The 56,999-nt window shown below is 43.1% G+C and overlaps 1 protein-coding gene across 6 annotated transcripts; it reads left to right on the forward strand.

Annotated features, from left to right (window-relative positions):
* The first annotated feature begins 13,162 nt into the window (after positions 1 to 13,162).
* Positions 13,163 to 44,989, forward strand: ADNP2 (ADNP homeobox 2). Of its 6 annotated transcripts, none has more exons than XM_053902884.1 (4): positions 13,414 to 13,520; positions 21,286 to 21,406; positions 35,507 to 35,596; positions 40,227 to 44,989. In XM_053902884.1, the coding sequence occupies exons 2-4, from the start codon at positions 21,299 to 21,301 to the stop codon at positions 43,500 to 43,502; spliced, it is 3,474 nt and encodes a 1,157-aa protein (XP_053758859.1). In that variant the 5' UTR covers positions 13,414 to 13,520; positions 21,286 to 21,298; the 3' UTR covers positions 43,503 to 44,989. The 6 variants fall into 6 exon arrangements, with proteins under 6 accessions (XP_053758857.1, XP_053758859.1, XP_053758860.1 ...); XM_053902885.1 differs by having other exon boundaries at positions 13,507 to 13,524; XM_019423575.2 differs by lacking the exon at positions 13,414 to 13,520 and adding an exon at positions 14,116 to 14,448.
* Positions 44,990 to 56,999: the final 12,010 nt, after the last annotated feature.

A 56,999-nucleotide genomic window follows, 5' to 3' on the forward strand; every position in this document is an offset into this window, starting at 1 on the left:
GTGGAATTTAATCCTTGGACCCAAGGCAAATTAAGAACTATAATTAAGGATTTCTCCGAAACCAGATAAGGCCAACAACTATTCATTGGATTTGGAATTCTTTTGGATCCATGTGACCCAGGGTTATCTGACCTATATCAACAGAATTTCATATTCCAAATCCTGGATGGCAAAAGCCAATTGGGCTGACCTGGAAAGGGACGTACAGGATCCATCTTTCCATGATAAACCTGAGGGTCCAAAGAAAGCCAGAAAAGTAGATTGACATCTCCAAAGTCATACTTGAAACATTTCCTGTAAAAATTGACTAGACCATAAATGCACACCACAAGGACAATTCCTTGAATCCCAGACAACTCATGTCTTCATAATCAAGTTGAGTCTGCCTTCTCCATGATATTTGATGCAGACCCTAGATATAAAGATCTTGATCCTATACCTGACAAGTGTAAAAACTCCATGGACATGGGACATTTATACTGTAAAAGTTCAGCTAGATCCTACTAAAACATCTGAACTTCCCCCATATTCCTTGAAGCCAGAAGCAAAGGAAGAGATCAAGCCTCTAGCTGAAGGCCTCTAGCTGATGGCCTTCTTGTGCCCCATACTTGCCCACATACATTCCTGTTCTTTCAGTAAAGGAACAAAATGGGTGAGGATATCAACTTGTTCAAGACCTTAGGCATCAACAAATTTGTCATTTTCCCTTCCCACTAACCCAAATACCATTTTGCCATCAATTCCTCCTGAAGCCACTTACTCAGTATGGTGGATCTTTGCCCTTTTCGGTGGGCCCCTTGATAAAGACACGTGGTGCCTTTTGCCTTTACCTGGGAAGCACAAAAGTACACCTGGATGGTTATGCCCTGGGGGCTCACTGACCCTTCCTCTTATTTTGCTCAGGTCCTCAATCAAGACTGAAAGGATCTAAATTGCTCTCATGATTCAATTCTGACACTCTGTGTAGATGATTTTCTACTTTGCTCAAACAACAAATCCTGTGAAAAGGACTCCATTAACTTTCAGCCTTGGCAGAAAAGGGACATAAAGTTTCAAAAGATAAATTACAATTTTGCAAAAGCATGGCCCATTATTTAGGGCATAACCTAGCTCAGGAGGAAAAAAAACCCCACTCTTCCAGTAGACTAAAGACCAGCCTAACTTATCCCAGGTCTCTTACAAAATGGCATTTGGGAGGATTTACAGGTTTAACTGGATATTACCGATAATGGAGGCCATTTTCTTCTGAGATTTTGACACCTCTTTATGAATTAACTAAGTTTTCAGGGAGGGACTGAGGAATCTCTTGTCCTGGAGCTGAAGCATGATCAGGCATTCTGGAACCTGAAGAAAGCTCTTCACCAGCCTCCTTCCCTGGCATCCCTAACTATAAAACTCCCCATCATCTGTTTGTGGAGGGACAATCCAGATAAGCCACTGGAGTTTTAACTCAACTTCCAGCAAAGCCCATCATTTACTATAGCTGTGGGTGGAAGAGCTCCACTCTGTGAGGCCATCAGCTTGCTCTGCAGGTGTCAGGTCCACTGCCTGCTTCTGAAGATGGGCTGAAGTCTGAGGTCCCTTATGGAAATAGTCTTCCAACTTGGTGTAATTGTGGATTGCTTCTTTAGTTGTAACTCGTGAATCACGTTGTGAAATCTGACTCTCTTGAGTTTTACTGCTGGATATGATGTTAGTGATACATCTGTCCCTGGGTTGGAAGGTGAGGGGTCTTCCAATGAAGTTCAAGAGCAGTTTTCTCAGATGTCTCTTCCAATAGACAAAAGCTCCGAGTAGAAGGTCATGAAGAGGCTATTTGGAATGATGTGGCAAGGCCTCCTTCACCTGCTGGTGATGGAGGGGCTAGTACGTGAGTCCTTTGCAACATTTTCTCATGTCTGTGTGCAGCAGGGCAGGGTTTAGTCTCAGAGGAAAGTCCCTTAATGCACAGGCCTTCCCCATTACCAGATCATAGGGTAACTGATGTGCACTTGAGGGTGTAAACCATGTGGCTGTAAGGGCTAGTGGGGTACTTTTGGCCAAAGGAGCCCAGACTTTCTGAAAATTTTGCTAATTTAAGGATGCCTTTGGCTCTTTCAGCATTTCCAGAATGTTGCAGATGACAGAGGCAGGATAGTTTTTGAGCAAGTAGGGACACTTCATTGAATTCTTTCATAATGGTTCCAATAGTGTGTGCCTTGATCACTTGATATAAAAGTTGGCATGCCCCTGGTTGGAAACACAAAATCAAACAGTTTTTAGCAACTATAAAGGGCTACAGCTTTTTGGCAAGGAAATACTTCAACTGATCCTGAAAATATGCATATAATAACTGAAACATATTCAAATCCCATGGAGAGTAGCAGCCAGATAAAATTCATTGAAGATATTTAAAAGACCCTTGAGGCTTTGGTTCCTGGCCATGTCCCGTTGTGATGGTTAATTTTAGTATGAAGATTATGGGGTCCCCAGACCAAGCATTATTTCTGTGTATGTCTGTGAGTGTATTTCCAGATAAGATTAGCATCTGAATTGGTGTGCTCTGTAAAGTAGACTGCTCTCCCCGAAGTGTGTGGGCATCATTCAAGCCACCAAGCCACTGAGGGGTTGAATAGAACAAAAGGAAGGAGGAATTACTTCACTTTTCTTCCTGCCCGGCTGCATGAGCTGGAAGGAGTTTTCTCCTGTCCTAGACCAGGATTCATACCAACAGGATGCGGATTGGCATTGCACCACTGGCTTTCTGGGTTTTCAGCTCGCACAACAGAATGTGGGACTTCTCAGCCTCTTTAATTGTGTGAGCCAATTCCTCATCATAAATCTTCCTAACCCGTGACTTTGCTCATGTCCCTCTCTCCCAGATAAAGGATAAATTAATAAAATCTATTGATCAAACTCTAGATAATTCTAAATTTTGATTTGATAACTCATAGAACAATGAGCAAGATACCTGCCACCTGAAAGAGACAAATAGAGACCCAAATACACAACCAGCTAAAGTAGGGCCTTCGTCTCCACCTGTGTCACAGGTAAGTCCTTTGTTCCTGGATCTCCATGTGCCCCTGCTGGATACTACTTTGGGGGCCAGGACAGTTGGTGCTGCTTGCCTCTGTGTAGCAGGATTCTCACACAGAGAGACGGGACAGCGAGGCTTTTCTGTCCAGGAAGCAACTTTGTCTTGTTGGCCCGGGCTCAGTGGATTCGCACCCAAAAAACTGAGACCCCAGCTCAGTGGGATGTAGACTTTTGTACAATTTTTGCTCCTTTGTCTCCCATATATGGTAACATACAGTCTGAATGGGCGGTCTGTGTTACAGAATTGTGAGGAGTGTAGCGCATGCACGCATAGCCAGGTTGCCTTCCCTTGTCTTGAGGTTTTCACCACATTCCTTAAGGAGGAGTTCTACACATTAGACTAACACCTGATTCACTTTAGGAACAGTACTCTGAGGCGTGTCTGTCCACAGAGGCCCTAATTCTAGAGACCTCTACACTAGAAACCATAACTCAGACATGAGCTCCAACATGAGGCTACCTTGATTATTCAGGCACTTTTTCTGGATGGATTTCTGACTCACTATAATGCCAGCAACCAGAGCAATGTTCCTAAAGGTGGGAACGCTACAAAGAGAAGGAGAGTTGCTGTTTACCCTAGAGAAGCTGTGTCCCCGCTGCCCTGGGGAGCTACAGATCCGTGTAAATGCTGATGGGTGACGGGGCTTGCTCTAGAGTTCCTGCTGGCCTGTCAGGCCCATTCTACGTCACTGCTGACGCTTCTTGCTGTACTTGGATCAATGAAACAGGCAAAGGAGAACAGACCATACTTTGCTTCAAGGAAAAGTCATTTGTCTCTTTAAGGTTAATCATCATGGCCTATGGGATATTTTTTCTTGCCTGGGTTGGGCAAATGGGGTTCCTAGTTCCAAAGCACCCTACAAGACTATGAATTGTTAGTGGTCATGATGCTGATCTGTCACATCCTGTCTGATCTTGAATGCTTCTGGGCAGCTGCTGCTCTCAGATCAGATGATGCAGCAACAGAAAGACCACCTATCATCATGTGAGTGATTGTGGACGCACCAAACAGTCCCCAAGCTGTGAAGATCTGGATCCCCAGCCTCCCATGAACTGGTCAGCCTCTCACAAGTGACAGAATATCTGAAAGGGAGAAGAACCAGGAGACTAACTATACAAATGGACATTTACAACCTTCTCTGTAGCCATCAGCCCAGAATGATCTGGGCTTGGTCAGTGACTGCCAGCTTCCCTATTTGTTTTCTCCTCTTCCAAATTAGGACCAGCAAGAGAAAGCCAAACATGTTCCCTGAACCTGTATGCCCCCAGACACACACTGTGACAAATCTAGTTAGCCCCCCTCCAACTTTCCTGTGCCAACAGCCTCCAATCGGAGCACCCTCTTCTGCCCCCTCTGAGACTCTACCAAACACATGTGTTGGTGGCTGACTCACTTGTTAGAGCAAGGTCTGAAAAAATAACTGCTGTGTGTTCTCACTTGGGTGATCTTCATTTATTTCCACATGACAAACTGGATTAATGTAGATTATGAAACTGCCTGAAACAAACAGGTACTAAAAGTTGAAATTGGAGTGACCTTCCCAAAGCACACACTTGTTTAGGTCACCCTCTTGCTTTAAGTCTTTTCATGGCTCCCCATTGCCCTTGGAATAAATTCACCCTCTGTATCTCTGGTTTTCCAGTCCTCTCTCTTGAGCTGATAACAAAATTGACCTTTTATTCTCTGTAATGTGTCTTGCTTTCTTTTCCTTTCTGGCTTTGGGAAAGGCTATTTATTCTACCTGGAATACTCCTTCTATTTCTCTCTTCACCTGGGTTCATCTTCAGTATAGACATCACTTCCCCTGGTCAGCTCTCCCCAGTGCCTGCCTGGGTAAGTTGCCCCTCCTATCGGCACCAGACTACACCATTATTCCACTGGTCATTGTCCCATTGATTACTTGGCTGTGTTTACCCACCATCGTAAGCTGAATTACACTGGTTATACACCTCACCAAGCTTGACCCTGTCAAACTTTCCCAAAGTGTTACAATAGTTCATGTAGATAATCGAAATGAACATATCTGAAAATTTTCTTCTGAAGAAATTACTTCTAGAATTATTATGATAGAATTCTTTTCTATCAGTATGGGATCTAATACTTTGCCAATTACATAATAACACCAACACCAACTATACAATTTACAAGTTTCCATTATCTTGTTGTCATACTAAACCTAGGAAAGTGGTTGTCTACAAAGTGATTTGTACTTTAACTTTATTATTGTATTAAAATATAGAATCACGGGGTAGAAGTGACTCCAAGAAATAACCTCCATCTAGTACATTTTTTATACTAGAACCTTTGTGTTCCATTCTTTCCTCTCTCTCATCCATGTTCAGGGCTTAATTATCATCTATATTATGGTAACTTCAAATGTATATTTCTATGCCAGGCTCTCTTCTTAGATTCAGATCTTGTTTCCAACTATCTGTTTGATATTAACACCTAGAGGTCTCAACAGCCATGCTCAATGTGGTCAAGACCAAATCTGTGATCCCTCATTCTTTTTCTAGTGTTGCCACTATCCATCCTCAACACAATCATTTTCTTTTTCCCTCTTTCTTGAGGTTTTGCATTTTAAAAAATTATTCATTTATTTATTCTATTTGAATATAGGTGGCACCCAGTGTTACATTAGTTTCGGGTATACAACAGGGATTCAACGTCTCTATATGTTATGCTATGCTCTCCACAAGTATAGCTACCACCTGTCACCACACTGTGCTACTACACTACCACTGACTACATTCCCTATGCTGTACCTTTTCTTACTGTGATTTATTCATTTCATAACTGAAATCCTGTGCCTCCAATCCCCTTCATCCATTTTCCTCATTTCCCTATACCCCTCCCCTCTGGCAACCATTAGTTTGCTCTCTGTATTTAAGGGTCTGTTTGTTCATTTGTTTTGTTTTATAGATTGGATGTAGAAGTGAAATCATATAGTATATGTATTTCTTTCTGACTTATTTCCCTTTGCATCCCCTCTAGGTCCACTTGTGTTGTTATAGAGGGCAAGATCTCCTTCTTTTTTATGGTTGAATAATATTATATATATATATATATATATATATGCCACATATATATATACACTATATATATATATATATATATATATATATATATGCGCCACATTTTCTTTATCTATTCATGTATCTATGGACACTTGGACTGCTTCCATATGTTGGCTATTGTAAATAAACATAGAGGTGCATATACCTTTTTCAATTCATGATTTTCTTTGGGTAAATATCCGGTAGTGGAATTACTGGATCATATGGCATCTTTATTTTTTATTTTTTGAAGAACTTTCATACTGGTTTCCACAGTGGCTGCACTAGTTTGCATTTCCCCCAATAGAAAAAGGGTTCCTTTTTCTCCACATCCTCACCAACATTTATTATTTCTTGTCTTTTCGAGTCTAGCCATTCCGACGGGTGTGAGGTGATATCTCATTGTGGTTTGTTTGTTTGTTTGTTTGTTTGTTTGTTTGTTTGTTTAATTTAAATTCAGGTTAGTTAAGGGGGGGCCTGGGTGGCTCAGTTGGTTGAGTGTCCAACTTTGGCTCAGGTCATGATCTTGCAGTTCATGAGTTCGAGCCCCACGTCGGTCTCTGTGCTGACGGCTCAGAACCTGGAGCCTGCTTCGGATTCTGTGTCTTCCTCTCTCTCTGCCCCTCCTCCACTCATGATCTCTCTCTCTCTCTCTCTCTCTCTCTCTCTCTCTCTCTCTCTCTCCCCCAAAAATAAATAAACTTGAGAATATTCAAATTCAAGTTAGTTAACATACAGGGTTGTCTTGGCTTCAGGAGTAAAACAGTGGTATCAATTTGCATTTCCCTGATGATGAGTCATGTTGAGCATCTTTTCATGTGTCTGTTGGCCATTTAGATGTCTTCTTTGGAGAAATGTCTATCCAAATCCTCTCCTCATTTTTTAATTGAATTACTTTGGGGGCTTTGGTGTTGAGTTGCTCAATGCCATCCTTCCTGATATTCACTCACAGCAGTGTCCAAACTATCATCAAGCCTTGTTCACTTGGCCTCCCAAATATCTCTTACAGCGGTCTGCTTCTCTTCATCTTCAGAGCTACTGCCGTAATCTCAACTCCACACTACCACCATCTTCCTTCTGGGCCACTCCAACAAGCTCCTAACTCTTGTTGCTACGGCCACCCTTCCTCCATCACCACTCGTGCCTTTCTGCTATAGCTAGCTATACTTTTCAAATGCAAATCTAATTCTATCAACCCACCTACTGAAAACACTGACTTGGCTTCTTCTTAAGAAGACCAAAATGACATCATGACTTGGTCTCTAGCCTCTGTTCATGGTATTTTTCTTCCTGTGATCTGCACTTCCATCATTCTGGTCTCTTTGATCAATCTGACTACCCCATGCTCCCTCCAGTCCCAGGGCCTTTTCAGGGGTGCTCCTGCTGCCTGGAGTCACCTCCTCTTACCTCTTCTCACTGCTTTGAGCCACTAATGTTTACTTGTACTTCTGACTTCAGGTTGTTGCTTCTTTAAGACTTCTACCCATGGGGCACCTGGGTGGCTCAGTCAGCTGAGCATCCAACTTTGGTTCAAATTTGTGAGTTCAAGCCCCGCGTCAGGCTCTATGCTGACAGATCAGAGCCTGGAGCCTGCTTCAGATTCTGTGTCTTCCTCTCTCTTTGTTCCTCCCCCAGCTCGTGCTCTGTCTCTTTCTTTCAAAAAATAAATAAACATTAAAAAAAAACAACTTCTGGGGTGCCTGGGTGGCTCAGTCGGTTAAGCATCCGACTTCGGCTCAGGTCCTGATCTCGCGGTTTATGAGTTTGAGCCCCGCATCGGGCTCTGTGCTGACAGCTTGGAGCCTGGAGCCTGCTTCAGATTCTGTGTCTCCCTCTTTCTCTGCCCCTCCCCCACTTGTGCTCTGTCTCTCTCTACCAAAAATAAATAAAATGTAAAAAAAATTATAAAAAAAATAAAAAGTAAAAACTTCTACCTTATGACTCAGTAATTGCATTACTGGGTATTTATCCAAAGGTACAAAAATGCTGATTCGAAGGGGCACATGCATCCCAATGTTTATAGCAGTGCTATCAACAATAGCCAAATTATGGAAAGAGCCCAAATGTCCATCAACTGATGAATGGATAAAGAAGATGTGCCATATATATATATATATATATATATATATATATATATATATACACATATACGTATACACATACACATACACACAGTGGAATACTACTCGGTGATGAAAAATGAAATCTTGCCATTTGCAGCACTGTGGATGGAACTAGAGGGTATTATGCTAAGTGAAGGAAGTCAGAGAAATATAGCATACGATTTCAGTCTTATGTGGAATTTAAGAAACACAACAGATGAACATAGGGGAAGGGAAGGAAAAATAAGATAAAAACAGAGGGAGAGGCAAACCATAAGAGACTCTTAAATACAGAGAACAAACTAAGGGTTGCTGGAGGGGGAGGTCTGTGGGGGATGGGCTAGATGGGTGATGGGCATTGAGGAGGGCTCTTGTTGGGATGAGCACTGGGTGTTATATGTAAGTGATGAATCACTGGGTTCTATCTGCTCCTGAAACCATTATTACACTGTACATTAACTAATTTGAATTAAGAAAAAGACTTCTACTCTAGATCAGGTTTCTGCATCACAGAAGTGTGGAGAGCCTACCTTCTTCAGGAGTGTTTACTTCTGTTTATAATTAAACTCTCATTGTGTAGCTAGTTCACTAGTGATCTTATCCACTGGATTCTAAGCTGTTGTTTCTTGCTCATCACTGTCTCTTTAGCACCCAATAGACACACAAAATGTGTATGTAGAACAAAGGCAAGAAAGGCATGATTACGGGGTGCCTGGGTGCCTCAGCTGGTTAAGTGTCCAACTTTGGCTCAGGTCATGATCTTGGGGTCTGTGAATTCCAGTCCTGCATCAGGCTCTGTGCTGAGGCTGGAGCCTGCTTCAGATTCTGTCTCTCTCTCTCTCTCTCTCTCTCTCTGCCCCTCCCCCGCCCATACTCTGTCTCCCTCTCTCAAAAATAAACAGTTTTTTAAAAAAGGCATGATTACACGTAAGTTGTTCACAAAGAATAACTTCCTCTTTCCTATAGGAATTTCAGTGGTTTTAGGTTAACCTTAGCAATTTATTTTATTGTACATGAGCACGTGTATAGTTTGTCTCTTTGTGCATAGATCAGTCACGGCTGCCAGATGTAGCTGCAGAGTGTGCATAAGCCCTGCATGGGGACAAGCTGGGGTGGGCGGGTGGGAGCTGAAATCAAGCCCGCTCTGTTCACCCATCTGTGTCTTGATGTGGGTTGGGGTCTGCCCAGAGGATAGGGTGCTCCCCCCCCTTCTTTACATATAAAGGCACTTATAATAGCACTTCTCTCTCTAAGCTAGGGCCCTCGGGGCAGCAAGAAGCCCAAAGGGCTTCCCACCCTTTAAATTTGTACAAAAGTACCTGTGGGCTGTCGTGTCAGACTAGTTTAAGATTTTTCTCTGTTCTGTGGTCACCCAGATTGCTCTCTTTATGCTGGACTCACAAATGCTAATGCTGATTATGGGGTGAACTAGAGGTGAGAGTAGGAAAGATTCAGCACAGCACCTTCACTTTTAAAAACCCAACTGAACAACTAAAATCAAATCACCTGTATTTGTTCTGACACCAAGTTGGTTAAGAAAAAGCAGAACAAACTCGTGTGTGCCGTGACATGCCTCGCAGATAATTCCTCAGGTATAGCTTCTGATTTTGAATGATTGGCTGACATCTCCGCAGTGAATTTTCCTGAGTCTTTGAAAATGATCTTGATGAGTCACGCTGGGTCAGACTGCTCATTTCTTCTGTGCAGGAGAGAGAGGGACAGTCTTTCAACATCACAGCTCTTGATTGTCGTTTTAAACATCATTCCTTATATATCCATGCTTAAGTATGTAGGGATGTAGTGACCTGGACTGATGTCAGCAACTTTCTTTGAATGCATAAAAAAAAAAAAGGATGGATCAAGAGGTAAATATCTGGATGGCTGGGTGATAAAACAAATAGAGCAAAATGTTAATTGTAAGATCTCAGTGACAGTATTCACTGTAAAATTATTTCAACTTTTCAATATGTTCAAAATCTTTCATAATAAGTAGGGGAGGGGCGCCTGGGTGTCTCAGTCGGTTGGGTGTCCAACTTCAGCTCAGGTCACGATCTCACTGTCTGTGAGTTCGAGCCCTGCGTCAGGCTCTGTGCCGACAGCTCAGAGCCTGGAGCCTGCTTCGGATTCTGTGTCTCCCTCTCTCTCTGCCCCTCCCATGCTCACACTCTGCTCTCTCTCTCAAAAATAAATAAACATTAAAAAAATAAAAAAGAATAAGTGGGGGAAAGCTTTTATTCAACATTTATTGAAGTTTTATATTTATTATAATATGTATTTACATTATATTTACTAAAGTAGCCTAGGCATCAGGGATACAGTGCTGAAGAAGGCATGGTCCCTGTTGGTCAGCACTCCTGGGGAGAGAGACACATTAGCAGATGCTGACAAAACCACACGGTGAGTGCAGTGACAGACACACACAGAATGTTCTGGAATACCAAGGAGAAGCGCCTCCCACATTCTGGGATGTTTCTGTGTCTAGTGGTTGTGGTTACGGAGATCTTCCTGGAAGAGAGGCCAGCAGAACTCAGCCTTGGATGGCAACGGAATGAAAATTAGCTCAGGCAGTGGGGAGTAAAGGAATTCTGTGAACAAACACTGTGTGGTGTTTTCGGGAGCAGATGGGCTGGGACTGGTCAAGCGTGGGGAGCTGTGTGCCCTGTTCCCCACTGGGCTTGATGCTGGGGGGGATGTGGAAGGATGAAGACAGGAAGAGGATGGCAGGGCCCAGCTTTCCTCAGCTAGGTTGGTAGAATGGCTGACTAGAGAATATACCTGAGGACCCAAAGCTGGAGATAAGGTAGGTGCTTGTGTTGGTGTTCGTCAGGAATGACCTGAGTTCCAAGGCTGCCAGTGAAAGAACCGGTTGGAGGAATGTTTAGGATGTAAAACGGGAGAACTGGAGATGGGAAAGTGAAGGACAGTTAAGCACACTGCTCACTGTCATTACGAGGAGGGCTGATGGGCTGTTTGGAACATTTTAAATCTGAGGTGCTTGTGGGAGACCCGAGTGGGGCTGCCAATTGGCAGCCAGAAAAATAAAAGTGAAGCTTAGGAAAGAGGTAGATATACTGATTGGGATTTGAAGTGGTGACATTTGAGTCTGCAGTGGAGATGAAGAAGGGAGAGTATGCAGAGAAATAAAATGAGAGGGGTGGGACTTCTGATACCTACTACAGTGCCTGGCACATAGGACCTGGGTAATGAACATGGGTTGAAAATGAATGAAAGTGGGCATGGTCCTGGAGAGCCACATTTAAGGATCAGCTGAGGAAGGGAAGCTGATGAAGACGTAAGAACAGCCCGTGAGCTTGGAGATGATAAAAGGGCACGTTTGGGAGTTGTCAGGGAGAGGAGAGCTTCAGGAAGGGAGAGTGATTACCAGTGAAAGGTGAGGACTCACATCTGTTCTTGGGTCTGACAATTGCGAGGTCACGGGTGACCCAGGCGTTTCTGCAGTGGTAAGGGTTGCAGCGGGAGAACACGAGGACGTAGAGTCAAGGGAGCCCAGGCAATGTTGGGAGAAATGTGACAAAATGCTCTCTTTAGAGCACCTTTATCTGGATCAAGGGGGACTGGAAAGCTTTAACTTTACTGTTCATTACACTCATGATTTCTCAATGGAATATATATAGGTATATCATACCCATTTACCACTGTGATTCACTATCATATTAAATCATAATTCATTAATACATGTAAGGAACAAACACTTCTTCAATTATGACTTGTATCCCTGCAGGGAATTCCTGCAAAGAAGCAAACTGTGGTTATGTAATATCAGCCCTGAATTTAACACAATTTTTAAATGAATTCAGACATTTATTTAGTGCCTGCTGTTTTGGGTCTCTGGGCTCTACTGAGCAGGAGGTACCGGTAAAGGGGAAAAAGCTGAAATTATGGGAGAGAATGGCCGAACATGAAGTGCTGGGCAGGGCAAACAAGGTCCCAGGAGTGACAGACTGGTTGTGAACAGGGGCAGACACATCCTGTGAAACTGACTCCCAGGTCGGGGTAGTTGTTGAGGAAATAGGTGTGCACGTAGCAGCTGGGAGATTGAGGCAGACAAAGTCTGATGGTCTTGGTGTTCTGGAAGGAGACGTGGTCTTCGGCTGAAAATGAAGTCGAGGAAGGGCAGGTGTTGCCCAGAGAGGGTCAATGAAATGGGAAAGGGGTGGAATGGTCATTAAGGAGCAGGAATAGGACAAGGACCGGATAAGTAAAAGGAGGTGTTTGCATACACACCTGGCCTCTCATTAAAGTGCAAGATCCCTGAAGGCGGTGTGGTCCTTCTCTTCCCCCATGCAAGTTTGACTCAACGGATGAATACCCAAAGCTATTTTGAAAGCTCCTACTTCACGTGTTACCTCGTTTTGAGAAATATAATAGTATTGCTTCACAATTAAAATCTGGGCAAAAGTGAACTTTTAGGGCAGTTAAGAGTTTTTACAAATGTATGCAATTAACCTCTTCTCTACACAACATATAGTGTGGCTCCAACTTAAAAATCAGAATTCTCAAGAAAAAGTGTGACAGTTTTCTCAGAAAAGAATGATGAGTTCAAGAGACCCCATCCAGCCAGTTCACCAAGATGTGTCAATTTCAAGGGCACACTTGTCGAAGTTCTGATAGCCCAAGTTCTGTTCTCCAATGGCAGGGCAAGATTGTCCTCACGCCCGGTTTCCTATTGGCTCTGAGATGTGGGCGGGGTCACCCATTCCTGCTACTGCCACTAGCTCCACCCCCATTCCATGCAAACGAAGTCAAAGCTCTGGTGAGCCCACGTGACCGGTCACGTGGTCGACGCCACCCTCGCTCCACCCCTCCTTCAATGACGTCATCACCTCCTCAAACTCTCTCGAGAGTTTGCAGAGATGCTAGTGAGAGGCTGGCAGGCCAGCCCACTGTGGCAGGAAGGGGGGGAGGGGCGGGGGCTCCAACTGGGGACCCCCACTCTCACTCCTGAGCCTCCAGTCCAGCTTTAGGCAGGGGCCCCAAGGGTCCTGTGGGGCAGTGTCCAGGGGTCCCATGCACACTCTCCTCCCATTGGCTGGCTGTATTGGCATGCAAATGAGGGCACGCGTCACTTCCGGAGGCAAATCGAGCGCCATTTTCTCTTTCTGGCCGTGCTGGGAGGAGGGGACGGGGTCGCGCGGGGGTGGGCGCGCGCCGAGGCGGGGGTCCCGCCGCTCGGGGCGGAGGCGGGCGCGGGCGCGGGGCCCCGGCGGGCCGCGGCGGCGCGGCGAGAGGCGGCGGGGGACGCGGCGGCGCTCCTGGCGCCCAGCGGTAGGTACGACCCCGGCCCAGCCCCGCGGCGACGCCCCCGGCCCTGCCCGGCCCAGGCCCGCGAAGTCCCGACGGCGGCCGAGACCGCGGCCCCGCCCCGCCCCGCCCACAGCCCGCGGCCCGCGGCCGCCTCACGAATCCCGCGACGTCCTCTGGGCGCGGGGTTCGCGGCCCGGACGGCGCCCGTCATCCCTCCGCGTCACGTGGGGGTCGGGGGTGGTCGGCGGGGGGCGGGCGCGGGCGGCGGGGGCGGGGGCGTGAGGGGCGGGCCGGGCGGAGCGGAGCCGAGGGACGCGCGGGCCGGGGCGAGGTGAGGGCGGTCTCCGCGGGGCGCGCCTCCCGCCGCGCCGAGCGCCCCGAGCTTCGCCCCGGAGCCTGTTCTCGGAGCAGCCGGGGGCGGCCGCTAACGTCGACCGGGCGGGCACGGCCGCCCCGAGGTTTGCCCGGGGGCGCTTGTCCTCCGGCGGAGAGGGACCGTTGGAGCAGCTCCGGACCGCGACGGCCACTCCGGAGCTGTTGACGTGAATGGCGACGATGGATATGCAGATGTTGACATTAAAATTGTAACTTTCCGTGTGCCTCCGCTGCCTGCGCCGGCAGAGATGGTGTTTGCGAGTTTCCTGCGAACATTGGGCTTTGGGACGTCAAAAATGCCACCTGCCAGTTCAAGTAGTGCGCAGTTGCCTGATGATAGTTAACTATTTGAAGTGTTTTCTCTGCGTTTGAGTGGAAGGCTTGCTAGAATGCGGTTAACGCTGGTTCTGATGGAATCGAACGAGCGGCCCCGGGCCCTGGCGCCGCGAGGCGCCCGCGGCGGGAGCTGGGCCGGTGGGCCACACAGGGCTGATGGGGGCTGCGCACGGCTGGGGGTGGGGGGGACCGCGAGTGAAAGTGGAGGTGACGAGAGCAGGCTCCGCTCTGGTCCGAGGTAAGTGGTGGAGGCGTGACTGGCGGTTTTGTGAACGAACTTTGATAATTCGGTTGGAGCTGGGACCGCTGAGCCGCTGGTCTTTACGCGTGGCACCAGGGATCTGTACGGGGAAGGGGAAGGGGTGCCGCTTGCGAGGCGGCCAGGAGTGGGGGACCCGTTGACTTGTGTGACCGAGGGGGGGTGGCTGGATGTTGATTGGTTACGGGGGACGGAGGCCGACTTGTGGCCAGGCTGTCACCTGGAGCGGCCCCGGGGCACCTGTGAGCTTTGTGCGCGTGTGCTCTCGATGCGCGTGTGCTCCTGGTGCGCGTGTGCTCTTGATGCGCGTGTGCGCGGCCGCATTTCTGCCCTGCCCTCCGCTGGCTGCCGCCCTGTGCCAGGCAGTGTGTCCCGGTGAGGAGGCGGCCGGGGGCCTTCGAATTGTGCTCTCACGTAGGGCACGGGCATTACGTGTTTCTTAAGTTGCTTGAAAAGCAAGTCCTGTATTATTCCAGTGGCCGGGACGTTTCATTAGGATTTTGAAGTTAGATGATAGCAAGCACAGGGCTTGTGCCTTTCTTGTGTTCACTCACTCATCCTCACCAACTGCTTCCGAGGTTGTGCGCTCCTGTTTTACGGTCACCTGAGGCCCTGGGATTAAGTAATTTGCCAGATTTTTACAGCTTATAAATTGTGGAGTTGATTTGAACCCAGGAAGTACGGTTAAAGAAGATACGTGTGTTTTTAAATGTTTGTTTGTTTATTTTGGGAGAACAAGTGAGCAGGGGAGGGGCAGAGGGAGGGAGAGCAAGCGAATCCCACGCGGTCTGTACACCGTCAGCGCAGAGCCCCAGCGGGGCTCAGACCCATGGACGGTGAGATCGTGACCTGAGCTGAAATCCAGCCGGAGGCTTCCCTGACTCAGCCACCAGGTGCCCCCCAGTTCCAGAGTCTTTGCCGGTGAGACTAGTGTGTAGTGTTGCCTCTCATGTGAAACCCTTTTGGAACTTCGATTTCACAAGCACAAGCGTTCTCTGGCTTGAAAAGTTTCGTCTGTTACCTGAACGGCTATTTTTTGAAGTGTTATTTTTTCCAGAATGGAATCTTCTTAAATGATCAAGATGCTAAAAAACAACAAAGGAAACCCTACAAATGCCCCTTTGGGAAATACTATTGTGCACATCAGTGGGATTTTTGGTAGGTCCCCGTGTACCACACACTGACATTAAAGGTAACTTACTGTGAACTGAGACTGATAGAGGAGTGCAGCTGCATTAGTCTCCTGTTTCGTGACGGAGAAGGATTTAATGTACTTGTTTTGGGGGGGGGGGGGGGACCGCCGTAGCAATGGTGTGGGAATGGGGGCACCTCTGTCTGAAAATAAAAAGTGCCTATTCTCCAGATTCAAGGAACAAGACTGACAGTTCCTGGCCCTACTCCCAAGCCTTGAACAAGTAGCTGTAGGGCCAGCTAGCAGTCCGCAGCAGCCTCCAGGAAGCAGCCTGTGACAGTAGTCCAGCCCCTAAGCTAGTGCTGCTGAAAGGCCACCAATACCTGTACGCGGTGCTTCTGAAAACCCTGTAAGACCAGTGCTTACTATGTAAAGCCATACTTCTTTGCAAGTGACAAAGTTAGCTTCCTTCTTTCAGGTACATGTGGGTGGTGGCTTTAATCTTGGACACTTCTAACCAGCAGCTGGCTCTGGGCAAGAAGAGCCCCAAAGGCAGAGAGGGTGATGGAACTCTAGGGGGGAAACGAAAGCAAGTCTGGTGGAGTTGAGTGGAAAGCATCTAATGACTGTTGTTGAGCCTTGCTCTGGCCATAGGAGCCAGTGTGGGCTTGACAGTGACCTTGGGTTTAGTTTTTAGGGACACCATCACGAGGCTCCTGACAGCCCCTCTGTGAGGTGAGGCTTCTAAAAGCTAAACCCAATTCAGTACATTTCATTTCCAATAATTTTAGTATTTTACTTTATTTCCTGTGACTTAATATCCTTCAGTTATAAAGTACTGCGTGATCCTTCAGTCTCTCCTTTGGAGCCTGAGATACACTTCTGACCTAGATAATGGGGTTTGGAAAACTCATTTCAGGATAGCTTCTGAGGAACTTTGTGTTTCCTTTGTACCCACCCTGAGCCTCTCCCTCTTACATGTTAACCCCTCTTCCCCCCAGACCCGCTCATTTGATTCTAGGCTGCCTTTTTGGTTTTACTTACCTTTTGCCAAATACATTGACTTTTCCTTTACCTCAATCGGTTTTTGATGCTGGTCTGTTCACTTAGACTGTCTTGGGCTCCAGCTCTAACCCTCCATAACCTTTTGAACCTTTGTCTGCATGTCTTGCGATTCTTAGCCTGTTTTATTTAATTTCTTGTTCATTTACTGTGAACACTTGCTGTATATTACACTCGGTGATAGGCCCCAGACATGCAAATAAAACATGATTCCTACTCTGAAGAAGTTCAGTCTAGTAGGAGAAATGGATATATAAATAGATAATTGCACCCTGGTGCGTGCAAGAAGTGTGAACTTGGAGGGGCACCAGGTTTATGCTGGGGGAGGAGGGGTTACAAGAGGGGTGTGAAAGTGGAATTGCTGACTCATAGAAATTGTCATTTAAAGTCTTTGGCTATATGGGCGCCTGGGTGGCTCAGTTGGTTGAGCGTCTGACTCCAGCTTAGGTCCCCGTCGGTGGGTTCGAGCCCCGCATCCGGCTCTGTGCTGACACCTCAGAGCCTGGAACCTGCTTTGGATTCTGTGTCTCCCTCTCTGCCCCTCCCCTGCTTGCGTGCGCGCGCTCGCTCTCTCTCTCTCTCTCTCTCTCTCTCTCAAATAAATCAATATAATAGCTGAATAAAACGTTAAAAAAATTTTTTTAAGTCTTGAGATATGGCCAAATTACCCTCTGAACATGTAGAAATTATGATTTGTGTACTTCACTATCAATAGATATTATCAATCTTTAAAAGTTATTTTGATAATAAAAAATTGGCATTCATTATTTTACCTGGTGTTCTTTAACTTGAATTTGACTTTTTTAGCTTTGATAGCTTATACATTTAAAAAACAACAACCTTTTTTTTAATTATTTTTTTTTTAGGTTTGTTTATTTATTTTTGAGCGACAGAGAGAGAGAGAGAATCCCAAGCAGGCTCTGTACTGTGAGTGCAGAGCTGGACGCAGGGCTTGATCTATAAACTGTGTGAGATCATGACCTGAACCAAAATCAAGAGTCTGATGCTTGACTGACTGAGCTACCCAGGCGCCACCAAAAAGCTTTTTGAAATAGTTGCAGATTTATACAAAGTTGCAAGTATAACACAAAGAACTTTTCCCCCTGAAATATTTGAAAGTAAGTTGCCAAACAAGATGCCACGTTTCCCCCAATGCCCTTTAGCACAAGAGAAGCATCCTGCATATCCAGAGTACAGCCATCAGAGTCAGGAAATAAATACATGATTACCACGGAACCCTCAGATCCCACGGAAGTCTTGCCAGCTCCAATAACATTTCTAGTAAAAGAATCCAGTTAGACTGGCCCATTGTATTTACTTATTTTTAGTATCTTTCAGTGGGAACTGTTTCAGTGGGAAATGGTCTTTAGTTTTTCTTCATGATTTTTTTAATTTTTATTTTTTATATAATTTATTGTCAAGTTGGTTTCTATACAACACCCAGTGCTCATCCCAACGGGTGCCCTCCTCGATGCCCATCACCCACCCCTCCCCCCCATCCTCTCAGTTCTCAGTATTTGAGAGTCTCTTACATTTGCCTCCTTCCCTCTCTGTAACTTTTTTTTTCTTCATGATCTTTTTTTATAAGTGCATAATTCATATAGAGTTGTATGACTATCACCACAGTCTAATGATACAACATTTCTGGCACACTCCAATAACCTGTTCCCACTCCCAGCCAACAGCTACCTACCTTCTGTCTCTAGAGTCGTCTTGTAAATATTTCACGTAAATGGAGTCAGACAGTGAGGACTTTTGCGTCTGCCTTCTTTCATTTAGCGTGTTTTTGAGATTCATTCCTGTCGTGACATGCATCAGTGCCTAGTTTTTAGTGCCAAGTAGCATTGTGTTGTATGGGTGTACCACGTTTTGTTTATCCATTTACCATTCTGTGGACACTTAAATTGTTTCCATCTTTTGGCTGTTATGAGTAGTGCTACCTTGTATGGTCTGGGCACTTGATAAATATAGGCTATTTTGTACAGGGTCTCTTAATTTGGGCTAAGAAGTCCACCAGACTTCTGTGAATTACTCTTGCTTATTATTAAGTAATGTTTAGGGAGCCGCTTGGAAATCATGTACATATCCCATTCCTGATCAGAGTTTCAGTGTATTTGTTTAAATCACCATGGACTTAAATTTATGTTCTGGTGGATTATATTTTAGTCACTGTTGCTATATACCAAAGCACCTCAAAACTTCATAGAATAAAACATTTTCTGAAACTCTAATTCTTTGAATCCAGAGTTCAGGCAGGAGCAGGGGAGATGACTTGTTTGATTCCTCATCTGGGAAGACTCTAAGGCCGAGGTGACATGATAGGCAGGTGTCTAAAGTGTCTTCGTTCACGTGTCTGGTGGTTGATGTCGGAGCATTTCCATGTAGTCTCTCCACGTGGGCCAGTTAGGTTTCCTCGCGATGTGGTGTCTGGATTTCAAGAGTGAAGAAGGTTCCTAGACAGGCAGAAGTGTGTGGCATTTTGGTGCTCCAGTCTGGTAAGTCACGTGGCATTACTTCTGCCATACTTCGTTGGTTGAGGCAGCCACAGAAGTTCTGCCCAGGTCCAAGGGCATCTGTGCCCCACCTTTGAGGAGGCCTGTCGAGATCATGTTTCAAAATGGCACGTGGGATGGGAGATATTGTCGCGTTGTCTTTGGAAAATGCGTCGGCACAGGTTGTAATCTATTGGATGCCCAAATTGTCCCATAATTGGGTTGTGGGAACTTCTTTAACCTGGCTTCTTTTGAGTCCTTTTGACAAGTCTCTTCATTCTTTGAGCAACTTCATTATTTTCTGGTACAGGACAATGTCAGCTCATCTTGTCTTTTCCATGATCCAGCCCTAGAATCAGCCATTTCTCTAAGGAGTCCTCGTTCTTTTTTTAAGGGAAAGTTCTATTTAGAAAGTAAGATTTGGGCCTTAGGAGTGCTCACTGCTACTGGAGTGTGCAGCTGCTTCTAGGCCATCTTAGTGACAAAGCTATGGAATATATACACACACATTTACGGTTGTACTTAGTTTTTATTTAAGTATATATTAAAAACAATAAGGTCACGCCTGTACCTCCTATTCTGGTCAAGTACCACAGGGTTTAGTTTAATTTTATGCCTTTTCAGATATTTTAAAAATAGCTTTATGGAGGGGCGCCTGGGTGGCTCAGTTGGTTAAGCGTCAACTTGTGAGTTCAAGCCCCGTGTTTTGGTCTCTGCTGTTAGCACAGAGCCTGCTTCAGATCCTCTTGTTCTCCCCCCCACCCCGCCCCTCTCATTCTCTCTCTCAAAAATAAAAAAATAAACATGAAAAAAACAGCTTTGTGGAAATGTAATTTACATACCGTACAATTCACCTGTTTAAAGTGAATAATTCACCGTCCTCCAGTATATTCACAGAGTTGTGCATACATCGTCACATTTGATTTTTAGAACATTGGTGTTGCTCCTTAGCCATCACCGTAGAGTTCCTCTTCAGCCCTAGACAACTAATATCCTACTTTCTGTCTCCATAAATTTGTTCTGGATGCTTGATAAGAATGGAATCTTAGAATATGTGGTCCTGCATGTCTGGCTTCTTTTACTTAGCACAGTGTTCCTCAGGGCTAATCCACATCATAGCACGTGTCAGTATTTTATTTCTTTTTATGGCCAAATATTTCATTGTATGGATATACCACATTTTATTGATCCATTCATCAGTTGATGGACATGTGGGTTGTTTCCACTTTTTGGCTATTATGAATAATGCTGCTGTGAACATTTGTGAACAGGTTTTTGTTTGGATGCATGTTTTTAATTTCTCTTGAGTGGAATCAATGGTTCATGTGATACTTACATATTTAATCTTTTGAGGAACTGCCAGACTATTTTCCAAACTGGTTGCACCATTTTACACGATTCCCTCCAGGTATGAGAGGTCCAGTAGCTCCACATCCTTTCCAGCGCTGTTGTCTTTGTTTTCTTTTTTCTTTTTTCTTTTTTTTTAAATTATAGCCATTTTAGTAGGTGTAAAGTTACATATTTCATTGTGGTTTTGAGTTTCATTTCCACAGCTGATGTTGTTTAGCGTCTTTTCATGTGCTTAATGGCTGTTTGCATATTATCTTTGGAGAAATATTCAGATCTTTTGTCCATTTTTAAGTTGGGTTCTTTGTCTTTTAGTTACTGAATTATGAGGTATTTTCTTAATATGTTCTGGATAGAAGTTCCTTCTCAGAAATACGATTTGCAAATGTTTCCTCCCATTTTTGTGGATTCTCTTTTTACTTTTTTGATGGTTTTCTTTGAGGTGTAAAAGTATTTTATTTTGATGAAGTCCAACTCTTTCTTTAGTTGTTAGTGGTTTTTGGTGTCATATCTAAGGATCCGATGCCAAATCCAAGGTCACGAAGATTTACGCCTGTTTTCTTTTGAGATTTAAGGTTTAAGCTCTTAACACAGAGGTGTATGATACATTTTTGAGTTGATTTTTGTGTATGGTGGTAAGAAAGAGTCGAACTTCATTTTTTGGCATATGGATATGTAGTTGTCCTAGCATAATTTGTTGAAAATTACTCTGTTCTTAGTGTTTTACGAACTCTGTTAAAGATATAGATACAGGTACTCAGTTTTGTTTTCTTTCTTTTTAAGGAAAGATTCAAAAATGTTTCAAATTCCTGTGGAAAATCTTGACAACATCAGGAAGGTACGAAGAAAGGTGAAAGGCATTCTTGTGGATATTGGGCTTGACAGCTGCAAGGAGTTGCTGAAGGTAAGAGTGCATGAGGCAGATGGAGAGAGGACAGTGATGCTAGAGGCACGAGGTTGGCTTATGGAGGCAAGATTTGAACGGGGAGTTTTTGAAGAATGGATAAGGTTCTTCAAGATGGAAATTGCTAATCAAATGACTGCGTGAGAGCATCATTAGTTCTTCTTTATGTCTTTCTGACTTAAAGTGAGCTACTTTAAGCTGTTCAAGTTTTTAAAGTTACTTTCAGGTGGGCCTTTTTATCATCATTAGTTATCAAATATATTGGTTTTTGATCCTTGAAGGGAGTGTATTGAATTATTTGTTATTTTAGCAAAAGAAGACCCTAACTTGATTTCCCGCTATTGTTGGAGTAATCACCAGATGGGAATTTGTACATGATGCGATAGGGGTTTTCTGATTTGTGAATTTATGTGCAGTCTTAACAAAAGTTTAAAAATTAAAGTCACAGTCACATACTCTGATAAATTGTGTTCTCATATAATTTTTTCCTTTCTTATAACTTGAGAATACATGGCTGGCATATGTAGTAAAGAAATAAATATCGTTAAGGTCTGGTGTGTATCCTTGAAGCCATTGGTAATTGTATGCATGTTTTATTCATAACTAACAAAATAAGACTGTGTCCTCTTTGTTTTTTTGGTTTTCAAACTCGTCAACAGTTTGAGTCACAGTATTGGCCTGAGAAGGGTTAGATCTCAGACTTTCAGCCAGGTTGATTTTATTTATTAAAAGTTGGTGTAAAACTAATTACCAGGATCCTTGTTATGGCCAGAACTGGTTGTTGCTCTCAAGTAGGCAAATACTAATTTCTGAAGGATTCCAGGTAATTCTCTGTTCAGACATTACTGTCGCAGAGAGATCTTTGTTCTCAAATGCTGCCTTCCCCTCTATTCTCTGTTGTGTTACCTGCTCTGTTTTGCTTCAGACCTCCCATAGTACCTGATGTTATTTATTATCTGTCTCCCCCACTTAAATGTAAGAAGACAAGGACCTCCTTGTTTCGTAATCCACTGTAATAACGGTGATCAAAATTGTGATCTGGTGTGCGCACACAGACACACACACACACATACACACATATATCTATATATATATTTTTAACAAATATTTTTTGAACGAATGAATGAAAGTAAAAACCCATGTAGAGCAATACTTTTAATAACAGACTATGACGGAAAGTCCATCTGCAAATATAAGGATGGGGGAGATACTGAAGTCGAAGCTCTTGGGGAGATGCTACTGCTCAGCGGCAGTCTTAAAGTAAGAGGATTCTCGAGAGTTCTTTGCATCTGTGTTTATAAGTCATGTTTTATGCATGAGGAAGAAAGCAAGGTGATTATTTGGAGACAAGATTGAGAAGGCTGATAGTAGACATAGGCCATTAGTAATAGAGAAGTCTTTTAAAGTTCCTAGACCCAATTCCAGGGTGCCTGGGTGGCTCATTGGTTGAATGTCCAACTGTTCATTTCATCTCAGGTCATGATCCCAGGGTCGTGGGATTGAGCCCTGCATCAGGCTCTGCACTGAACATGGAGCCTGTTTAAAATTCTCCCTCTGCCTCTCCCCCATTCTCTCTCTCTCTTTCTCTAAAATTAAAAAAAACAATAATAAAGTTCGCATACCCAATTACAATGTGTGTGTGTAAGGGGGGTTCCCCCACCCTCATATAACAGAAGTGTTCTGGTTTCCCACGTGTGGAAGCTGTCTGAAGAGAGAAATAAAATTTTTATAGTCATGATTGATTAAGTCTTTGGTCTGTCCAACTTCCAGCCCCTCTCACCTCCCCAGAAGCTGGGGTGGTCATCCTGGAAACCAGCTGCACTTTTTGGTGGGGGGTGGGGAGGGTGGGGGATGGGGGATGGTTCTACCAGTCGCTGTCATTAATAACAAAATACCATTGCACCTTTACAGCTTGTAAGCGTTTTCAGGAACTGTGAATGAAGACCAAATTTATCTGAGAAATCCATATTAGGTCGTCTGAATAACCTTATTAATCATTTCTTATAACTTTCTTGTAAATCACTTTATCGCACTAAGTATGTGTATTTAATATTTGTGGAGAATATATAAGCTAAGAACACAAGTGTGTACATACAGACACAGGATATTTCAAATGATAACATGTGGGAACCTCCTACAGTGGTGCCTGGCATGTGGTTGATGCTCAAAAAATGGCCCTGAAGGGTAGTAGCATCTTTCAGTAAATAGACTAAGAATGTTTTTGGATCATTGGGGGGATATAAAGAGATGCTTTTTATTTTAATCTTGGCTCTTAGCTAGTTATGTGACTTTGGGCAAATCAGTTAATCTTTGGACCTCAGTGTCCTTATTACAGTGAAGGAATATAGAGAATTAAGATACCAGGATCCTCACCTTTATTAGAGAGATGACAGTTTAGTAGGAGTCGAAAGACATAGTTAACAGTAATAGTGAGAAATAGGCAGAAAGATCACTTCTAGCTGGGGAGGCTAGTGTGGCCTTTATGGAGATGAGATTTCAAATGTTTTCTTTATTTTTAAAGAATGGGTAGGATTACTCAGTGGGAAGAATTAGAAAGGGTATTCCAGGAACATGGAATTTAGAACCACAACCCAGTTGATTAACCCCCATCCAACCAGCAGAGTGAATTCAAGAACACATTACACTTAAGCCAAATTAACCAGTCATTCACAGTTTGCTTTAACATTTGCTCGTGTGTGTGTGTGTGTGTGTGTGTGTGTGTAGTACTTCAAATGTGTGTTTTCGAAGAATAAGGATAGTCTGACATTACCACAGGATGGTTATCAACTGAAGCAAACTGGTATTTTTATATCCTCTGATCCTTTATAGTATGTCCTCCTTGTCCATGATGGACCTAGTCTAGGGTCAGGCCTTTGGCTGTCATGTCTCTTTCGTGACCTTGAATGTGAATTCAGTTTATAAATGGAGTTCTGTTCCAAAATTGGTTTTGTTTTATTCTTAGATAAAACACCAGTAACAACTAAAATTTTCATCCTGGTGTCCTTTGTTTTTGACATTGTGTAGAACAGTACACTAACTTTTGCTTCCTTCATCAGCCTAAGAATGTGTTTAGTCATCTGAATTTGTTCAAGACTTGTTTACTTTCTTGATTATGTGGATACAGATATGTACATACTTTATAAGGTGAAATTGAGATATCTGAATGGCTTACAAGTATTCATTTAGATTAACTGTTGGGTTAAATGTTACTAATTCTTTTGAGGGAGAAGTTTTTTTGTTTTTTGTTTTTTAATTTGTAGCTGGTCCTATATTTTATAAAATTGTTTAAGATTCAGGGAATGTAAAGTTCAGTTTAGAAAAATTAGAAAACATATGCAGAAACATAGATAAGAAAAGAAGACTCATTCATAAGCCATTACCCCAAAATATCCGTTGTTAACATTGTGTATTTTTCTAGATTTAAGTGAGAGTGATCAGCCTATATATGATAGTATACTGGCTTTGTTTCTGTCTTTCACTGAATTTTATATTAATAATTCTTTTCCATGTCAGATGCATTTATTCTTAATCCCCCATACTATTTAGAATCTGGGTTTCAAGCAATAGAAACCAACACTGACCAGTTTGAGCCAAAGGGAATTTAGCGGAAAACTGTGAGGCTTGCAGAGTCTGCATTGGAAACTGGAGGAGCTAAGGAGTGGACGGACACCTGTCATGATTCTTCCTTCTTCCTTACCCAGCATTTCAAGTTCAGTGAGATGTCATGCTACCTTCTCTGATTTCCAGAGTGTCTGGGACTGTACTTTCCCAAGAGTTAGGACTTCAGATTTTAGGCAACACAGTCTTGTTGAAAGCCTGTATGAGAAAAATGAACTTTAGTGAAGATAGACTTTTCCAAGAACCTCATCTTCTTTTCTAAAAGTAGATCTAAATCCTGCTACTCATTGGAGTCTCTTGATTTTTTTTTTGAAAGTTAACATTTGATTGGTTAAAGTAGGGGCTGGCGATGTAACTTACAGGGCAGTGTACAAAATAAAAAAGTGGGTTTGGGCTGGCCCATAGGCCTGTTGTCCCAACCCACGGCATGTGAGTAACTCCCAAGGGGTTGCAGCCTCTGTGCTGGGGTGCTTGTGGTACCTGGATCCAGGCAGGGGTCAAGGTCCCCACCTGAGCCCTCCCCTGTCTGAGTCTGTGCCAGGCTCCCACTGGAGGTGATGATGGAATGTGGACTTCCTAACAGCTTGGTCACTGCCCCAGGTGGTGTTGATGAGAGTGGGAATGACTGCAGGATGAGGAGTGGAGAGCAGGCACAGACTCTTCCCCAGGAAAATTGGAGGTAGGACCATGTGCCCCATTGTCCTATCAGACTTGGTTTTACAAAACAAATTCAAAGATAAAATAATTATCAATTTCAAGATGGTGACAACAGAGCATTAAACCCCAGCACTGGCCTTTCTGAGCACAGGGTCCCATACAGCTGCACTAGTCCTGTGCCCTTGGAGTTGGCTCTCACTGGTATTTTCTAAGACCTCAGATTTTTTTTATATTTAATAATTTAGTTTACTTAACCTAATATATTCAAAATATTTCAGCATATAATCCGTGTAAAGTAAGTAATGAAATATTTTGCCCTCTTTTTTCTCCTAAATCTTCCAAGGATATTTAAAGATGTTTTTTATTATGGCAAAACATATATAACGTAGAATTTGCCATTTTTCCCACTTTTACGTACACACTTCATCAGTATTAATAACATTTACACTGTTTTGCAACTATCCACAGTATCTGCAGTTGACTCCTGACCTTTGTGGGGGTTGGGGGCACTGAGTTCCCTTCCTCTGCGTGGTCAAATCCGGGCATAACTTTTGACTCCCCCCAGACTTAACTACTAATAGTCCACTGTTGACCAGAATCCTTACTGACATCACAAGTCAACACCAACAGTTGTATGTTGAATGTATTATGTACTGTGTTCTTGTAATAAAGTAAGCTAGAGAAAAGAAAATGTTAAAAAAATCATGAGAAAATACATTTACAGTACTATGTGCATATTCATTGAAAAAAGTGTGTGTATAAGTGGACCTGTATGGTTCAAACCTGTGTTGTTTCACGGTCCACTGTGTTTCCAAAATTTTCATCCCCTCAGACAGAAACTTTAATTATGAAACAGTAACTCTCCGTCCTCCCCAGCCCGGCCCCTGGTGACCTCTCATCTACCCTATCTCCGTGGGTTTGCCTGTTATAGATGTGTCATGTAAGCGGAATTGTAATACTGGTCCCTTTGTGCCTGGTTTATCTCACTTAGGTAAATGTTTTTAAGCATAGTCCATGTTGTAGCATGTATCAAAATGTTGGTCCTTTTTATGGCTAAATCATATCCATTGTGTGAATACACCTTTTTTGTTTAGCAGTTCATCTCTTGGTAGACATTGGGTTGGTCCCATGTGTTAGCTGTTGTGAATGACGTTGCAGTGAACTTTGGCTTACAAGTATCTATTTGAGCCCCTGTTTTCAGTTTTTTGGGTATATACCTAGGAGTAGAATTATTAGATCATGTGATAATTTTATGTTGAGCTTTTTGAGGAATTGCCAAACTGTTCCCACAGAGGCTGTACCCTTTTACATTCCTACCAGCAGCGTATGAGATTTCCAGTTTATCCACGTCCTTGTCCTCTTTCTCTCTTTTTCTATTCCTTTCTCTCTCTCCCTCCCTTACCATTCTAGTGGCTAACAAGGGTGAGCATCTTTCATGTGCTTTTTGGCCATTTGTATATCTTCTTCTTTTTTTTTTTTTTTAATTTATTTTTGGGAGAGCACAAGTAGGGGAGGGGCAGAGAGGTGGGGACAGAGGATCTGAAGTGGTCTCTACACAGACAGGCTGACAGCAGTGAGCCTGATGTGGGGCTTGAACTCACGAACCGCGAGATCATGACCTGAACTGAAATCGGACACTAGTCATTTGTAGATCTTCTTTAGAGATTTCTGTTTAAATCCTTTGCCCAGTTTTCAATTGGATTATTTGTCTTTCTCTTGTTGAATTGCAGTTCTTTCTCCTGGTTGTTAAACTCTTATTAAATATGATCTGCAGATACTTTCTCCCATTCTGTAGGTTTCTTTTTACTTTCTTGATAGTATCTTCCAATGCACAAAAGTTTTAAATTTTGATAAAGTTCAGTTTCTTTCTTTTTTTTTCTTTTTTTATTGTTGCTGGTGCTTTTTATGTTGTATCAGAGAATCCATTGCCAAATCCAGTCATGAAGATTCTTTTATATGTTTTCTTCTAAGAGGTTTATTGTTGTATTTCTTTCTGTTTAGATCATTGATTCATTGTGAATTAATTTTTGTATGTGGTGTGAAGTAGGAGTCCAACTTCATTCTTATGCCTGTGGAAATTCATTATCCTGGCACCATTTATCGAAGAGACTGTTTTTCCCTCGTTGAATGGACTTGGCATCTTTGTCAAAATCATTTGGCCATGGATGTTTGGGTTTTATTTCTGGGCTTTCAGTTCTGTTCCATTGGTCTGTATGTCTGTCCTCATGCTGGTGCTACGTGAGATCATGAATCATGCTCCACAGACTGAACCAGCCGGGTGCCCATATACTGTTCATTACTGTAGCTTTATGGTAAGTTTTGAAATCAGGAGGTATGAGCCTTCCAATTCCTGCCTTCCTTCCTTCCTTCCTTCCTTCCTTCCTTCCTTCCTTCCTTCCTATATTGTTTTGGCTATTTGGGTTCCCTTGCAGTTCCATATGAATTTGAAGGTTGGGTTTCCATTTATGCAAAAGAGACTTGGAATTTCGATAAGGATTGTGTTGTAGATCACTTTGGGTAGTATTGACATCTTGACAGTATCCCTACCCATGAACATTGAATGTCTTTCTGTTTATTTAGGTACTTATTCTTGGTTCTTCACTGCATCAAGTTTGTGCTGTTGTGTTCAGAGTAGCCATTTCTGTGGGTCAAGTCTTGGATTAAATTGACATTTAAACCAGTGTTACAGATTGTCATGTTGTGAGCCCACCCCTATACCAATCTTTAAGAGACCTATATATGTATAAGTAGATGTTTAGGAGCTTATTAACCTGTTGTTTCTATATCTTATCTATAAAAATATATTGGAATATTGTTAGTATCCATTTATTTCCTAATAATTGTTTTTTCTTTCTTACTAGCTCTCCCCCCCCCCCCCCCCCACACACACCTGGCATTGGAGAACACTTCCTTTAAACTCTCCTCCCATAAATACAAATCAAAGCCACACTGAGATACCACCTCACTCGGGTCAGAGTGGCTAAAATTAACAACTCAAGAAACAACAGATGCTGGTGAGGATGTGGAGAAACGGGAACCCTCTTGCACTGTTGGTGGGAATGCAAACTGGTGTAGCCGCTCTGGAAAACAGTGTGGAGGTTCCTCAAAAAATTAAAAATAGAACTACCCTCTGACCCAGCAATAACACTACTAGGAATTTACCCAAGGAATACAGGAGTGCTGATGCATAGGGGCACATGTACCCCAATGTTTAGAGCAGTGCTTTCAACAGTAGCCAAATTATGGGAAGAGCCTAAATGTCCATCAACTGATGAATGGATAAAGAAGATGTGGTTTTTTTGTTTGTTTGTTTGTTTTTTTTTAATTTTTTTTTTCAACGTTTTTTTATTTATTTTTGGGACAGAGAGAGACAGAGCATGAACGGGGGAGGGGCAGAGAGAGAGGGAGACACACAGAATTGGAAACAGGCTCCAGGCTCCGAGCCATCAGCCCAGAGCCTGACGCGGGGCTCGAACTCACAGACCGCGAGATCGTGACCTGGCTGAAGTCGGACGCTTAACCGACTGCGCCACCCAGGCGCCCCGAAGATGTGGTTTATATACACAAGGAATACTGCTCGGCAATGAGAAAGAATGAAACCCTGCCATTTGCAGCAATGTGGATGGAACTGGAGGGTATTAAGCTAAAGTGAAATAGTCAGAGAAAGACAGATACCATATGTTTTCATTCATATGTGGATCTTGAGAAACTTAACCGAAGACCATGGGGGAGGGGAAGGGAAGGGGCAAAAAAAGAGTTACAGAGGGAGGGAGGCAAACCATAAGAGACTCTTAAATACAGAGAACAAACTGAGGGTTGATGCAGGGTGGGGGAGAGGGGAAAGTGGGTGATGGGCATTGAGGAGGGCACTTGTTGGGATGAGCACTGGGTATTGGATGGAAGCCAACTTGACAATAAATAATATTTAAAAAAATAATAAACTCTCCTCCCTTATCTCCTGTGACAAAACATTGCTGTTTCTTTCTTTTCCAGTATTTTCTTTAAAAAAAATTTTTTTTTAACGTTTATTTATTTTTGAGACAGAGACAGAGCATGAACGGGGGAGGGGCAGAGAGAGAGGGAGACATAGAATCGGAAGCAGGCTCCAGGCTCTGAGCCGTCAGCCCAGAGCCTGATGCGGGGCTTGAACTCACGGACCGCGAGATCGTGACCTGAGCTGAAATCGGACGCTTAACCGACTGAGCCACCCAGGTGCCCCTCTTTTCCAGTATTTTCTTATGAAAAATTTAAACCCACAGAGATGTTGAAAGGACTGTACAGTGAAAGCTCATCTACCTAAATTCTACAAAATTAATATATGTGTGTGTGTGTGTGTGTGCATATATAAAAATCATCATCTGTAAAACAATTGTATGTATATAGGAATAATTCCATATATTAAACAATTATGTGTTTGTCTTTAGCCCATCATTCTTATTTTTTGATGCATTCCAAAGAATGTTGCAGCAACAGTACATTTTACCCTTAACACTCAGCTTACGTGTCACTAGAGTTTAGTGTTTGTTACAGCATTTGGGGGGTGGGGAATTCATATGCTGTGAAATGCACTAAAGTGTCTTCAGATGAGGATTTGTGACGTGCATATCTTCATGAAATACGAGTCTCCATCAAGATGTAGGACAATTCCTTCACTCCAGAAAGTTTCCTCTGGCCCTGTTTCAGTCAGTCCCTGCCCCACTCCACTGACTACCACTGTTCTGAAATTTTGTACTATAGATTAGATTTGCCTATTCTACAGTTTTATGTAAATGAAATTATGTGTGCTCCTGTGAGAGATTGTTTTGTGTGGTTGCAGTATTCCATTACCTAGATGGATTAGTTTATTGATCCTTCTGACGTTCGACACCTAGGCTCTTGTTAGTTTTTAGTTATTGTGAATAAGGTTCTTATGAATGTTCTTATAAAAGTGTTTTTGTGGACATCTGTTTATGGGGTTATTTGTTTAGTTTTATAGGAATCGGCCAGACCTTTATGTAGTTGTGTGATTCCACACTCCTGTTAATAATAGTGTGTGAGGGGGGCACCTGGGTGGCTCAGTTGGTTAAGTGTCCGACTTCGGCTCAGGTCATGATCTCACGGTTCGTGGGTTTGAGCCCCGCATCGGGCCTGGTCTGACAGCTCAGAGCCTGGAGCCTGCTTCAGATTCTGTGTCTCCCTCTCTCTCTGCCCCTCCCCCACTCGCGCTCTGTCTCCCTCTGTCTCAAAAATAAATAAACATTAAAAAAAAATAGTGTGTGAGGGTTTCAGTTGTATCCTTAACATTTGGTGGTATTGAATTAAAAAAAAAATTGAAATGAAGCTTAAAATAGCGGTAAGAATGTTCATTATGTTACCATGCAGTGTGATTGTTAGCCCCATTTTTTAAGTTTATTTATTTATTTTGGGGGGGGGGGAGGAATCCTAAGCAGGCTCCGCACTGTCTGCAGGGAGTCCGATGTGGGGCTAGAACTCACGAACTGCGAGATCGTGACCTGAGCCACCCAGGAGCCTCACTTGGTTCTTTTTATATGTTGGATGGATTTGCAAAATTTTTCTTAAGGATTTTTCCATCTATGTTCATGAGTGACATGGTCTGTAATACCTTTTGTCTGGTTTTGGTGTCAGGGTAATGCTGGCCTTGTGGAATGAACTGGGAATTGTTTCTTCCTCTTTAAGAACTTAGTGTAGAATTGATAATATTTTTTCTGTAAATGCTTAGAATTCCCAATGAAGCCATCGGCAGTTGGAGTTTTATTTGTGGGAAGGTTTTTAACTTTGAATTCAATTTCTTGACTAGATATCAAGTATCATCTCTTTCTCTTTCTCCTTTTTTTTTTTTTTTTGAACCAGCTTTGGTGGTCTTTTTTCAAGGAATTTATCCATTTCAACTTAAGTTGTCCTATTTATCGACATAAAGTTGTTCATATGATTTCTTATCTGTAGGAGCCGTGGTGATCTTGTTTTTTAGGCCTTTGTTTTCTTAGTACCTAACACCATAAATGTACCTTGAGAGCATTGCAGAAGTATCCTTCACATTTGATTTACCGTGTTTCTACGTTCATTCAGTTTTGAAATGCTGTCTAATTTTGTTCATGATTTCTTCTTTGATCCATGAATTAAAAGGGTGTTTAGTTTCTAGAATTTGGGGATTTTCTAGATTATTTCTTGTTACAGATTTCTGTTAAATTTTGCTTTGGTTAGAGAATATACTTTATAATTATTCTAATTCTTGTAAATTTATTGAGACTTAGGGCTCTGCACAAGCTCTGTCTTGGTAAGTGTTTCATGTGGATTTGCTGTTACTGGCTGGAGAGCTCTATTAGCGTTTGGTCAGGTGGTCAGGTGGTTGGTTGTGTTCAGTCCTGTGTATCCTTATCCTTCCTGATTTTTGTGGATTTGTTATATTCTCTCATTGAGAGAAGAGGGGGTGTTGACATCTCCGACTGTATTTTTGGATTTGATTATTTCTCTTTTCAATTTAATCAGTTTTTGTCTCATGTACTTTTCTCTGAGTACATACACGTTTAGGATTGCTTTGTTCTGCTGATGAATTGTCCTGTTGTTGCAAAGTGACCTTCTATCCATGTTAATATTCTTTTCTCCCCCTGAAATCTGCTTTGTTTGATGGTAATGTGATTCCTCCAGCTTTCTTTCGATTAGTGATAGCATGACACCTCTCTTTCCATCTTTTTACCTTTAACCTGTCTGTCTTTGTATTTAAAGTGAAATTTTGGGGGCGCCTGGTGGCTCAGTCAGTTAAGTGTACGACTCTTGATTTCGGCTCAGGTCATGATCTCCTGGTTTGTGAGTTTGACTTTGAGCCCCAAGTTGGCTTGTTGCTGACAGTGCGAAGTCTGCTGGAGATGCTCTGTCTCCGTCCCTCTCTGCCCCTCCCCCACTTGTTCTCTCTCAAAAATAAACATTTAGAACAACGTTTCAAATGAACGTTTAAAATGTGTAGATAGCATTTAATTGGATCTTGTTTTTATTTACCCAGTCTGATACTCTGTGCCTCTTAATTTAAGTATTTAGACCAGGGGTAGGCAAACTACGCTTCGTGGGCCAAATCTGGCTTGCTGTCTGTTTTGTAAATAAACTGTCTTGGAACGTAGCCATGCTTGTTAGTGTTCATGGCTGCCTTTGTGTATGATGGTGGCACTGAGTAGTTGTGTGAGAGCCTGCATGGCTGGCAGAGCCCTAGATATTTGTTATCTGGCTTTTACTTTAGAAAAAGTTTCCAGCTCTTGTTCTTTAATGTGGTTATGGATATGGTTGGGTTCAAATTGCCCATGTCACTGTTTCTTTTTACTGTCTTCTCTGTGCTTCCTTTTTTATTCTTCTGCTTTGTTTTGGATTGAACAGTTTTTATGATTCCATTTTATCTCCCATTATTGGCTTATTAGCTGTATGTTTTTGTTTACCTTTTTTTTTTTTTAAGTTTATTTATTTGTTTTTGAGAGAGAGTGAGAGCATGCGAGCATGAGCACAAGCAGGGGAGGGGCAGAGAGGGAGGGAGACAGAGAATCCCAACCAGGCTTCGCACCGTTAGCATGGAGCCTGATGCAAGGCTTGAACTCACGAACTGTGAGATCATGACCTGAGCTGAAATCAAGAGTCCGATGCCTAAGCAACTGAGCCCCCCAGGCGCCCCTGTTTACCTTCTAATATAATACTGCTCCACATATAAGAACCTTACAAAGGGTGTCTGGCTGGCACAGTTGGTAGAAAATGTGACTCGATCTCAGGGTTGTGAGTTCTAGTCCCACATGGGGTATAGAGATTACTTAATAAATAAAGATTAAACGAAAAAAACATCAATACTATGCTCTCATTTCCCATTCTAGCCTTTGTGTTATTGTTGTCATACATTTTACTTGTACATATGTCATCACCTCAGAATACATTATTTCCAATTTAAATCTTTGTACGAATTTGCACTTTTCTCTAGTTCTGAATTGACTTGGTAAGCAGTGTATTAGCATAGGTACATTTGAAGACAGCTATTATATTATTATCTGGCTTAACTAATTCTTTTTTGTATTACAAATAATCTTTAATCATTGTAAAAACAGCAGTGTAAATTGGGAAAGTTAGAAAATGGAGGTAATCCTTTCTTTAGAAAATAAAATTTTAAATGCCACATTTCTGCCATTCAGAGATTACCGCTACTGACATCTTATTGTTTAGCCTTCTCTTTCTTTGTGCAAACACTTATGTGAGTAGAGTCGTTACCACAGTGAGCTCTTATTCTCTTACTGATCATGCTTTTTCAGTTTCCTGCATCTTTCGGTGTTGTTAACGCTTGTCTTTCTCATCTGATACCTAGTCCACATTCTGACTTCTCCAGTTTTCCTCCAGATACGTTTTATATTTGGTTTATCTGACGCAGGATTCAGTGTGAACACTGTTGCATCTGGTTGTCCAGTTCTCACTATCCCCATCCCTCCCTCCGTCTCCTCACCCCCTTCTGTTGTGTTGGCTGCACCCTTGTCCACACTGTCCTCCCCATACTGACTCTGGTGTCCTTGGTCAGGCACACACTTGGAGCTCCTACTTGATACTCTCCCAGGAGCCTCCCAAGTGCTCACCCCTGACAGAAGACCGTGTTTGCTTATGGAGCTTCTCTTTTTTGAAAATTATGGGGGCAGGGGGACGCCTGGGTGGCTCAGTCGGTTAAGTGTCCAACTTCGGCTCAGGTCATAATCTCAGGGTTCATGAGTTCGAGATCCTCCTTCCCCATCTCCCTCTGCCCCACCCATGCTTGTGCTGTCTCAAAATAAACTTAAAAAATAAAAATCATTAGTGGGAAATCTCATCTGTTTATTTCTTATAAAACTATAGTTTTTAACTACAATTTAAAACTTTAATTTTTAGGGGTGTTTGGGTGGCTCAGTCGATTAAGCGTCCAACTTGGGCTGAAGTCATAATCTTGCAGTTTGTGAGCTCGAGCCCCAACTCAGTCTCTGTGCTGACAGCTCAGAGCTCTGTGCTGACAGCTTCAGATTCTGTGTCTCCTCTCTCTCTCTCTCTGCCTCTTCCCTGCTCATTCTCTGTCTCTCTCAAAAATAAATGTTAAAAAAATTTTTCACCCTGTGACCCAGCAATTGCACTACTAGGTATTTATCCAAGGGACACAGGTATGCTGTTTCGAAGGGGCACGTGCATGCCAATGTTTACAGCAGCACTATCACCGGTAGCCAAAGTATGGAAAGAGCCCAAATGTCTGTCACTGGATGAATGGATAAAAGAGATGTGGTATATATACACAATGGAGTATTACTCGGCAATCAAAAAGAATGGAATCTTGCCATTTGCAACTACGTGGATGGAATTAGAGGGTATTATGCTAAGCGAAATTAGTCAGAAAAAAACAAATATATGACTTCACTCATATGAGGACTTTAAGACACAGAACAGATGAACACAAGGGAAGGGAAACTAAAAACGGAAGGGGACAAAACATAAGAGACTCTTAAATATGGAGAACGAACAGGTTACTGGAGGGGTTGTGGGAGGGGTGATGGGCTAAATGGGTGAGGGGCATTAAGGAATCTACTGAAATCATTGCTGCACTATGTGCTAACTAACTTGGATGTAAATTAAAAAAATAAAATATTTTTTTTCAAAAGATCGTTAAGACTTTAATATTTAATTGGATTATTTCAGCCTTTTCCTCTGTTCTTGTGCTTTATGGCTGCAGTTTGCTCATGGGCTACATTTTCATTTCACTTTCCCACGCGGATTTCTTAGGTGCTAAGTAATCCCTTCAGGTTATTTATCTTCTGAAATTGCTTAATGGTCTCTCTTTTTCTCCCTTTTTAAAAGGACCTTAAAGGCTTTGATCCAGGAGAGAAGTACTTTTTTAACACATCATGGGGAGATATTTCTCTCTGGGAACCTTCTGGAAAGAAAGTGGTATGTATTTTTGTATTTGATTTTTATGTTTCCTCAGAAGCTGGGGGTAAGTTTCAGTTTACTTTTGAGGAATATCACATGTGTTGGGATTGCTGATGAGTGAGGGGGAGAGGCGTAAATGGAAACACTCAGGGAAGGAGCAGGAGAAAGTGAAACGCTTTATAATATAGAATCATTGATGCTTTGAGAGGTTTCTGTACATAAAGTTGAAAAAGTGATGTAGTGAAACTGTTATTTGTCCTTGATCATAAGATGCTACTCATATAAGAAGGGCCTTGGTTTCTAACTATTCTGAGTAAAAAGAAATGCCATGACATTATGTGTGATGAAAGTACATCCTGGTTTCAGAAATTTAAAGTTGACAGCTTACAATTTAAAAATACGGATCTTTTAGTTGAGGAATACAATTTATAATAATTTGAGACCAAACCCAAGCAGATTCAAGCTAAATTCTCCTTATTAAAGTGTTTTCTGGAAACCCTTTCCTACTATCCAGCCATCGATAACATTAGCATCTTCCTCACTGTCATGCTCAGCCTGTCCCAGCACAGAGCCCAGTGCGGGGCTCCAACCCACAGACCGCGAGATCATGACCTGAGCTGAAGTCGGACACTTAACTGACTGAGCCACCCAGGCTCCCCAGGACTTTTGACTTTAAATAAACTTTTCCTATCACTAGTCAATCATTGTTCTGTCACAATTTTCTGTATCAACATTTCTGTTGTCAACTGTTCTCAGTTCCACTTTTCTGCCTGTCTTGTGTCACACCTGTTGGTCTCCTGCCCTCCTTGACCCAACACTTCCCTCTCTACCATCAGACACAAGGTGCCTTGAAACCACTTTGACTTGGTAATTCTCCTGCTTGGAACAGCATATGGCTGTTCAGATACGCCTTGCTTTGAAGACCTTGACTTCATGAATCTTTTCTTACATCTCACTGATTTTCTGTCTTCCAAATGCTCAGAAGATCCTGTAACGCAACATGCACTGTAATATATAATTATATGCTTTTCATCAAGAAACACTTTTTGAAACCTGCTACAAAGTAGGTAAAACTTTCTGAGTGCCTAATACAAAGAGGTACAAGTTAGGTTTTTTCCTCAAGGTGTGTATGTTTTTGTTGGGGTGAATAGAGCCCAGGCATAACGTGTTAAATCCGTATGAAATAGTGGTGTTTGGATTTGTTGACTAGACACCATGTTCAGAAAAGCCACCAAAGCCTGGTGTGGCAGAGGCTGTGCTGTCTGCTAGCTCAGGGCCTTATTCCTGTTTGTTCCTAAGGTGGCAGAAATGTGCAGTCATGCTGGATTGATTCTGTGGCTTGTGCTACAGTGAGGTCTTCAGGGGCTCAGAAAAAAGAGATTTGTTAGACATTCGGGTTTTGGGGAGAGAGACGTGCTAAGGTCCCGTCACGTGACGGAGCTCAGTGCAAGACCTGAGGAAGCAGCCTGACAGGGAGACGGTGCGCTGTCCAGGGCAGGGGTTTCTGCCAGCACCTAGATGCCTCACTCCGTCCTCTGCATCTGTCCTTGGTCATTTTTCTTCCTCTGTTGCCAGTAGGGCCCAGGTCTCCACTCCCCGTGTTCCCCAGTGGTATTCACCCCAGAGCTTCCGCAGGGGGCTGTTATGGGAACGTAGACTTTCATTTCTCTTGCCTAGTGCCTAGTGCCTAGGCTTGAGATTGCTGGATTGTATATGATAAAGAAGTACATATTTATCTTTATGACAGATGCCACACTGTTTTCCAAAGTGGCTATACCATTTTGCTTTCCCTCTGTGATGGGGGGGGGGGGGGGTCTAGTTACTGTGCACGCAAGCTAGCCTCAATTCTGTCTCATTTATGGTGCTTATGGTTTTATCCACTTATTTTCCATTCTAGTAGGGTTGTAGTGGTACCTTTTCTGGTTTTAATTTGCATTTACCTAGTGACTAATGATGTTGAGCATCTTTTCATGTGTATATTTGGCAGCTGGATGCCCTCCGGTAGTGTAAAAGTCTTTTACCCATTTTCTAAAATTTGGGTTATTTTTTTCTTATTGGGACTTGAACATGTCTACAACATGTATTCTGGATATAAGTCCTTTATTAGGTGTGAGGTTTGCAAATATTGTCTCCTAGCCTGTGGCTTGTCTTTTTATATTTTAAACAGTGTATTTCTTTCATTTCCTTCCTTCCTCCCTCCCTCCTTCCCTCCCTTCCACTTTTGAGAGGCAGAAAGAGAGGGAGGCACAGAATCTGAAGTAGGCTCCAGGCTCTGAGCTGTCAGCACAGAGCCCGACGCAGGGCTTGAAGTCACAAACCGAGAGATCATGACCTGAGCCAAAGTCGGACACTTAACTGACTGAGCCACCTAGGCACCCCAACAGTGTCTTTCACGGAGCAAAAGCTTTCTTACTTTGATGGAGTCCAGTTTATCAGTTTTGGTTTTTTTTTTATGGATTATGTTTATGTTTTCATATTTAAGAAATCTTTCCCTAATCCAAAGATCTGTTCAACATTAATGTATAGTAACGTGCAGTTGTTAGTAATTTCTTTTGGCTCTTTCATTGACTGTAATTTTCATTAACTGGTTTTTCACTATGCTATTTCATTAAGTATAAAACACACCATTTAAAAAATGTATTATTGGGGCTCCTGGCTGCCTCAGTTGGTAGACCATGAGGCTCTTGATCTCGTGGTTGTAAGTTTGAGCACCACATTGGGTGTGGAGGTTACTTAAAAATAAAAAATTCTAGGGGCACCTGGGTGGCTGTCAGTGGAGGGTCCAACTCTTTATTTTGGCTTAGGTCATTATCGCGGGGTTGTGGGATTGAGCCTGTGTGAGGCTCCAAGCTGAGTGTGGCTCCTGCTTGAGATTCTCTCTTTCTCTCCTTCTGCCCCTCCCCCTGCTTGCACGTATGCGTGTTCTCTCTCTAAAATAAAATACATATATGTATATATACACACACACATATATATATAAAAGATAAAAATTAAAAATGCTAAAAAAATTGTACTAGTCAAGTATAGTTGATGTATAATGTTAGTTTCAGATGTACACAGTGGTTCAACAACTGTATACATTTCTCAGTGCTCCCCACAATAAGTGTAGTCAGTTACCATACAATGTTATTACAAAATTATTGACTATGTTCTGAGACACACCATTTTTTAACGAACCACTAATAAAAAAAACCTAAAGCAATGCTTAAACTTTGTTGTACTGTTGAACTGTTAGTTGTAAGGTGTATCCAGATTTCTGAGATAATAAAATGTGAATCTGTGAAATACGGGTGGTTGTTTTTTTAGTTTTTGGTCCGGGGTTGGCTGTTGCCTTAGGTTTATTCTGCGTGCTATCAGAATGGCAGAACCTGGGATATTGCTAATTGCTGAGAAGGCAGTTCCACACTGCTGAACATGTTTGGGTGACTTCTCTGACTTGTGACAAGAGGGAAACCTGTACAAATAGGAGAGAGAGGGTGACAGAAGCTACAGAATGTGTGTGGGGGCATGAGAACACAAGCTTAGGAAGGGTGGGGTGATCCGCTGTGGCAGCAAGAATCCGTGTCTTAGATCTACGACACAGCCGATCTCCCCTACAGCCGATGCTGGGACCCAGCGTGAAGGTCCAGGTCTTACCTTCCTCCTCAGTGACACTAGGGCCAGGTGTTCTGTGGTTCAGCACCTCTAGGGTCTGGAGACTTGCGAGACCAAAGACTTCACGGCTGTCAGACCTTCACAAACCCAGCAAATTTTTGGATGTTAGAACATTGCATTGCTCCGTTGTCTTGCTCTTATACAGATGCCTGTTCTTATGCCCCAAGCCTGTTGGATTCCCCTATGTTTGCCCCGAAGAGAAGTTCTGCGTGGTTGGTCTGCGTTCTGGCCTGGAACTCGTTCAGGATTGTTGTAGCTCTTGAGGAACAGCCTCTTTCCTTACGACTTGTCACATAGCGTATTGGACACTTGCGTGTTGTAAGCACTGTCCATTTGGCTCCTACCTTTTCTAGGAGTGAGGGAAATAACAGTAATGACGGTTTAACAATTTGCATGTTAGGTTATTTGCAGGTAAATTCTAGAGGTTTTAGAATTTGAAGTATAAACAACATTGGAACTAGGGGAAATGGGAGGAGAAAGGGAGAAACTAACTTTCTGTAGCAGAGAACTGAGTTTCTTGTACTGGAGTGAGGAGATTCAGGTTTTAGTAGATGGCCTGGAAGGGGTCAGGGAGTGACGTGCTATGGGCCAGGTCCTGTGAGCACCGTCTGCAGCTAGGAATCGCTGCTACATTTTCAGACGTTTGAGGCGAAAAATGAATACTGTTTTGTGATATGAAAGTTCTTTGAAATTTGAACTAGTGTCTGTATAGTTTTGTTGGCACAAAGCCACGCTCATTGACTTGCATATTATCTACAGGCGCTTTTGTGTTACGATGGCTGCACCAAGTAGTTGGCATAGAGGCAGTATTTACTCTCTGGCCCTCTAAGAAAAAGCTTGCCCTGGCTCAGAAAAACACCATTCCCTGAGGGGTGATAGTGTTACATTATCTGGCACATTAGAAGAAAAAGAATCCTATACTTGTGAACTGTAGAAGGTGTAGGGTCTGGTATTTTTATTGAAGTATGTTTGACTTTCTTTTTTTTTTTAACAGAGATATCGAACAAAGCCATACTGTTGTAGCCTCTGTAAATACTCTACAAAAGTGCTTACTTCATTCAAAAATCATTTACATCGCTACCATGAAGACGAAATTGATCAAGAGCTGGTGATCCCTTGCCCAAACTGTGTATTTTCCTCTCAACCCAAAGTTGTGGGAAGGCACTTCAGAATGTTTCATGCACCTGTCCGGAAAGTCCAGAACTACACAGTGAATATTTTAGGTGAACCTAAGTCTTCTAGGAGTGATGTGATAAGTTTTACATGTTTAAAATGTAACTTTTCAAACACTTTGTACTACAGTATGAAGAAGCATGTGCTGGTAGCCCATTTTCACTACTTAATTAACTCCTACTTTGGCCTGCGAACTGAGGAAACGGGTGAGCAACCGAAAACCGACGAAAGTCTTTCTACTGAGAAGATGCCACCGTCTGACAAGTACTATTGTAAAAAGTGCAACGCCAATGCCAGCAGCCAGGATGCTTTAATGTACCATATTTTGACTTCAGATATACACAGGGATTTGGAAAATAAACTCAGATCTGTGATCTCAGAACATATTAAGAAGCCCGGCCTTTTGAAGCAGATGCACATTGCTCCAAAGCCAGCGGCACCCTTGGCCGTGCCCCCAAACGGCGGAGCTCCGGGCATCGCAGCCACATCTCCCTGCTTTCGTCTTGCCTTGCCACAGAACAGCCAAAGCCAGACCGTCGTGCAGCCAGTGCAGGGCGCAGTCCAGCCAGTGACTGTGGCCTCAGGCACTTCTGGAAGCCTCACCCACTCTCCGCCTGCTGTTGCCCAGTCCCACGTGACCCTGGTCTCCAGTCCTCTGCCGGTGGGCCAGAGCAACCTCCCTCTGCCGCCCTCAGCCCCGCAGCCTGTCTTTCTTTCTCATGGAGTCCCGCTTAATCAGTCTGCAAATCCTCCTGTGTTGCCCTTGAGTCAGCCAGTCGGACCTATCAATAAGTCTGTTGCAACTGGTGTCCTCCCCTTAAACCAGACCATCCGCCCGGGGGCTGTATCCCTTAGCCAGCCGGTCGGGCCCATAAACAGACCAGTTGGGCCTGGAGTTCTTTCAGTAAACAGACCTGCTGGGCCTGGAGTTCTTCCTGTCAGTCCGTCCGTCACTCCCGGGGTTCTTCAGGCTGTCTCACCAGGGGTGATTTCTGTGAGTCGGACAGTCCCGTCAGGGGTCCTGCCTGCAGGCCAGATGACCCCTGCCGGGGTCATCCCTTCGGGACAGACGGCAACTTCTGGGGTGCTTCCTGCGGGCCAGATGGTCCAGTCAGGGGTTCTCCCCATTGGCCAGACGGCCCCATCGGGGGTTCTCCCCGCTGGGCTGACGGCCCCCTCGCGGGTTCTGTCTGCGGGCCAGACGGTCCCGCTGAGGGTTCTGCCTGCAGGCCAGGTCGTCCCACCGGGGCTCCTTTCTCCCAACCAGACGGTCTCGTCGGGTGTTCTCCCTGTGAACCAGGGTATCAATTCTGGTGTTCTGCAGCTCAGCCAGCCTGTCATGTCAGGAGTGCTCCCTGTGGGCCAGCCAGTGAGGCCTGGCGTCCTGCAACTGAATCAGCCTGTGAGCACCAACATCCTGCCTGCAGGTCAGCCAGTTAGACCTGGCGCTTCTCAGAACACCACTTTCCTCACGTCAGGCTCTATTCTCAGACAGCTGATACCTACAGGGAAACAGGTGAATGGGATTCCCACGTACACACTTGCCCCCGTATCTGTCACTTTGCCTGTGCCTCCAGGAGGTGTCGCAGCTGTGCCCCCACCCCAGGTGCCCATCCAGCTCCTGCAGTCGGGCACAGCTGCGCAGATGGCCAGTTCCATGGCCAGCATGCCCTCTCCTCCCGTGGTGGTGAATGCCACTCAGAATATGTTTGTTCAGGCGTCTCCATCTGTGGCAGAGGCCAGTCAGGCGCTCAAACAGGCGAAGCAGTGGAAAACCTGTCCGGTCTGTAATGAGCTCTTCCCTTCCAATGTCTACCAGGTTCATATGGAAGTGGCTCATAAGCATAGTGAGTCCAAATCTGCTGAAAAACTGGAGCCTGAAAAGCTGGCAGCGTGTGCGCCGTTTTTGAAGTGGATGAGAGAGAAAACCGTTCGCTGTCTCTCTTGTAAGTGCTTGGTGTCCGAGGAGGAGCTCATCCATCACTTGCTCATGCACGGCCTGGGGTGCTTGTTCTGTCCGTGCACTTTTCATGACATTAAAGGTCTTTCGGAGCACAGTAGGACTGTGCACCGAGGGAAGAAGAAGTTACCTGTGGATTATAGTAACAAAGGTTTTCAATTGGATATCGATGCTAATGGCAACCTGCTGTTTCCCCATCTTGACTTCATTACCATATTGCCAAAGGAGGAGCTTGGGGAGCGGGAAGTCTACTTGGCGATACTGGCGGGGATACACTCCAAGTCACTGGTGCCTGTGTATATAAAGGTGAGGCCCCAGACGGAGGGCGCCTCTGGGAGCCCCAGCAAACAGGCTCTGACTTGCCCCTTTTGCTTTGGCACCTTTGTGACGACGGAGGCGTACGAGCTGCACTTGAAGGAGAGGCACCACATCACGCCAACGGTCCACACCATCCTGAAGTCTCCGGCCTTCAAGTGCATCCACTGCTGTGGGGTCTACACGGGCAACATGACCCTGGCAGCCATCGCCATCCACCTGCTGCGCTGCAGGAGTGCCCCAAAGGACAGCAGCTCAGACCTCCAGATCCAGCCTAGTTTTATTGAGAACAGCGAGCTGCTCTTGGTGAATGGGGAGGTGATCCACGACTCCAGTTTTTCTGTGAAGAGGAAGCTGCCCGATGGCCACTTTGGGACAGAAGACCAGAGGGACGTGGAGGAGCGGCCCCTCGTCATAAACACCGACGCAGCCCCGGCTCCCGAAAAGGTGACGAGTGCGGTGCCTTTTAAAAGACAAAGGAATGAAATCAGGACAGAGGGACCGCTCGTTAGTGAGGATGCCCTTCAGATTTTAGCATTAAATCCTAAAAAATATGAAGACCGTTCTTACGAGGAAAAAAAGCAATTTCTTAGAGATTATTTCCACAAGAGACCATATCCTAGTAAAAAGGAAATAGAACTTCTTTCCTCACTCTTGTGGGTGTGGAAAATTGATGTGGCTTCATTTTTTGGAAAAAGAAGATACATTTGCATGAAAGCAATAAAAAATCACAAGCCTTCTGTGCTTTTAGGCTTTGATATGTCTGAACTTAAAAATGTTAAACACAGGTTGAACTTTGAGTTTGAGCCACAAAACTTGTAAAAAAAAAAAAAATAGGAAATCTGAAGTACTAGATATTTAGTAGTTTTTTCAATTGAGATTTAAAAAAATGTTATTTTCTTCACTGTATGTTGAACTAATCAATTTCAGTGGTCTTTATGCTGCTCTTTAGATTTATTTCAGGTGCTCAGAAAGACTTCTATATAAAAGAAGTGAATAGTTGTTTCGGATTTATTGTTTCCTGCAGTTTGATTTTGTAACAATTATTTTTAGTTCTTCCCTGTCATGTAAATTAAATCCTTGGCTCTTTCATGCACGTCTTGTTTCCTAGTAGTGTCAGTATCGTAGGATGAAAACTGAAATCTGTATGTTTGTGTTTTCATTTAAGGAAATTTCAGCTTGTTTCAGAATACTTGATTAACTGCATTGATCTCCCTCAGTTAGCTTCACGTGTAGCAGCAAATGGTAAGCGCCGAGGCTGACAGAAGTGAGTACACACCCCTGTGACGTGTGTGCTTCCCTCAGGACGCACTGCATTAACTTACGCTGGTTTCTTCTTCTCAAGGTACTTGCTTTCTAGATTGTGATTCTGATTTACATTTTTTCAAGTTTGTCCTAGCTGCTGTCTTTTATTACAACTCATAGAAAACCAAATGTTTTCCTTTGTTAAAAATATACTGAACCTGAAGCTTGCTATTTAGCTCGTTAAGAGTTATTTTCAAATAAAGCAGTTTTGTAGGTGCGGAAATCCTTTTTAGTGTGGACTTCTCCCCTTTTTGATATGGTGGTAAGTCATTTCCCCGTTCAAAAGTAAGACAATACATTTTTAGTGCCTTTAGAATAAACGCTGAACACACACTCAGACTCTCCTCCCAATCTAACTCTTCATAAACCAGTGAAAGGAAAGGACCATGTGACTCAGGAATAAAATTTTTACCCCTGAGTGTGGAAGCTAACTAGAGTGTAGACATAGGTTTTCAGAGAACAAAGCGAAATGAGTAGAGCAAGAGCTGTATCCGTGTTGCTGTTACATCTTTGACAGTTTTCTAGAGGTAAACGTACTTGTTCTGGGGAGATGGGCTTTCCTCTAGCCCAGCTGTCTGGGTTAGTGGGATGGGGATTGCTGAAGAACTCCACTGTATTACTGTCCTTTGGACAGTTAAACCTCCAGGGTTTTTTTTCCACACACACAATAACTAAAAGCACCAGAGCCAGCAATGGAGACCAGCCAGTTTTGACCTTAAATCGTATTCCTGGTGGTACACAGCAGAGGCACCTGTCCGACGTACTCAGAGGATATGACGGTCTCTGGGAAATAAGACGATGTTACTCTATGGATTTTAAAAAGTAGAATACCTGCATGTAATTGCTATAATGTGCATTTTGAGGCGATTGTGAAACTGGTCTGTGATTGTTGGTGTACTCTGTTGTAAATCCAAAAAGAGCTTGTTGAAGTTTATTTTTTTTTTAACCTATTGTTTCAGAGTGTCTATTTTGAATTAAAATTTGTTATACCACTGCAAACAGAACTGTTTAATTCTTTTAACAGATGTGTCACTGTGACTTAGTAATCATCTAAATGTAGAAATACATACCACATTTATTTGCTAAAAAACACTGCTTGTCTGTGAAAGTAGGTCAGGATAACCCCAAAGAGCTAGTTACCAGTGCCTCCACGGTAGATGTGGCTAAATCCTCTTGACGTGTCTGTGATGTTGGCCTCCACCGTCAAATCGGATGTCAAGTAGGGTCGAACTCGCCTGTCCTGAGGCTGTGCTGGTGACTGTCCGTGTGGTGGAGGCCAGTCTGGAGGTGCTGACAGCAGCAGTTTACTGTGTGCGGCGGTGAGGGGAGCACCTGGCCCACCTTTGTTAAGTGATGTAAGTCAGGGTTTCTGTTAGCCTCTTGGGTGATAATTCTTTGTTGGGGGTGACTGCCCTGTTCGGTGCAGTGTTGGGCTGGCACCCGTGGCCTCAGCTGCTTCAGTCACGGCACTGCCACCCCCCCGCCCCCACCCCGTCATAACAACCAAAGGTGTCATTGAATCTGCCCTGATGAGAACCACTGTGACAGAGGAATTCTGATTTCTAATTGTGTTGTAGCTGTCGGTCAGCCTTTGATGCCAAGTCTCTATGTGAACGCTTTTCTTTGATCTGTCATCCACCCACACCAGCATGCTGCTTCCAGAGTGGGTCACTGCCTTGCTAATGGAATGGAGGTTTCTAATATGGTTGAGAGATCTGGATAAGTCATCTTGGATTTCAGCCTCATGTTAAGGGTCATGAATGTTTTCTTTTCTTTCTTTTTTTTTTTTTTTTTTCAAGTTATTTATTTTGAGAGAGAATGAATGAGCAGGGGAGGGGCAGAGAGAAAGGGAGAGAGAGAATCCCAAGCAAGCGCTATGCTCTCAGCTCAGAGCCCAATTTGGGGCTCAGTCTCGCAGACTGTGATCATGACCTGAACCAAAATCAAGAGTGAGACACTTAACCGACTGAGCCACCCAGGGACCCTGTGAATGTCTTCTTTAAAAAGCTGCAGGTGGATGGTACAGGGCGCAGGCACGAGGTGGAAGCCAGCAGGAGGCCGGAGGGTGCTCCCACAGCGCTAACGGACGGCAGGCCTCCCAAGGCTGCAAGTGCAAGTAGCACGGTGACTCCCAATAGCACGGTCACGGGAAAGATGCGCCTTTTGCCGCTTCTGTAACGTGGGCCAGAATCTGGATGGCAGACATCACCATGATGGAAGTGTGCAGGGTTGGGGCAGACAGGCCAGACAGAAGCAAAGGTGGCCATGTTCAAGGACAGTGCTGGATACAACAGCAGCATTGGTGCCTTAGTCCAAGAAGGGGAGCTGGCCCAGTGGCGTGGAGACCTGCGTAGCGCAGGTGGTTCCAGGGAGCTCTTCGGCTCAGCCACCCGTGTGCTGACTCTTCCGCCCTTCACCTCCGTCAGTGAGACCGAACTGCAGTCAGCGACGAAGCCAGTCGGGAGCCAGAAGACCTTCATCCACACACCACAGATAACCACCAAAACGGAGACCCTGCACAGCTGCTGTGTCACCGCACTGGACTCGTATCTCTGGGCATAGATGTTTTTCCGGAGCTCTTTTAGAAAATGACCCACATAGTTATCAGGAAAGGGCTGTTGCTCATAAGAGACCTTTGGCCACCTGGCCTCCTTGGTGTTGGGTTGGGCTCATGTTATCCCTTCCCTCAAACTCAGGTTGGTTTCATCTCCCTCATAAAAGTCCACATGGACAGTTCTTAGAAAGAACTCTCTGCCCTCGTTTCTTCATAAGTTTTGAAGTAAGAGCCCTGGAAATTCTCTGCTGTGCAGTAGTCGATACTTGACCGACCTCCCCTCGCTTTCAAAGGCAGCAGCCCTGGTGGAGCCTCCAGGACGAGAGTGTTCTCTGAGGCAGCCAGCCTGACACACCAAGCTCCTTCTGCCAAGTTCCCAGGTGCGTGTGGGAGGACGGCTGCCCGCCTCTTCCAGCCTCATCCAGCTGCCCCTTTAATCTGATGAGTACCGTGCAGTTCTAGATTTCTTTAAAAACATTCTTTTTAAAGTTTATCTGAGAGAGCACTTGAGCACAAGTGGGCCGTGGGGGTGGGGTGTGGGTGGTGGGGGTGGGGAGGCAGAGAGGGAGGGAAAGAGGGAGCAGGGCTCGAACTCAGGAACCACGAGATCGTAACCTGAGCTGAAGTTGAACACTTAACTGACTGAGCCACCCAGGCGCCCCCAGTTCTAGATTTCTTAAGAGCTCACTAAATGAAGCCACAAATAACCCTAAGAAAAAAAGAAGAAAAACTCAGCCTCAAACTCTAACCTAGTTTCTGCCTCAGCTTTTAAGCAGTGTTTCTAGACATTTATCAGCTGTTTACTGTTGCTAGGAAATGGGCTGAATACTTGAACGATAGTACTAGTGACAACGTCATGTCACACTGAGCGATCGCTGTGCTGTCTGCTGAAGGGCCATCTGCACTTTAACATTTGCTTAAAGGTAGGCGATACTGTTCCATTTTACATAGATGGCACCTGATGCATAAAGCGGGCCCTTTTGTTGCCCAAGGTAGGGGGCTTGGAGAGCTTCATGCCCTTGATGGACGAGATACGGTGCCTCTTATTTCATAGATGGAGAAATGGGGTTAGAGGTGGAATGACCAGCTGTCCCAGTGTGCTGAGGACTTGAGGTATTTCTCTGGACTTTCCAGTGCCCAAACTGGGAACATCTAGGCAAGTAGGGACAAGTTGGTTACCCTACTCGACGTTAATTTACTCCAGGTGACCTGTCACTTAACGATGATGCAATACTGTCTCTAATACTACATCTACTCTCTCCATACATGTACTTAGTTCTTTGTGTATCAAGATATATAGTGCATCCTAATAGAAAGACCTCCTAAAATAGATTAAGGTCAAACAAAATCTGTTGTGTCTGTCCACCATATAGTCATATCGAGAACAAACACTAATACCAGTCATTCATGCATTTGATCTATCGACACATTTTGAGGGGAAATATTTCTAAGGTGGTAAGTAGTCGCTCAGATGAGCTTTTCATAGCCTTTAAAGAGGTGCTCTTCGGACCACTTTTGTGTCCCACTCAAACTCATGAGCTATATGTTTATTTTTAAAGAAAAAATATATGGAGTCCTTTTCAGAAGGCAAGCTTTTCCAATAAAAATTTAGAATTTTATTAAGATTTAAATTATAAACCAAACTTCAACCATATAGACATATTGACTACAAACTAAGATTGTGTGGTTCTACAAGTACAGATTCAGAATTAGTTGTCATAAATGCATATATTTTTTCAGAAATTGGTTTCTTACAGCTTACAAATCCATGATGTGGAAAGTTTAATGTAATGTTAAATAAGTTACCATTTACCTAGAAGTAGAAGTAAGCTAGAGAAAATTGAATGATAGCAATGAATAATAAAGTTTTAACGGTTCAGTAGTTTTTCTTAAGACAACTTTTCTGTACAGATACATAGATATATCTCAAAATAATATTGTTAGTTGAGTTGTAAAATCCATAAAAAAACGAAGTTTTTCCAGGGTTTACAGATAGGTTGACTCCTTTTGCTTCCCCAGCCCCCTACCAAGCAGCTGTCAGAAGACCAAAGGCATGGAAAACCCTGCGCTGTCTATGAAATACTCACAGTGAGAAGAGCGGTGGAGAATAAGCAGAAAAGCGCACGCTCTCAACACCACACACACGTTAATACGATCACATAGACCATAGCGCAGTGAGTGCCGGAAAGTGTTTTCATGTAGATTTCATTTAAGGTCTTCTCATTACAAGGAAAGTGTCTTTGGCCCTAAAAAGGACAGAAGGCGCCTCTACGGTTGGCGCTTCCGTGGGACAGGACTTGTGAAATCATGCACTTTGTGGGGAAGGTAATTTGGGGTTATTTTAAAAAACTAGTCTAGATTTTATATGTGCTTTCAAATAACTAAATAGAGTGCGTGTGTAGGTCAGCGAGATAACTTACACAAAAGGCACAGTAACTGAGGCAGGAATTTTTGAAATGCACAAGGAGACCCACACTCAGCCTCTGTGACTTGCTGTTCCACTCTGGTCACATGACCCCAAATACATCCATGAGGGCCTTTTAGCCACATGCAGTTCTACTGTGCTTCTCTAACTTAGAAAATCAATAACATACGAACTGGATGTTGTATGACACTGGTTCTAGGTGCCCCTGCTTCCTAGTCACAGTCTGTTTCACTGTTCACTTCGTTTTTATTTGCAGGTGATGGTAGTGACCATTTTCATCCGGTAAGGTACTTAGAAGTAAGCAGAACACACATATATCAACACCCGGTACTGTACAATTTTCTAGCCATATTCTAGCTATTGACATTGCTGATGCTTGGAGTCTACATAATATTTTGTGTTAACTGATGTGGTGACTAAAGGTAAGATTGAGGTACCAAAAATAGATTCATTACTACTGCAATGTTAAACATGTTGATTCAGTATTTTAAAAACTAAAATGAAAAACTTGGTAAATTCAGTATGAGATCTATTCGGTAATAAATGGTCTAAGGACATTACCATGTCTATAAGTTCTAATCTATTTGGGTCCCACTTTAGAAATGAATCCTTAAATAAATGTTTAGGACTGCACACTGTTGTCCAAATGAAACCTATTTTGCTTCCAGGATCAAAATACTCACCATAATGTCTGAGGGATTTAGTATAATTTAAGCAATATTTCCTATCTAATTTCTCAATACTTAAGAAGTTCTGAAAAAGAACTATTTAACCTTATTCGTTCTGAGAACGTATGCCAAGTTCTTGCCCCATATGCCTGTTTTTCCATTTACAAAATGGCGGGGGATGGTGTTTCCTTCTGTGTTGCATAAGAAACAGTCTCAATATAATCATACATTTTATTTTCCATCCACTGGAAATAGAGAATGGGTCTTTGCCATTTCCTAGGCACTTAATCAGCAAGCTGCTTACTTGTAGTAACCTGCATAAAGACAAATTAATGTCTATAACTTGCTTTCCCACAGGGTTGCCAATGTCTACACAAAAAAGACTAGACAGGCAGATTCAAAGAGTTTGGAACACGGTGTATTCTCGAGGGTAACCAAAACAGTCTTTTTTTTTTTCTTTTTTTTTAAAGTAGGCTCCATGCCCAACATGGGCCTTGAACTCACAATCCTGAGTTCAAGAGGTACATGTTCTACCAAACTGAGCCAGCCAACTGCCCCCCCCCCCCCCCGCCGTAACAGTGTTTTTGCTTTCCAACATAAAGTCTACCTCAATCCCAGTCATTTGGTTGCATCACATAACTCAGACTACTTAGATTAGCATAAAAGTCTCGAGAGGTTCCTTTCTTTACACCTGCACCCTTAATAGTCAGGTCCCTCTGGCTGTGATGATAAGCCATGTGCAGGAAGAGAGTGTCAGAGTGATTTGTTTTCTTTTTAAAATTTAATATTTATTTAAAAAATTAAGCAGCTACCCTTCATTTGGTAATGTTATATTCCAATAGTGTTTTCGATTAAAGCTCTATTTGTGGGCATCCTCTAAGATTATCAGCAACAATCCAGTATTTTATAAATATTTCATTATGGGTGTAATAATGCAACTCTTTCTTCCTCAACAATGAAGTGTTTTTGGACCCAGTTTCCCTGAGTCTATGCTATATACATGTGTCTGCCCCTCAAAGATATGTCAATTTAGATGATGTGTCTGGTAGTAGAAAGATGGTAACAAAAATACAAAGGCAGCTTGAGACCAAATAAAACTAGATGAAGTGCTTCAGCTGTTGAACACATTGCTTGTGAGTTTTCCATTTGAGCCTTTAAGAATGTCTTCCATCAAAGTTTTCTACATCTGCCTCACTTCAAGATGTGCAGTTACTGCAAGTCCAAAATCTAAAAAGAGTAAGTTAAGTTCCTCTGACTTCATAAGTTTAGATCAGCATGGTCTTCACTACTATATTACGTGTTCTGGGTTTCTAAAATCAAAGTCAGTAACGTTGCACAAAAAGAGTTCTAGTGACCCCATCCCTCATCACTGGAGGCTCCTGGAGATTTATCTTCTAACATTTGACTCTTTGCCAAGTGCTAATAGCCTGAAATGAAAAGAAAGTAAATAGATCAAATAGCTTTCTTTCATCCGTTGCAAATTCAGTTGGAATCTAAATATTCAGCTAGCTTAAAATCCAAATCGTTTTAACTTAAATATACAACTACATCTTAGTGTTTAAATCACAGCAGTGTTTGAGATCTAACCCAAACACAGCATGTCTCACACACTCACAAGCTCATCAATTCTATAGATCTTCCAGACTCCTATCAAAGGCTTTGGTCTGTGATAAATATTACTTTAGGACGAACTAAATTTGTACATTTAATTTATGAATGGAATTGTTAAAAAGTTTTTAATGGCTGTACAAAGAATAGCATTGGTTATTAGCTTGATAGTTTGAATAGCAAAACTTTTCACATGGAATGCTTATGTTTTTAAGTTGAAAGAAGTTCCTTCAAAGAAGTAGCCATTAATTCAATTTGACTAACTTCTTTTTTCTTGTTTCCATTACCGCCATTTGTATGCCCGACAGGGAGAGTGGAGCAAGGGCTGTACTTTCCAACGTGTAGTAAAGTATAATTAACGTGTACAGACTGAAAACATCTTTGTCGTATGCTGTGGTGCCACGCCAAATGTGTGATGCAGTTGCTGACAGTGACGACTAGAGCAGTTGTGGACGGGCGCATACGGCCATCCAAGTATCTCTCCCTGCGGTCGTCCCATCGTTCCCGACAACTTGAATAATGGTGGCAGAGGGAGCATGCCCAGGTGGACACACCTCACCACTGCCTGCGTCATAACCTGAGCGAGAATTGAATACCTATTCCCTGTTGACTGGCCAAGAAACCTACCTTCCTAAGCTTGTCTTTCTGGGTGGTAGGGAGAGCGTTTTTACTACTTATACTGGATGGTGATTAGGGAGACTACTTTAAAGGCAACTTTCTGGAATTCCGGTGAGGAATGGGTGTGATTTTTTTTTTTTTTTTTTTTTTTTGGTATTTCAATAGACTATGGTTCCTGAGAGTATATATTCTGCATTTGTATAGCACCTGCAGTCTGTGCCCATCTGAGTGTTGTCAATCCTGTGCAAGAGGCACATTAGGCTTTTCTTTGTACAAATGAGCAAAGTGGCCCAGAGGATTAAGTGACTTTTCTTAGGTTGTATGGGACAGTGGGTGGTAGAGCCAGATTTAAATTGGAACTATTGCCTTGTTTCCTAGCATAAGCTATGTCATAATGATGACAGGTCTTTAAAAAACAATGTTTTAGCCTTGTAACAAATGAACTAAAGGAGAAATGGGGAGAAGCTGAGGCTGCCAAGGTGCTGCTGCACGAGCTCACTGATTCCCCTGCTGGAAGGAGCCTGAGGGAGGGGTTAAGTCACACCTGAACACTGTTCCTGGTGTAGGAATAACATGGCCTGTTGCTTTAAATCGGTATGATTTCTCCAGATGAAGGAAACCAGGCAAGTGAGTCAACCTGTGTTGGCTTTCATGCCCTCTAAGGATGTTGTCCCCCCAGGGAGGGTAGGAAACTACAGGAGAGAAGGTCACCGAAAGATAAGGAAAGAGAGAAAGAGATCCTTCCAAAGGTGGGGCAATCTGGAAGTCTAACAAATCACAACAGCCTGTTGAAACTGTTGCAAATGTGACTGCAGAATCCCTGCCTGTAATCCCGACATCAGCAAATGTTCCCGTGTTCAAAAAGGATGGATCCTGTATTGTCCCCAGCTCAGGACATACTTGAAAAAGTGTGCAGAGGTGTGCAGAGCTCAGGACTCAGTCGTGTCTGAGGATACAAACGAGGGCCGGTACACAGCCCAGGCCTGCCTGCTTTCACGTCGGGGCCTCGCCTCATTTCAGGTTCAGAGGAAGTTCACACACGCAGCCCCCTTCGAAGAGAACCTCCATACGGGCATTGCCCTGTGTGGCAGGAGAGAACCTCGGGGCAGCTGGGGCACCTTTCCTGCGATACCGTGACCACTCTTCCAAGGTAGGTGCTTATATGCAATTGTGGACCCCGCTGAGCTTGTGCTGAGGTGCAGAGCAAGAGTCTCTGCTTTTACAGCCTTTAGAATATAAGTGATGCAAAGGTTCTGTCTTTGCTGGAAGGGGTGGCGTTCATTCTGTGCTCCTCCTTTGGGTACTGAAGTTCGTATCCAGTTAGAAAGCAACATATTCAAGTTATTGCTTGCCCCCTTTCCCACTGGAAACACTCCACACCATGCTTACATCAGCTAGTCATTTTTGTTTCTTGCAAGTAAGGACCAGCCTGATACATTGCCAAGAAATTAGTGTAAGTGGGATATGTTCAAAAAACTGTCATGTGGCCTATAAGGTCCATTCAAAAACAGACTCCTAAAGGATTTATTAAATTTTTTTTTAACGTTTATTTATTTTTGAGACAAAGAGAGACAGAGCACGAACGGGGGAGGGTCAGAGAGAGAGGGAGACACAGAATCTGAAACAGGCTCCAGGCTCTGACTTGTCAGCACAGAGCCTGATGCGGGGCTCAAACTCACAGACCGCGAGATCATGACCTGAGCCGAAGTCGGACGCTTAACCAACTGAGCCACCCAGGCGCCCCCCAAAGGATTTATTGCTCCACATACTCTTGGTCCTCAAGTGTCATCAGGCCATAGGGAAACAGGACAGGTGTGCTCAAAAGAATGGTTGCGCACAGGCATTCTAAACAGAGCCTCGACAGACACGTCAGTTAAGAATCCAAAGTGTGTTTCTAGAGTGCTTACAGCCAGAAGTTTGTATTCCTTTGCTTTTTTCTTATTCAAGTTTTAATTTAAATTCCAGTTAACATATGGTGCAATTATTGATTTCAGGAGCAGAATTCAGTGATTCATCACTTACATACAGCAGCCAGTGCTCATCCCAGTAAGTGTCCTTTTTAATCCCCCCCATCCAGCCCATCCCCCACCAACCTCCCTCCATCAGCCCCCAGTTTGTTTTCTATTGTTAAAGTCTGTTTTATGATTTGCCTCTCTCTCTTTTCTTCCCCCCATGTTCATCTGTTTTGTTTCTTAAATTCTACATATAAGTGAAATCATGTGGTATTTGTCTTTCTCTGACTGACTTATTTCGCTTAGCATAATACTCTCTAGCTCCACATTATTGCAGAGGGCAAGATTTCATTCTTTTTGATGGCTGAGTAATATTCCGTTGTGTGTGTATATGTGTGTGTGTGTGTATACATACACACACATATGTATATTGTGTACATTGGGGTGCATGTACCCCTTCGAATCTGTATTTTTGTATCCTTTAGGTCAGTACCTAGTAGTGCAGTTGCTGGGTTGTAGGGTAGTTCTATTTTTAACCTTTTGAGGAACCTCCATACTGTTCTCCAGGGCGGCTGCACCAGTTTGCATCCCCACCAGCAGTGCAAGAGGGTTCCCCTTTCTCTGCATCCTTGCCAACGTCTGTTGTTGCCTGAGTTGTTAATGTTAGCCATTCTGACAAGTGTGAGGTGGTATCTCATGGTGGTTTTGATTTGTATTTCCCTAATTGTGAGCGATGTTGAACGTCTTTGCATATGTCTGTTAGCCATCTGGATGTCTTCTTTGGAAAAATTTCTATTCATGTCTTTGCCCATTTTTTAACTGGGTTGTTTTTTGGGCATTGAGTTCGATAAGCTCTTTATAGATTTTGGATACTAACCCTTTATCAGATAGGTCGTTTGCAAATATCTTCTCCCAGTCTGTAGGCTGCCTTTTAGTTTTGTTAATGTTTACTTCATGGAGATAAAAAGCTCCTGTGCAGAAGCTTTTTATCTCTATGAAGTCCCAATAGTTCATTTTTGCTTTTGTTTCCCTTGCCTCAGGAGACATACCTAGTAAGAGGTTGCTATGGCCAATGTCAAAGAGATTATTGCCTATGTTCTCCTCTAGGATTTTGATAGTTTCCTGTCTCACATTTAGGTCTTTCATCCATTTTGAATTTACTCTTGTGTATGGTGTAAGAAAGTGGTCCAGTTTCATTCTTCTGCATGTTGCTGTCCAGTTTTCCCAACACCATTTGTTGAAGAGACTTTTTTTTTTTTTTTCCAATTGGATATTCTTTCCTGCTTTGTAAAAGATTAGTTGACTGTATGGTTGTGGGCCCATTTCTGGGCTTTCTATTCTGTCCCATTGATCTATGTATCTGTTTTTGTGCCAATACCATACTGTCTTGATAACTTGAAGTCAAGAATTCTGATGCCTCCAGCTTTGCGTTTCTTTTTTAAGATTGCTTTGGCTATTTAAGCTTTTGTATGGTTCCATACAAATTTTAGGATTGTTTGTTGTAGCTCTGTGAAAAATGCTGGTGGTATTTTTATAGAGATTACATTAAATGTGTGGATTGCTTTGGGTGGGATAGACATTTTAACAATATTTGTTCTTTCAGTATGCATGGTATGATCTCAGTCTTTTTGTACTTTTTTGAGGGCTGATTTGTGACCCAGTGTGTGATCTATTCTGGAGAATGTTCCATGTGCACTTGAAAGGAATGTGTACTCTGCTGTTTTAGGATGGAGTGTTCTGAATATACCTGTGAGGCCCATCTGGTCCTGTGTGTCATTCAAATACATTGTTTTCTTTTCTGCTTAGATGGTCTGTCCATTGATGTAAGTGGGGTGTTAAAGTCCCCTACTATTATTGTATTATTAATGAGTTTCTTTATGTTTATTATTAATTGTTTTTACATATTTGGGTGCTCTCAAGTTGGGGGCATATGTCTTCTTGTTGGACAGATCCCTTTATTATGATACGGTGCCGTTCTTCATGTCTTGTTACAGCCTTTGGTTTAAAATCTGGTTTGTCTGATATAAGTATTGCTATTCCAGCTTTCTTTTGACATCCATTAACATGATAAATGTTTTTCCATCCCCTCACTTTCAATCTGCAGGTGTCTTTAGGTCTAAAATGAGTCTCTTGTAGGTAGCATATACAGGGATTTTTTTTTTTTAAATCCATTATGATACCCTATGTCTTTTGATTGGAGCATTTTGTCCATTTACATTCAGAGTGATTATTGATAGATATGAATGTAGTGCCATTGTATTACTTGCTTTATCATTGTTTCTGGAGATTTTCTCTGTTTCTTTCTAGTCTCTGTTGCTTTTGGTCTTTCTTTCCCATTCAAAGAGTCCCCTTTAACATTTCCTGCAGGGCTGGTTTAGTGGTCACAGACTCCTTTAGTTTTTGTTTGGGAAACTCTTTATCTCTCCTTCTATTCTGAATGACAGTCTTGCTTGATAGAGTATTCTTGGCTGCATATTCTTCCCATTCAGCATGCTGAATATATCATGCCACTCCCTTCTGGCCTGTCAAATATCTTTGGAGAGATCTGCTGCTAATCTTACTTGTCTTCCCTTGTATGATAGGGACTTCTTTTGTCTTGCTGATGGTTTTTCTTTCTCTCTATATTTTGAAAATTTAACTATGATATATCTTGGTGTTAGCCTGATTTTGATGGGAGTTCTCTGTACCTTCTGGATTTGGACATCTATTTTCTTCCCTAGATTAGGGAATATTTCAACTATTATTTCATCAAATAAACCTGCCTCTTTTCCTTTCTCTTCTGGGACTCCTATGATATGAATGTTATTACACTTTATGGAGCCACTGAATTCCCTAAGTCTACATTTGTGATCCAATATTTTCCTTTCCCTCTTGTGTTCAGTTTTATTATTTCCCATAATTTTACTGTCTATAGCACTTATTCATTCCTTTGCTTCTTCCATCCTTCTTGTGAGTATATACAGTTGGTTTTGCATCTTGGTTATAGCATTTTTTGATTTTGGCCTGACTAGTTTTTAGGTCTTTTGTCTCTGTGGTAAGGGACTTCCTGGTGTCTTCTATGCTTTTCCTGAGACCAGCTAGTATCCTCATGCTTATTTTTTTTAATTCTGGATCAAGCATATTACTTATATTTGTTTCGAGTAGATCCCTGGTTGTGACCTTTTCTTGCTCTTTCTTTTGGGATGAGTT

The sequence above is a fragment of the Panthera pardus genome, unplaced genomic scaffold, assembly GCF_024362965.1.
Source record: "Panthera pardus isolate Hobbes unplaced genomic scaffold, ASM2436296v1 HiC_scaffold_15, whole genome shotgun sequence".
Lineage (NCBI taxonomy): Eukaryota > Metazoa > Chordata > Mammalia > Carnivora > Felidae > Panthera > Panthera pardus.

Coding starts and splice junctions, on each gene's coding strand:
- ADNP2 (XM_019423575.2), top strand. CDS start 14,264: ATGCGGTTAACGCTGGTTCTGATGGAATCGAACGAGCGGCCCCGGGCC. Junction 21,407..35,506: donor GCTGCAAGGAGTTGCTGAAG/GTAAGAGTGCAT, acceptor CCTTTTTAAAAG/GACCTTAAAGGCTTTGATCC. Junction 35,597..40,226: donor AACCTTCTGGAAAGAAAGTG/GTATGTATTTTT, acceptor TTTTTTTAACAG/AGATATCGAACAAAGCCATA.